This window comes from Cornus florida, unplaced genomic scaffold (assembly GCF_030987335.1).
Source record: "Cornus florida cultivar Cherokee Brave unplaced genomic scaffold, ASM3098733v1 CherokeeBrave_3.0.0_Hap2_Chr04, whole genome shotgun sequence".
Taxonomy (NCBI): Eukaryota; Viridiplantae; Streptophyta; class Magnoliopsida; order Cornales; family Cornaceae; genus Cornus; species Cornus florida.
The window spans coordinates 20,241,439-20,313,527 of record NW_026775574.1 but is presented as its reverse complement, the minus strand read 5'-3'; the positions used below and the strand labels follow the sequence as shown (position 1 = coordinate 20,313,527).

Here is a 72,089-nt window from a genome sequence, read left to right as displayed (position 1 = left end):
ACTGTTTTTATTCTGTATCTATGCATGCTATTTTTGGATGTTAGTTTATGTATTGATATATCTATTGTCATTGACTCCATTATCAAGTACATCCCAGTGACTTCAGTGAGAGAGTGCTGCCCAAATTTTTCAAGACCACCTTTATTTCTCTCTTCTTAGTTCATTTACTATCCCACTTACACTTGCATGTCTACTGTGCGCTATTATTATCCCTTTTGTTATCTGATAAGCTTTTATCCTAGTACCATCTTTTAAGAACCACAGTTAATCCCAAGTTTGGGGGAATTGTACCACCCACTTTGGATACTTGTGTCCCAGACATTCTTTGCCATAACTGCACTAGTATACTCCTTCCTTTTGTTCTCTTTGCACATTGAGGACATTGTACCATTTAAGTTTGGGGGTAATGGGTGTTCTTTGCTTGCATTTCAATTTTAGATTTTGAGCATGACTTGTGTATTTAAGGAATTTTCTATGATTGGTCCATGACTAACTATGATTTTGATTTTTTGAGGATTATATTACTTAATATTTAAAAATTGATTGACTTGAGAGTCCAATACTCCTTGTATGCCTTGTGGAATGCCATTTAGAAGTAAATTTTTTGAAAGATTGATATCATGCTTACACCTGTGGTCCACATCATCCTGATTTTGTAATTATTTTGAGATTCACTCTAGGATTCTACACTAACACAGGCACACACTAGCATTCATTTGTGGGGTACATGCTTTGTTGATTATTGATTTGGTTATATCCCAATCGAGCTAGTAGTGCATTGAAAGCTTTCATTCTTGATAAAGGTGGATAATAACCCCTTTTCACTAAGTAGCCGGGATTATAGCCTCATCGAACATTGAATTTCTCACACTGAAAGGTGGAGGGCCCAAACTCTAGGTTAATAATTGGAAAGAAAAAAAAGTTACAAAAAGAAAATAAAAAAAGTGAGGACTTCTCCCAAAAGGTGAGAAATGGGAAATGATTAGATGGAGGTTGTCTTGATTTGTAGCCTAGTCGATTTGAGTTTGTAAATCCTTAGGGGTGTTTAAACACCTAATGCCCTAAAGCCGTCCAGTTTGGGAGTCATTGACCAAACGCTCGACCTCATAGATTGCTAGAAAGCTTAATAGATCAACACATTGCACTATGCTTCCATCTTTGATCCTTAAGGTAATGCAAAAAAAACAAAAAAAACAAAAAAAAATAAAAATAAAAAATAAGCGCACCTAGATGAATAAAGCTTTAACAAAAGGTCCATTCTTTATCTTGATGATCGGTACTAGATTTGTGTGCTAGTTTGAGGGTAAGGATGTGATCATTTCTTTAGTTGGCTTAGATAGCAACATACTTGATGTCGGTTCACTCAAAAAGGATTCTAGAGTTGTTTTGATTTGCATGATCATTTTCTTTATGTGTGAAAGACCATACTCGCTTACTTAATGTTGAGATTTTGGTAGATTGCTTGGAAATGGTTGAAAAATTGCATACTTGAGGTAGTTTTCTCCCAATGCTTGTTTACAATATTGGTGCCTTTTTTTGTGAGAATGAGCTTAATGTTGGTGGGTATCATTTTTGAAAACCCTCACGAGACTTCACTCATCCACTAGGGGTAACCTAGGGCTTTAAAAGGCTTGTTGCATGTGCTAAATGTAATCGTCTTCCCTACGAAAGTGGCGTTATCCATTTATTGCTTTCCATTTTATAGTTGTTTAGTTGTTTATTTCATTTCTTTACTTCGTAGTTCATTATTAGGGACTAACAATGTTTAAGTTTGGGGGTGTGATGAGCGCTGAAAAGTGAGCATTTAAACCCCTTAAGCTTGAACATTCTAGTACCTTATTCTATCTTATTTTCTCTTTTTAGTCTAATTTCATGTTATTTCCTTTTTCAGGCACTAATCCCCAAAATAAGTTAATTCAGCCAAACTAGAGCATAAAAGAAGCAATCTCAAGCTAAATGGAAGAAATGAGCAAAGTGGAAGCAAAATGGTGGAAAACAGCAATATTCGATCGCTCAAACCAAGCACAGATCGATCTCACAGCAATCGATCCAACCATTCCAAGATGGATCGAGCCTCTTGTCCTTATCCTCAGTAAATTTCCATCTTCGATCGATTTAACATTCTTTCGATCGATCGAACTTCTTTGATCTTATCCCCACCTACCACTTTTGTCCTTTTCCCAAAATATCCCGAAAATATCTCAGATTTGTCTTATTATAAAAAGGCACCGCCAAGGTTCGATCGATTGAACCATCCTTGTGATCGATTGAACCTCCTCAAGTGTGAGAAAAACAAAGTTCCAACCAATTAAAAGGTGTGCTCGTGGTGTAATCATTTGGAGGTCCTAGTGTACGAGGTCTGACCATTGGGTGTGACACTTGAGCTCCTATATAAAGATTTTGGGCCATTTTATATATATACAATCTTAAAGCAAGGAACAATATACTCAAGAGAGGTTGGAGGAGTCTAGAGATTAGAGAGACACACACACTATTTTGGGGGTTCTTCCACTCATTTAGGGTTTCCATCAAGGAGAAGAAAATCATTCCTACCATGGAAATAGCCCTTAAGAGTTTGATGACTACATCAATGAGTGGCTAAACATCTTCTTGGAGCTAGAGTTAGCCCTAAGCATGCCTCCTAGACCTTAATCTTTTGTAATTAATGGGGATAAGTGTTGTAATTATTATCTTGACCTTTGATATATATATATATGAATCTTGTTTCTACCTTGATTTGTGTAGTTTAATACTTCCAATTGATCATTTAATTCTATTCATATATCTATGTATGCTAGAATGGATGTTCATGTGTTTATCTCTAGATTTTGTTACATTGATACATGTCTGTGTGTGTTAATTTCATGAATCTAGTGATGGTCAAGGCATGGTGCTTTAATGGAATACTCTTATGGTTTGTTTGATGGTTCATACTCATTTCTTGATGGATTGTGCCACAACCTTAGTTTAATTAGTTTAATTTTCATGTCACTAGTTTAGTTGTAGTGTAGTTGCTTTACTTTCTTAGATAGGTGGACAATCCATACTTGTTATTTGATGTTCCATGCTTATGAATGCAAGTAGTATATTTCTCTAGTTTAATGATTTGCATTGATTATGGGCTTATAGAAGGATTAATGGCTTAATTTGATATGTTGTGCTATTCACTAGATTGGTTAGACAATGTATACTTACTTGGCCATTCATGCTAATGTTTCAATCAATGGCATACACTCTCACTTACAACATAATTTCCCCCTTAATCTATCAAAAGTTGAATGTCTAGGAAGGTGGTGCTTAGTGGTGAACTCTATTATCCAAGACCTCTCTCTCTTATTCTCTACACTTTACTTACTTTACTTGTTTTATATTGAACTAGTTTAGTTTAATTTATAGTTTAACTCAACCAACAAATCACATTTTGATCACTCGACCTACTAATCCAACGTTGTTTCCATATCAATACTGCTTCATTTCCCTTGAGACGATCCCTACTCACCCTAACTATATTAGTAATTAGAGGTAGTAGTGGCACTTTACAAATTCAAACTTGGCCACACTCATTTAGCTTGTTTTTGCATGCTTCGGTCCCGACACCACCATCTAGCCTTGGTTTGAAAAATTAAGATGCACTAAATGAAAATCTAGCACCATAGTCTTGCTCCCCTTGACCTGATCTACCACTTTCTCAACTAAAGCCCAAGTCGAATCTCAAAGGAGATGCATGATATACAAGCTTCATAACAATGGAGGAAAAGAAAATTGAAGAAGAAAGAGGGAGAGAGGGAAGGTGTCAGTGGAGAGAGAAGAAGGAATGAGGCTAAAATCAATAAGGGCCTCTTATATAGTCACCCAAGATAATGGTGGTGATATGCACACTTATTACCCAAAGTGCCCTCCATGCTACACACATCAACAAAAGTGCCATATTGTACATTTAATCACATAAGCACATAGATACACTCCAAATAATGATAATGAAATGTAGTGAACCCAAGAATTAGCCTCGAGCAAGAGAAACACGGGCGTGGGACCCACACAGGACCTCACGGTCTGAAAATTCAAAAAATGACGAAATGAGGCAAAATGCATTTCTAAAAGTTCTAAACTCAAAGAAATGCTCTAAACCACTCTCAGAACCCTTATGGCACGCTAACCGATGCATAACATGCAAAATAAGGTATGAAAATAATGCCCCTCAATGAAAATGGCAAAACTGGGAGAAATTTTCGAGCCCGAAAATCGTTCCGACTTTCAAAAAATTATAAAATCAATCCCGTCGACTCTAAAACCCTTAACTTAAAAAAATGACCTAAATGGCCCTCGGGACCTGTGTGGCACGCAAAATGAGACACGACAAATAAATAAAATAAAAATTCTAAAAAATTCAAGACATAACAGACTTGGTTTTCATAGGAGTTACTTTTGGGACCGTGTCGTCTCAGGATATAATGTGATGGATGATGATAGAGAGTATTGTCTTGGGTTACATGCATCATTGGAATTGTGTTTGATGTTTGAAATTTGATGTGTCACGTGACCATGTGGTCACCCTTCTTCTAAGAGGGTGCCTTGTCATAAGCACGTGGTTGCTAATGGCATTGGTATGGACCCGTTCTTGCAGTTTTTGGCATGAGCCATTGTGTGTGTTGTTTCATGAGCACTTAGGTGTAAATGACATTATTATATAGGATTTCTTTCAGTTTGGAGATTGGTATATGTATTGTGTTATGTGGGATACTCAAAGATGTACTCCGTTAATATCCTGGGTTGGCCTTCGTTTTTGTTAAGGCCGGATTTCAGGGATGAAATCCCTTGAAGGTGGGAAGGTTGTGTGGACTCGTCCCCTTTTTTCATTTTTCACTATTTTCATTTTTTTTTTTGTTATTTTTGGGTTTGGTCAAATGGGACCGGCCGGGGTCAAGTGTTTGGAAATTTTTTCCAACACTTTGCATTTACTATTTTGGGGATGTGTTGGACCCATATATTTTATTTGGGATGTTTTGGAGATCATATTTTATTTTGGGTTGTTTGCATTATTATTTTTCAGATATTTTCTTATTTTTGGGCCTTTCGCAAATTTGGACTTTGCGGGACCCACAGGAGATATTTTAGGCTTTTGTTACTTTACATATAGGTATATATGTTAGGAGAGAGAGGGCAGCAACAAGGCAGCCGGCTACCCCTTCCCCCTTTTCTTTTCTTGTTTTCTTTTCTTTTCCTTTTTTTTTATTTTTTTTATTTTTTTGTGTTCTTGGCTTTAGGAACCGGTTTCACCTAGCGTTTGTGAGATTTGCGAGTTGTCATAAGAGGGTTTTATGACGGGGACACCAAGGAGAACAAAACCCTTATCTTTATTTTTAATTCGGACATTTCGGGTTTTTGGGGTCAAGTCAGGGTTTAGATTTGGAGACGGCCGTACGAGACCTTGTCATTCCCCTTACCTTTGTCAACCCCATGAAGTTGTAACTCGTTTAAAGTACCTTCACTTTTGGGATTTTCATCTCAAATAAGGTAGGGATGTGTTGCGTATGTAAGGCTGTGATTACTTTGTGTTTTCTCAGTTTAGATTGCGTTATACATGCTTATGTGTGTGTATATACTTAGAATTGCGTTTATTGATTAACAATGCTATTGTATGATGATTTATAAATCTAGTCAGTAAATATTTGTTTTATATTATTATTAGAATTGATATTTTGATTATAAATGATATCTAAGGAGTTTAGTTGCATTCGTAAGCTACAAATGTTAGTATACATGTTATACTTGTTTTGGGACTTTGTGGATGACATGTTATATTTGGGATATTTCAGAATTGTGATATTAGGTTATCTAATGCACTTATTATTGACAAAATGCTAATATGAGGTAATGTGATTCGTTATGATTATATCATGCTTTAATTGTTATCATTGCATTATCAAGCATGCCATGATAGCATTAGACTTTAGGACACATTTCGTATGGAAAGCATGCACTTATATGCACTTGTGAAGTGCAACATGCTTATATGTATACATCTTAGTATATGGTAATTAGTGGAATTGGATAACAATTTTTTGGATATTTTTGGGACCTTCTTCGTTACTTTAAGAATACGAGGGCTTGGCACTCGCGAGTGAGACATGAGTTTCTCCAAATGGATAGTGGCCACTTGGGTAGTTCCCTGTGGGCTAGTAGCCCAAAAATAGCTAATTTTATTGGGTGAACCACCTATGGTTCGATTCCTAAAATAACCAACATTTTTCTAATACATGTAGTATGTATGTTCGGGGGTGAGCTACCTACAGTTCGATTTCGAAATACCAACGTTTTTCTAATGCATGCAGTATATATGTTTGGGGGTCTATTGTCCAAGTTATCCCTATTATGTGATTTTGGATTTACTGTATAAGTTAGCATCTATGTGTAGTTGCAACTTAGTTTATTGTATTTGATTCCAATTCCGATTTTGTTGTAAGTGGCATCCATGTGTAATTGCAACTTGATTACTTGTTTTCTTTCATTTGCTAAGTATATGATTACTAGAAATGGAATGGATAATGCATGTTTACTTGGTGGTTTGTAGTTGAGTTTATCATGCCTGATTGTAAATGGTAGTTTAGGATGATACCTTTAGGAATTTCCTGAAAATTAGATGTTAGAAAGAATGTCCCTTACATTATTGACACAGGCTATACTTGTTAAGCAAATAAATGGAGTACGTGCATGTACCTAGCATTTACCTATAGAGCATTGTAGCTCACCCCCTCATTGATTTCCCTTTTAAGTTGAAACAAGGCTCTTAGGGAGGACACTTCATTTTTATTTGTTTTGGATATTACATTTGATGTATATGTATATTTGTCTCCATTTCATTTTGTGGCTACTTTGGTTTTGTAGCTGGACTTATATGTATATTTGAGAGGACGTAGTTTCATTTATGGCGTATGAATATATTTAGTACTTGGGAGGAATGTATTTGAGGCCTTAAGGCCATTTCATATCTCTTCATTATACACTCTATGTATGTATTTACACACATTTTGGCTCATAGTTGTCCTTGCCATGTTTAGACATGTTAGTTGGACATCTATTTATTCATCTTTGGGTATTGAGCATGTATGGGAGTGACCGGGATTCATTTAACAGATTATAGGACCAAGGTATAGGATTCTGTAAAGTTTCGATCAACATACAGGGACTTTACGTCAACTGATAGAGGCCATTTTATTGTAGCACAAAGGAAATTTTGGCATTTCCAATTTTTGATCGACATAAAGTTACCTTCATGTCGACCGAGTTGGTCATTCCGATTGACGTGTGGACACGTCAACCGATTGCTAGCAGCTCCTATTGATTGTTGGTTCCTTCTTTGTTCACATTTGGGCCATTCTCATTCTATCTAAGGCACTTAGGAATGCATTATATTGATGTATATGTGTTTTGAGACCTCGCATGATGCCTCGTTTGTTGACTTGACCATTTTACCCATTTGTTCCGCATTCATGTCCGTTGTGACTAATTATTCTTTAGCTTCCGTAGTTGCAATTGTGTCTGAGTCTTATTGACTCCGTTTGAGGTTCCTTTATTGTCTTAGAGACAGCCTTCGTCTCTAATGACATCTTCTTTAGTGTTTGCTTCCGCATTTTGGACTCGTTATCGGGTCGGGTATTCGGTTTCATCGTTAATGTACCGAATCATAGGATTTGGAGCATTACACCATGGTTCTGGAATATGACTTGAATTTATTGTTAATGTCCTACTCTATTCATATGGAAACTATTTCTTATCCTGGTCTTAGACTAAGCTCTAAGCTTGTCATATCTAGTACTGCTTGCCTGCCCATCTATGTTATATATGATTTTGTACTTGTGTGAAAGCAATATTAGCTACCAAACATGACTTCATGTACCTATACTAAAATGATTTAAATGATTTGTCTTTTATATTTCTATTTATAAGAGATTTACAATTAAAAAGAGAAAAGTTTGATTAAATTACAGCATCACTATTAACCATGAAGTTGTTTATAATGATTTTTCATATAATCTATGATGTTCTAAAAAAAATTTAAGATAGTATATCATACAAGTTTAATTGTGGTAACTCTTCTATGATTTCTCTTTGGAACATAATTCAAGGCTTACTTAAATTAAAAGGTTAAGAATGTCATCCACCAAAATACTTAAGCAGCTCACTCTGTTTTCATGGGTTTTCTTTCTTTGACATTATTTCTCTTGTGAGCTTTTACTATATCCTTGATTATGTTCTGGTTCATTCTACATAAGCCTAAGCCTCTGAGAGAGCTTCACTTGTTTAGGAACATAGAATTTAATACATTGAAGTTTGTTATATATTGGTCATTTAGTTGGTGTTCCTCTTTTTCTTTCTTTCTCCCTTAAAGTTATTAACATTATTACCAAATTGAAATTCAAACTTGTGTGATGCATGGCAGGCTAACAGACGCGTTTTCTTGTGACACGAATGATTGATCTTGATGAGGTTGTGCATGTTGCATCTCTAGTTTTTCAACCAAATTTAGAACTCACATCAACAATTTTGGTATGTAACGTCTTCTCTAGTTTTTCAACCAATTTTTTTTCTAAGTTTTGTTCAATTAAACTTATAACTCACATCCACAATTTTGGTATGTAACTTCTTCATCGTAATGATCTTATTTTCAACATAGTTTGGAGCATCACATTTTTGTTGATGTTTATTTCGATATTGGTTGAAACGACATAACTAACATGGTTGAAACATTCTTTCAAAAAATTTTAAAAATCAACTACATTAGGAAATATTATATCAATAATATTGCAAAGTTTTTACTGATAACACAATGGTATGAAAGCAACAGGAACTTTATCAAAGAACTCCATGGTTCACTTTTAGAGAATAACTAAATAATAATTGGAAAAAGAAAAAAAAAAGCCGTGCCTCTTTTCATTATTTTGGGAAACATTGAGGTTTTTGTTGTCTAAAGTTAGTCCAAGTAACTTTAACCTTGGGATGGAACTCTTTAAATTAACATGTGACAATGATTTTTTGGATGCTCTATTTTTTTGTGGTAAAATTTAACTTCAAATAGCAACATAAATAATGTGTTGAATTGATTTACATTGATATGTGACATTAATTACACGGCACTATGTGAATACCTTCTTTTGGGGGTGAAGGTAATGAGTGAGCAAATGGCATGCAATTAATACCAATCTTTGCCAGGATTTTTATAACACATTGGTTATTCGACACTATATGAATACCTTCTTTTGAGGGTGAAGGTAGTGGTGAGGGAGTAAGCTACTTGGAAGACTCTTGATATTACTAACAAAGTTTGTTAATATAAGACAACTAAGGAAGACAACAATTTTCTATCAAAAATTCTGATGATACTAAAAAAAAAAAAAAAAAAAAAACTATGGTGAACATAAGGTTGTTGTAACGACCCAAATCCGAGGATTCGGATCACTAACTGGGTCTTTACCCGAACTCGAGGTCACATAAGGGCACTATGGTCATTTCACGTCATTAAAATATTTTAAGGGTTCATAAGGGTATAATGGTCATTTACTTTAGTCAAATAATGATTTAAAGCCCAAAAAGGTTAAAACTGTCATTTTTTAGGGTTATTTAATGCTTCGGATGAAGTTTATGGGTAATCAGGTAGTTATACTGAAGTTTGATCAAAGTGTAAATACTAACTGGTTAGATGGCTTGGTCCAAAAAGCTTTACAGAGGACTTATCTAACCAGTTAGGAAAAATCCATCTAACCCTTCATTGTCCCTCCCAACTAATTGGGTAGATGGGAGCATCTAACTGGTTAGATGGGCTTCCGAATCTGGTTAGATGATGGCCAGAAGTGTCACTTCTCAAACCTGTTCAAATGTAACCTAAAGCAACCAAACATGAAAATGTAGCTCCATGGACATCATCAACCTTAATACATTGCGTTGAATCATCAAAATAATATCATTCATACATCTTTTGAGAATCAAAATCTCCATAAAACATACATACATGTCCAAAAGAATATGATTACAAATCAAGGCCTTCACGGCAATAATACAACGATTTCATATGGAATCGATAAAAGAATAAGATCATTACATGTAGTCAATTGTTGAAAAGAATGCCTTTTCAAAAAGATAACAAAAATAGTCGTCATTCTACTTCTAAGCTTGCGGGGGTGCATCATCTACAATATCCTTGCCATGTCCTAAAATATTAGAATAAGGAGTGAGCACAACGGCTCAATAGATATAGCCTAAAGTGCACCTCTTGTAATCACGTGAATCACATTCAAAGCAAAGGAGAACAAGATGAGGAATCATACAATAGGGAAAGAGGAAATTATACAATATGAGTTTAAACTTCATACTTTGCAAATGATGAAATGAGATGCAATGAAATACACTCTCCCCATTTCCGAACGCCTTTCCATCACAACACAATTCACACTGAAAAATGTTAACACAACCCGACCCTAGGCAACTCATAGGCATCATGAGGGAATTGGTTAGTTATCCCTAACCTAGGGCGTCTCCCTAGCATCATTCGGGGCCTAGGTAGCTCAATTATACGTGTCCAAATTCCGTCTCGTGCCCCCTTCTAGATTGGTTAACCCCTGGACCACATGGCAACTCCAAGGCGCCCGGTTTTCACAAACCTTTTAAAGTTTTCAAATCAAATTTGCAAAACCTTTAAAAAAAAATATTTCATCAACATTTCTAACCCATAAACCCAACCAATGTTCATGATATGCATGTTATATATATATATATCAAATCATTCATCTACAAACCCAAATTTAGCATGTTTTAACTTGAATAAAACAATTCACATATAAATAGCATGATTCATGTAGAGAAATAACCACAAGAAGTTCAAAATGTAGGAAACAACACCAATCATGTAATCATGCTTCTCAAATAAGTAAACATATAAAAACTCACAAAGATCAAAGAATTTGTAAGTTAAGACTTTTCTACCTAAAAACATACAACCAAAACCCAAGATCCAAACTCGAAATCCCACCCATAGTTAGTAAAATATGGTACGAAAAAAAAACGAGTACGAAAATGTATGAGTATAATTTGATATTTTTTTAAAATACGTTTAAAAAATTCGGCAAAAAAAAATGTAAAAATATGAATACGGATACGTACATGTATAATACGTTATATGCACTAAAATTCGGGATAAAAAATTCAGCTATACACATCTTATTATTTTCTTATATATCATATATTATCATATATTTTTAAGGTCTAAGAAATAGACAATAAAGAATTTGTAACAAATAATAAAATAAATATATTACAATTGACATTATCACGCTAATCATAAAAAAAATTAAACTATCTAACTATAATGAATCAATAACCATAGGTCCATAACATGAACAATTTCATCACAAAATTAATGAAAAAATTCTAATTCAAATAATTAACTATGTTGCCTAAAATAAAAATAAAAAATTGTTCTAAATTTATGTAACACCATCTAACCAAGAAAGATCTTCATCATTGGTGACTATATCACTAGAAACGTTATTTGTTGGCACAATAAATAATATTATTTTGATGGCGTAAAAGATATGGCTATACCAAGCAAAAGACGGTAGTTTGTGGTAAGAATGTGTGTTTCAAAAAAATACACTATTAGAAATGCGAAGTTCGTGAACGAAAAGAAAAAAAAATAATTAAGTTACCCTAAAGTATAAACACGAATTAAATGGAGCAACCAAATCGATAAACGAATAAACGCGTTAGATACGGGGTGATGGAAGAAAAAAAAAAACGCGTATTTTATCGTACCTTTCAACTCGATCGGCAAACGGAAGTATTTTTCCAAAATTAGTACGTACGCGTTTAATTCGCATATCATACATGAATTTACTAACTAGGATCCCACCAATGTAAGACCGGTGTCAAAACTTAGCCCTTGCCAAGCTCTACAACTTCTCTAACTATGGCTTGAGTCAAATCCCACCCAAACTTAAGAGATTGTAGAGAGAAGACGAAGTAGAAGAAAAGAAAAAGGAAAATGAAGGAGAGAGAAAGTGGGTGCCGAGAGAGAGAGAGAAGAAGAAGAAGATGATGGTGTGTGGTCCAAAAAAAAAAAACTTTAGGGCCTTCTAATGTCGTTGGTCAAAAGTCAAAGAAGGCTCCATTATTTACACCAAATGTCCAAAATAGCCTCCAACACCACTAAAACCTCATTCATGCCATAAAATATCCTCTTCCACTGACTACCCATATATATATGTATATATGTGTGTGTGCGCGCGCGCGTATGTAACACATCAATGCTCAATAAAATAAATAAATGCAATAAAATCGTCATGGCCCACATGATGAGCAAAACGAGATACAAAAAATAATAAAAATAAATATCAAAAAATCCGAGACATTACAATTGTTAAGAGAGAAAAATTAATTACTATATAAGACTGATTATGTTGTCAATATTTATTGTAATAATATAGAAACACTATTCAAATATTTCTTCAAAAATATTTCACAAGTGATAAACAATTAATTACAATATATCCATCATGCCTTCATTGAGTTTTCCACTTGGAGTAATTTAAATAAAAAGAATCAAACTTCAAATTTACTTAAATTCTATCAATGTATACAATGGTTATAATAATAATAATAATAAATCAAGTTATATAAAAGAAATTTCAAAAAACTCTGTCAATGTATGCAATGGTTTGCATCAATGTGTTTCATCTTCAATATTAATAAAGTGAAAATCCTATAGCATGGTATCTGCATCAATGCCACCAACAAGTCCCTGCATTAAAAAATAATAATTTTGTCAAGAGAAATGATTCAATTAGATTACTAGAAAATGAAGGAAGACTGGCGGTGATCTAGCATAATTATAAAAATTGTGAAGTATCAAACATGTTCTACATCCTCTACATAATCACTCAGATTAAAATTGATGCCTGAGCTCTGATTCCGAAAAATAATTAACAAGTATTAATCAAAACAGTTTATAAATTAAGCTAGACTAACAAGAATTCTCCATAGCTAAATTAATTACTACCTATCCGCAGCATCATGAGTAGTGTCAAATTCACTTAACAACCCGACATCAATAATTACCAAAAATAAAAACATAACAGAATTCAAACCTAAATAATAACTAAGTAATGATAATCAATAGAACAAACGAATCATATAATCATATCCACACCCAAATAAAAACATACAAATATATAAATAGAAGTTCAAATTATGTCCAAGTACAATAAATGAAATAAAAAATGTAACAATACAATCGATTACATATTTTCACCAGAATACTAATCAGATATGCATTTCTTTGGTTGCAAATAATTTCTCAACCATGTTCCATATGTGTATCACACATAAACATATACACAAACATGTATTTGGATACGAAAGACATCACCTAAATAAGGCACCTAACGAGAGATTTTAGATTGTCCACCAACCATGAATCACCTTACATTGTGAAATATATATATTATCATCACTAACATCTTTGCCGTTATCACAATGTGTATCCTATATTAGTAAAACTTTTAGGATATCAAAATTTTGCAAGTACCATAACAGTAATGTCATATTTAAAATATGGTAGAAGTCAAATGCAAAGAAATAGAAAAAATAACATCACCATGCCAATACTTGGAAACTTTTTTGTTTTGTGTTGTTAGGTCAGGTTAAGAGAATGAAAATTGCTAATATAATTCTCGAGGGAGAAAATTGGTTCTAGAGAAGCTTAAGGAGGAAATTATTTTTTGATAATTATTACGAGAATGCATAGTGACAATATATATATATATATATATATGTATGTATGTATGTAAAATGCATTGGACGAATGATAGGGTTTGAGGCTTGTTTGATTATCGTAATTGATTCAGAATTAAGATAAAATTGAGGATAAAATAGAGTATAAATGAGAACCCTAAGGATTTGTTTGGATACATAGGACAGGACAGAAAAGAAAAGAAATAATAGTATTAGTTATGAGAGAAAAAAAAAAAAACATGAAATGAAAGGAAAGATCTCTATTTATGTTTGAATAGATAGAAGAAGAGAACAAAGAAATGATAGTATTCTTGTTTAGATATGATAAATGTGAGAAAAGAGAAATGATAATAACCAAATTATTATCATATTCTTTTAAATAGAAGGGATGTGAGTGAAATAATAATTTTTTTCTTTTTAATTGTTAGGGTAATTTCGAAATTATGAAAATACTACTTAAACACTATCATTTCTCTCTATATCTTCTCATTTTTGGAGATAACCCTATCTCTCCCTATCTTTTCTTTTCTCTTATTTTAAACCACCTAAACACACTTAAGCCCTATCCTTTATTTTATTTTCTTTCCATATCTCTCCAAATCATCCTATCCAAACGCACTCTAACCTTTTGTCTGGAGTTTCATTTGATCCATGAGTCGTCAGACTTGAGCTGAGTATTAGCCATAACTGGTAATTGGGCTTTGGTTGTTGAGTAAGTATGAGACTTAGTAGGTGATTATAGTTGTGTTCCAGACCATGAATTCAGTTGTATGGTGTTGAAGATGAAAATCCTAAATGAAATCTTTGGTTCTCCTATTCTTGTGCTACAAAATCTAAAATCTAAATCACGTCTAAGAGAAAACTAGTGTTGAAGTTGAGAACCCTGTATCAAATTTTTGGATCTGTTATCTCTCACTACTTCTAAAATATAAAATTATTGGTTATATGGCTGGGTGATGAGACGAGAGAAGCTCAGATCTAGTAATTTTGAAATGGAAAATGATTCTTGCACCGAATAATTGCGTGAATTGCTACACCTACTCTTTTAATTGGTCAATTATGCACCATTTAATTATATTTGATATAAATAATCAATTAAAAATTATTCGATTAGACAATTCACTGCAAAATTTCGGTGTGAGTATCGCTACTCTTTTAAAATATAATGAATTTTAGATTAAGGGAATTTTGTTGACACTCTTCTCCACATGGCGTCTCAAAACCCCAAAAAATATATAATATTTGTATATTACTATACATATATATGTTAACTTGGGGTATATGGTATTATACAGCTGGGGAAAAAGTAGCTAAAAGGGCAAGATTTGGACCATTTATTAGTTTCATATCCGAAGAGGACTGCATTTTGACCACACCATATGGGATCACATGAGAAGTTATTTCAGACGATTTATGCCCTAAATGATAAATATGATGTTCTTATAATTATTTTCAGTAACCATGATGTTTTTGTTTTTATTTTTTCCTTTTTCCTCACATGTAGCCGAATGGTGTTAGGATCAAACTGACATTGATTATCGAAATATGAATTAGAAGTTAAAACAAAACAAGATAACAATATATATACTCTATTGTTTTGTCATACGCATGACATTAATGAAGCTAGGAGTACTTGCAACACCTATTATTGGAAATGTTAGGTTACCGAAGAAATTTAACCACAATTTGCTCAAAATAGATGCAGTTAAATATTTAGAACACATTATTGGTTAGCCAAGTCATAATTCAAAATTGAGGAAAAGGGAAAGTGAAAAAACATTTGATAATAACTTGTATAAGAAAAAATTATTAATACAATGAAAGTTTTCAAGAAATGAAGATATAAACACTCATAATGTGTTTTGACTATGCATGTTAGTGTTCTTTATACAAATTTGTTGGGGATAATTAACTTACTCCAATTCACTCAACGGTCGGCTATGGTTGAGAGTTAAATCCCTCCTTCATCACACACAATAGAAGCATCATCACATCACATCACATCAACACAAGTATATATGGAGATAACAATCATATACATCCACACACAATATAATATTTTACATAGTTCACCCAACTCTAGGGTTACGTCCGTTGGAGAGAGAGATTTTACTATTATGAATTAAGGAAGATAATACATAACAATATGTCAAAAACCCTGCTCACTCACTCATCATCTCTTTTGAGGCTATATGAATATACTCGGGAATTAAATATACTCTCTTCTCTCCTCACAACACTCACCCTTAAACCCCTTACATCTTTTCTCTCTTCCATCTCTCAACCTCTTATACCCATCTCTATTTATAGAGTCTTCAAAACCCAATTCCTTGTTGGACAAGTATTCCCCAACTTGCCTACAAGGAGTTAACATATCAATCCCAAACTTTAAAATAGAAAATAGAAACTTAACGAAACACAATTTCCTTCACAAATTTCAGCATTTCAAAAGAAAAAAAAGAAATTAATTTATGCACACAATTTTGAGCCACAAACCCAATTGTTGAAGCATGATTTTGCACGATCCCGAACGACATCGTTTCCTTACAATAAAGAGGTGAACTTAATCGACACTGGTGTGATGCCTGCCAAGATCTGTCCGATGATCAAGTCAGTTACTAAAGCTCTAAAGTTAAAGCAAGAATTTAATGTATTAATTATACCATACCTCTTTGATTGATGAGAGGTCATATTTATAACAATGCTCTGGTACAGCTGTTGCGACTTGTTGGGATTTAAGGAGATATTCGAAGAGGCTTTTCCATTTGAATTTGAACTATTTTGATTTACTTGTTATCAGCTCAACTGCCTCCGTTTAATTTCAAACTAGTCAACTACAGTTGAACTACCTTATCCAATCTGTTTAAACCATCTTATTTAAATTATCCTTATCAGTTGCCCCCTATTCCAGAGCTTGCTCGTCAAGCATCGAGAATGTCAGACACTGTTTTACTTCTTTTTGTCGGGTTGAGCTATTTTCAACCCGAGCTAAGAATGTATTGTTGCTTTCATCTTGGCCTTTTAATAAGGAAGTTGTTATACTTAGCTAATCCTTTAATAAGGAGTAAGTATTCCAAGCTTTACGCAATTCGTCCTTTTAATAAAGGAAGTAGAATTTTCCAAGCTCACTTGGCTTATTCTTTTATAATAAAAGTATTTTTTACGAGCTTCACTCAACTCACCTTTTAATAAGAAAAGTATATTTTACGAGCTTCACTTAGCTTGCCCTTTGATACGAGAAGTATATTTTACGAGCTTCACTCAGCTCGCCCTTTTAAAATGGAGGTGTATTTTACCGAGCTTCATGAGCTCACCTTAATAAAAGAGTAAGCTTTCTCAAGCTTCGTAAGTTCACCCTTTAATTAGAGGGTGAATTTTTCAAGTTTCGTGAACTCGCCCTTTATGCTGACCTTCATGAATTAGTAAGGGATTAGGTTTTCCCAAGCTTCATGAGTTCATCTCTTTAATAATAGAGGGAATCATATGAGTTTAACCCAGCTCTCCCTTTAGAAAGTGAGTAGTCGTGTTTGAGGATGCCTTAATGATGTGACCTGTATATTATTGAATGATAGTCTCTATCATCTTCCTTAGACTAGATGACCAATTATGTTCGTTCTTCAAAAACATCCTTACTGGATGGCCTTGTATGCTAGCGACCTATCTCTGTATGATTTCCAATGATACTTTGGCATATTTCTCTTAAAATATAGTCAAGTCCTTTCTAGTATTGGAAGTTGAGACCTATCCTAAGAAGCACGGACACGGATACGGGACACGGATATGACACGACACGGACACGGCGACACGGCAAATCCAAAAAAATTAGGACACGGACACGGCGAATAGTATATATATATATATATATATATATATATATATCAGCATTAATAATTTAAAAAAAAAAACACTGATCTGTTTAGGTTGGAATATATATATATATCACTGATATGTTAGTATATATATATATCAGCATCGTTAGGACACGGACACGACGAATTGTGGCATCTTTAGGTTAGTATATATATATATCAGCATCTTTAGGGTAGTACAAAACAAAAAATAGAATATATCAGCATTAAAAAATTTAAAAAAAAAAAAAAAAAAAAAAAAAATTAACATATCAGCATTAAAAATTTAAAAAAAAAAAAAAATTCCAGAAAAGTGTGTCCGAGCCGTGTCTGAGCTGTGTCCGAGCCGTGTCCGAGCTGTTTGAGCCATGTCTGAGCCGTGTCCGAGCTGTCGGAGCCGTGTCCGAGCCGTGTCGGAGCCGTGTCCGAAAATTAAAAAAATAAAAAAATTCCAGACACGTTTTTTGGCGTGTTCGACACGTGTCGGGGCATGTCCGACACGTGTCGGACACGGATTCTTCGCCCATTTTGGAGTGTCCATACTTCCTAGGACCTATCTCATCTTGAAAGTCAAGACCTAAATGGTCTTGGTGGTTGAAACCTACGTGATCTTAGTGAGAGACCTACATGGTCGTGGTGGTAGACACATACATAATCTTAGTGAGATACTTACCTTGTCTTGCTGTGAGGCTTACCTGGTATTAGTGGTCAAAACATACTTATTTTTTTGAGAGACCTACCTGGTCTTGGAGGTCGAGACCTACCTGGTCTTGATGGTTAAGGGACCTACCTTGTCCTACTGTGAGGCTTACCTAGTCTTGGTAGTCAATACCTACTTGATCTTTGTGAGAGACCTACCTAGTTTTGGTGGCAGTGGGACCTACCTTGTATTGCTGTGAGGCTTACATGTTTTTAGTGGTCAAGATCTACTTGATTGTAAGAGACCTACCTGGTCTTGGTGGTCGAGACATACCTAGTCTTGGTGGTTGTGGGACCTACCTGGTCTCGCTGTGAGGCTTACTTGTTCTTGGTGCTCAAACCTATTTGATCTTTGTGAGAGACCTACCTAGTCTTGGTGGTTGAGACTTACCTAGTCTTGTTGGCTGATGGACCTACATAGTGTTGGTGAGGGATCTACTTGATTTTGGTGGTCGAGACTTACCCGATCTTTCTGAGACTCTTGGTGGTCGAGACCTATCTTGTCTTTTTGCGAGGCTTGCCTTTTCTTGGTGGTCAAGACAGACTTAATCTTTGTGAGAGACCTACCTGGTTTTGGCAGTCAAGACCTACCTTGTCTCGTTGTGAGGATTATTTATTCTTAGTGGTCAAGACCTACTTGATCTTTGTGAGGGACCTACCTACCTGGCCTTGGTATGAGACTTCCTAGCCTTGGTGGGAGACTTACCTGGCAATGGTGGGAGACCTGCCTGTCTGGCCTTAGTGGGAGACCTATCTGGTCATGCCTTGTTGAGAGACCTGCATGGCATTGGTGCAAGATTTACCTGGCATTGCCTCGGTCGGAGACCTGCCTAACCTGGTCTTGGTAGGAGATGGGAGACTTGGCCTGCCTTGGTGGAAGACCTAGTTGCCCTACCTTAGTGGAAGGCTTGCATGACAAAAGTGCAAGATCTGCCTATCATTCGTATAAGACCTCCTGACCTTGCCCTGGTGGGAGATTTACCTGACCTTGGTGAGAGAATTGTCTGGTCTTACTTTGGTTGGAGACCTGTCTGGCCTACCCTTGGTGGGAAACCTTCCTGGCCCTGCCTTGGTAGGAGATGTAGTTGGCCTGCCTTATTGAGGGACCTGTATAACATTGGTACGAGATCCATCTGGCATTGCCTTGGTTGGAGACCTGCCTAGCCTGGCTTTAGTGGGAGATAGAAAACCTGGCCTGCCTTGGTGAAAGGCTTAGATGGCCTTGCCTTAGTGGAAGACTTGCATGACATAGGTGCAAGATCTATCTATCATTCGTACGAAACCTCCTGGCCTTGCCTTGGTGAGAGATCTACCTGACCTTGGTGAGAGAATTATATGGTTTTATTTTGGTTGAAGACCTGTCTGGCCTAACCTTGGTAGAAGACCTTCTTGGCCCTACCCTGGTGGGAGACCTGGCCCTTGTAAAGCTGTTTAGCCTTGCCTTTGCGAGGTTTGGGTGAGCCTTTCCAATGCGAGGCTTAGGTAAACCCTTGTTGATGCAAGTGAGCTTTACCAGTGCGAAGCTCGATTTGAGTGAGCCCTTATCAAAGGCTTGGTGTGGGTGAGCTTTGTCAAGAATTTGATGTGGGTAAGCCTTATCAGTGCAAGGCTTAGGTAAACCCTTGTTGATGCATATGAGCCTTGCCAGTGCAAGGCTTGATTTGAGTGAGCCCTTATCAGAGGCTTGATATGGGTGAGCTTTGTCAAGAATTTGATGTGGGTAAGCCTTTCTAGTGCGAGGCTTGATATAGTGAGCCATCACCGAAAGCTTAATGTGGATGAGCCTTGCCATTGCGAGGCTTGATATGGATGAGCCCTTACTAAAAGCTTGATGTGGGTGAACCTTGCTAGTGCGAGGCTCAATTTGGGTGAGTCTTACTAGTACGAGGCTCGATACTTAAGATTTTCCTCGACATTCAGATCGGATCATGACAAACTCTAATTTCTTTAGGAAATCACTATACTTTCCCACAGACGGCGCCAACTATTGAAGCATGATTCTGCACGATACCGAACGACATCGTTTCCCTGCAACAAAGAGGTGAACCTTGATCGACACTGGTGTGGTGCCTACCAAGAGCTCTGCGACGATCAAGTTAGTTATTGGAGCTCTGAAGTAAAAACAGGAATTTAATATATTAATTGTCCCATACCTCTTTGGTTGATGAGAGGTCATATTTATAACGATGCTCTAGTACAACTATTGTGACTTGTTGGGATTTGAGGAGATATTCGAGGAGACTTTTTCGGTTGAATTTGAACTGTTTTGATTTACTTGTCATCAGCTCAACTGCCTCCGTTTAATTTCAAATAGTCAATTACAATTGAACTACCATATCCAATCTATTTAAACTATCTTATTTAAATTATCCTTATCACCAACAAAATTAGATTACAAAAAGCACACTATTTGAAATTAAATTTTTCAATAAGCTAAATGAAATTCACAATCATTATCTTCTTTTCTTTAAATCCAGAACTTTATGTTAAAGCTTCTTTTTCAAACTATGACGTGATTTGAGTAATTTCAACTTGAAATCTTTTTCTCTACCGTACAACACAACCAGGGACAGACCTATGATGGGCTTAGTGGCGGCACTTGCCCCCACTGAATTTTTTATTTTTTGTTTTTTTTGCTTTTTTACCCACTAATTTTACTTATTTGAATTATATACTTACAAAATTTTAAATTTGCCCCCACTTAAATTAGATAAAAACTTCATTATTGCCCCCACAATATATATTTTTTTATTAAAGATCGTCCCCTCTCACATATTTTTTTGGTCCGTCCCTAAACACAACACGTGATGTATACTGTTACGAACGACCCTGACCACTTAACAAACGAGAGGGAACATGTTCTATTTTTCCTCATCAAAATAATCAATCCTGGTTCCATGGAATGTATAAGTACTAAAATGTGTCAAGGTGTAATAATTTTTTGAAGTGGTTTGCTTTTGCTTGTGCTGATTCTTTAGGGTCAATTTGGTTGGAGGATGATGGAAGGGAAAAGAAAGGAAAGGTAATAGAAGGAATTGAAATATCATATTTGGCCATGCATCATTAAAGGAAAAGAAAGGAAATGGAGGGATTTGGAAGGATACAATTTAGGCATCTTGAGGTTTTGTTATCCTTCCATAAGTGAGAGGAAATGCAAGGAAAGACAATAATTTTTAATGAAACTTTATTAATATTAATTTTGTCCTTATTTTTATAGAAGACAATCTATAAATACGGGGTATGACAGTAAATTCATTAAAATAGTTTCATTTTCTTTCTTTCCCCGAACATAATTACTATCATTTTTTTTCTTAATCAACCAAACACAACAAGTGATTAACAATATCCTCTTGTTCCCTTTCTTTTCTTTTTTTTTTTTAACTAATATTATCATTTATTTTCTTTTCTGCTATAGGAAACATAGCCTTAGAGTAATAATTTATTCTAGTCACATGACTCACTCCAGTGATATCCAAAAATTAGGTCAGAAGTGTCAAAATTAAGATAAGAGTTGTGGACTTATTGAACCCTCTAAATTCAATTAATTGATCAAATGACATCGACATATATATATATATGTATATATACATGTATAATATATATATATATAATAACAATCTAGAAGAAGTCTTTTAAAATAATCGTTTAATGTATTTGGTCTGATCAGCACTTTATTATGGAGTATTAAATAAGTGGAAGCATTTCATAATATATTCCATTATTGAGAACTTAATAAAGGATGGAATTAATCAGTTGAAAATTCATTGGAAATTGTTGTTTAAATAATGGAAATATATGTACAAGAAACAAAGATACCACACTAGGTTTTTATTTATTTATTTTTATTTTTAAAAGATAAAAAATATTTATAAACATTATCCACAAGTTCACTACATGTCTCTCATAAGATCCGAACTCTCAATGTAGGGATTAAGTGTGGACTTAGTGGAGGCATCCGCCGGTAATGAAATTTTTTGTTATTACATTTTATACTCTTAAATTTATATTTTTTTACATTTATATCCATAAAATTTTAAAATTGCTCCCACTAAAATTATAAAAATAAAGAAAAAAAAAAATCTCTGTATAAATTTTTAGATCCATTGTTGTCTCAATCTCCCTTTTAAAAGAGAAGAAATTATACTAATCTAGCTAGTGGCGTGATGATCACCCAGATTAATAAGTTAGGGTCAACAAACTATAGTTATATTCAATTTTCAAAAGTGACACCCTAAAAAAAAAAAAAAATGTCTTAAGTTCGGCCTTCATCCGCTAATAATATTACACGATAATAAGATTTGGACATGGCACAAAATAAGATTATAAGACTCATTCCACTCAAATTAATTACTCGGTATCATTTGAAATTCATTAAAAGATTATAATAATAAGACTCCTCCCTCATATCGTTTTTTTTTAAAAAAAATGTTCTTTTCACAAAAAATGAGCTTTCCAAAAAATCCAAAATGCAATCTAGAAACAGAAAGACGACAGCTTTGAGTCCCCGAGAAGCTTCGCCACTAATACTTATTATACTCAGTCACCCAAAGACTACCAGCATCTGTTTTTCCATTCCACACATTCAACTTTTGAGAGACAGAGAGAAAGATGGAAGGTGGTGTAGTGAAAATGGACAGATGGGGATACGAGATCAACACTTCTTCTGATGATTGCATCTCTGCTATAAACTCCTATTATCACCAGGTTTTTCTCTCTCTATATATCAATATATATATATATATATATATATATATATATATCGTTATATTAAAAATTGATTATAATTTCAACGTATGGAAGGTACTTAGTTACGGAAGAAAACGGTCTGTGATTCTGGAGGCACTGGCTCACGACCCACACTGCGTTTTGGCCAACACTTTGGCCGCTCACTTCCTCTGCTCCTCCTTCGATCACTCCGGTACTCCTTTCCATCTTCAAGCAGCCAAATCCCGACTTGTACCTCTCTCTCTACCTTTCTCTCTCTACATTTTTCTTGAACTTTCCATGTAAATGTTCAGTTGTACTTGTCAATTACAATAATTTTACTTTATATACTGCCTCTTGCAATGAAATTGTTGTGTTTTCTTTTACTTCAATTCGGCATTTGCACAGGATCAAGCTACTTTGTACGAGAAATCGGTTTTCGAAACCATCAGCTGTTTGATTTCGGGCGACAGTGATGACGATGTCGCTTTCGATTTACACCTCAAGGTAGGCCTTTTAATATTAATGAAGTGCTTTATTGTGATTCTTTTTTTTCATCCAAGAAATGTATCTATTTTGTCACACTGTTAATCATCTTGTGCTGAATTTGGGTGTCATAATTTTGCATAATTAAGCTGAAATTCTATTTGGTAACACTGTTAATTATCTTGTGGTGAATTTGGGTGTCATAAATTTGGATAATTAAACTGAACTTTAAAATTTGTTTCCAATATTGGGTTGTGCCTCTTTATTTAACTGAGCTAGCATATTTACAGATTGTGTTTTTTATTAAATGGAAAAAAAATTAGTGGAACCCTTTAAAATGATGTTGTATCATATTTGAATGAAGTCTTTTCGGTACATAGGTTGGATCACATCTTAGTTAGACTCTAATTCTGGCTTAAAATTACCATCTACTTGGTGACTCTTCATAATGATTCATACACTGATACGCGCTTTGTAGGAATAAATTGACCAAGATCATTCTTAGAATTATTTGCACTTCATGACTTTCCTCTAATGTGATAAGATATGATATGATTGTCAAATTTCGAAAATATAGATTTCACCATATGCTCGAAAAAATTTGAAAACATTGATTAGGTCGTGGTGTACACATTATTTAAAGAGGTTTCCCTGGCAACTGCTTTAAACAGTTTAAATAGCAAGGTATGCATACAAATTATTGGAGTGATGCAGTTTTTGTGTGTGTATGTGTGCCCTTCTCCATTAGTTGCATTGGTTTTTATGTTTAGTGTCTGTATGTAGCTTATTCAATGTGTGTGTATGTCTATATTTTTGCAGCTATTAAAAGAGTTCCCAAAAGATTTGGCATCTCTGAACCGGGCTCAAGTGCTTTCTTTTTACATGGGTCGACCTGATCTATCTTTGCATCTTGTTCAACAGGTTAACTTCTGTAAAATGTAATACATGGTTTTTTTTTTTTTTTTTTTTGGTCAATTGAGTAGAAATTATTAAATTTGTTGATGTCGAACTTGCCATACATACAATCTTTTTCTTCTACCAATAATTCAACATGTTCTGTTGAAGCAGTACATGTTGTCTACATTTAGTACATATTTCAGTTCCACTGAGAATGTTAAGTTCTCTTATTTTTGTTAGATACTGTTTTGATTTATTGATATTCATCAGGTTCTACCACAAAATCAGGAAGAAAATTATGTATATGGCATGCTTGCCTTTCCTTTATTAGAGCTTGGTCGAATGGCAGATGCAGAGAAAGCTGCGAAAAAGGGATTCGAGATTAACAAAGAAGATTGCTGGGCACAACATGCTGTAAGTCTAGCTTACTATAATCTGCTTTTTATGTAAGCCTTAGTTGAATATCATATGCACCAATCTATCAGCATATTTAGTAAAGCATAAATCCTTTTGGTTTCTAATGTTGGGTGCTTTGAATTGCGCCCCATCAAAGTTTGTCCTAATAAATTCTAATCATCGTCATAAAAAATAATAAAAAAATTAAAAATTCTGGAAAAATGGGATCACAAATATGAACTTGGTTCAATGCTTTAAGTATGGAAAAAAGTGTAAAATAATAATAATATATGTTGTCTCATTTTTGGTAAATGCCCATGACATGAAACTTTTTTGTTTATCAGTTGCTTGCTTCACTGAATTTCTCTCATCAATTGGTTCTCATAGCATTCTTATTCTTGTGCAGTTATGTCATGTGCTTCAGGCTGAGTGTTGTTTTAAGGAAGCAGTTGGGTTCATGGAAGAATGCTCACAATCATGGAGCTCTTTGTGCGCTTTTATGTATGTTTGAAGTCATTTGAGAGAAGTTATCCTTGGATGGTTTAGATAGCTAAACAAATTTAACCTTCAGGTACACACACAATTGGTGGCATGTAGCCCTTTGTTATTTGGAGGGCCATTCTCCCATGAGAAAAGTCCTTGAAGTTTATGATCATTGTATCTGGAAGGAATTAGAAAAAAGTGATACAATGCCTCCTGAGGTATACATTTAATTTATTTATTATTTCTCTTAACTATGATTCATTTTAATGTAATGACAAGTTCTAGCTTTTCAAGCATTCAGGTGTACTTAAATGCTCTTGGTTTGTTATTGCGGGTGTATGTACGGGGTGAAATTGATTTCTTTGGGGACCGTCTGCAGATTTTAGCAGGTTGTGTGAAAGATCAAGTAAGTTGGATTAAATTTTTTCTTTTCTTTTCTTTTCTGGTTATTGGATAAGAAAGTTGAAACATCATTTTTGCATAACATTTTACTTAGATCTGTTATACAACTTATGAGGGGCTAATTTCTATTACTCTATTAAAAATTGAGGTAATTGAAGTTCTAATTTTGTGGGGATGTTCTTTTTAGGCAAAAAAATATCCATTAATATTTTTGGATAGTATGTCTTATGGAAACCAACTTAGGTCAATTAAAAGCACCAAAAACTGCATTTTGAGAATTATTGTTTTGTTTTCGATCATGGTGTAGTCAGTTGGAACAAGGTTGTTGCAGGCTAGAACCATGATTCTCTTCCGTGCATGAAGGCATTTCTAGAACAACAATATTTAACATTCAAAGGCTTGCAGCTCTGCACCTCTACCATATCAATTGAAATCATAAATCTTGTAGTAGAGCTTTCAACTTCCTTTCTTTCCTTTGACGATGACTGTAAAGCTGTAAAAGACATGTAATGGGAAAGAATATCAAAGGCACGTTAATAATGTGTGATATGGCCATAACCAGATAACATGCCATATAGTTGGATTTTTATAGCTGAGATGACTGCTTCCGTTGATGATGATGTTTATCTCTTCAATGTTATATGGTTTATAAATTGTATTTAACTGCCCAGGAAAAAAATAAAAATAAAATTTGTATTTAACTTGGAAACTTTACCTTAAGCACTTCCATTCAGTACTCAGAATGCTGAAATGTTGTGTCCTGCTGCTCCTGCATTGTTTCAGGCACCTACACTAGTGTCACAAATTTTTTCTTTGCTTTTATGCTAATGTCAACGTGAAGTAGCATATGCGCACAATGGCAATGAAGCCGATTTTACAGCATTATGAAGGAGAAATTTAGCTCTTGAAATATTTTAAAGATTTTTACAAATTTGTTGCGCTGATGAATGCAAGGTCTGCATTAACTTTCACAACACAAAAGAAAAGAAGTAGAACATAGTTAAAGGTGCTTGAGTTTTTTTCTCATTTCATGCCATACACCTTAATATATGTGTATGTATCAGTTTGTAGAATTTTTTGTGAATTTCTTTTTTCCTGTGTAATAAATTTTCTCATAATGCGATTTACCTTCTTTTTTTTTTCTTTTTTCTTTTTTTTCTTTTTCCCATGTGTCATTGTCAAAATAGGATTTATATGCATTCACCCTGTGTAGTTTGAATTTATGATTCAGCTCAACAATAATTTGTTTTTCCATTTCATTGATGCACACAATTTTCAGGCCTTTTGGTATTTGGTGTGGCACATGGATTCGTTGATATTATGGGCGTTAGCTTGTACAGGAGAACTTGCTAAAGCTGAAGATTTACTCAAGGGCTTGAAATCCAGGTTAGGGGGATCTTGCACCGTACCGCTGCAGCATCTTTGTCAGTCTGGCATTTAATTCACTATAAGTGTGTTGTCCATGTAGATTTTCTTTGATGAGGAAGAAGAAGCAACAACTGATGGAGAAAGGAATGCGGGTTTGTTCCAGTTGCTTTGTCTCACTTGTTATAGTCATCATGTTTGTTTGGTTGTTTTGTACTTGCTATGTTTGTGATTTGGTATTTGCTGCATATGAGACCATTCCAGTCAAAATCACAACTCTACCGAACTCTTTAGCTCAAGGGACAGAAGTGTTGGTTCTTTCTGAAATATGAAGATAGTATAACTTATGTCAGAGATCCTCAAAGAGGAACTCCTCCTCTAACCAATATATTTTACTCACAAGTTTGCATAGAGAACCATGATTGTTTTGGGCTAGGGTTGGCATCGCTATTGTTTTAAGGTGAATGGAACTTTCATGAAAAGTGGAGCACATAGTTGTGCTATAAAGCTTGCACATCTGAAACCTACATGGGTGGCCAAGTTGGCCAAGGTGATAGGCTCGTAAACCAGCCAGTTGCCGGAGGTTTGAATCTCCATGCTTCACCTGATGAACGCGATTTCCTGGTGATCACGCACATCCGTAAGGATTAGTTGACTCATAAAGGATCATGATACCTGGTGTGAGAAAAATTTGCTTTACTAGTGTGAACATTTTTCAAAGCTGTAGTTTATTTATTTTTAAGTTTATTCAAGTTTGATTTCTTATATACATAATATATTTGTTAGAATTATACATATATATGCCAAACCAAAAAGAGTGCTAGCTGTGCTATATATGCAATTATACATGCATATATACTCTACATTTTTCTATTTGTTCTTAGCTTGCAGAAGCCTTATACGAGTACGGCAAAGGTGACTACAAACAGGCATTGGAATTGCTTGGTCCAGATTTTGATGCTTACCACTGTAAGGTACTATTATCAAGTACCAATTAGCTAGTCTATCTGTCTATGTTGAAGCTACATTTCCTTGTATTTTGGAGAAAATATGTGAATTTTGTTTCTCTATGGTAGATGATCGGCGCTTCTGATGAACAACTCGATGTCTTTAACGAAGTTTGGTACAGTATGCTTCTGAATACCGGACAAGCTGGGAAGTGTACGATATGATCACCATTTTTTCTCTCATTCGACCTTCATGGTAGTTCATTTAATAATTTCTAAACATAATATTTGCATATTTATAGCAATCGAAGTCCTTGAGAAGCAGGTGAAGAAGAGGGAAGGAGTTCCATTCTTGTGGCGCCTGCTGGTATTTTTCTTCCTTTGATATGGTTGGTCTTTTTGCTTAGACCGTTGGTCGATCTAAATTTAAGTATGAGGTTTACAAGATTAGTCTGCAGGGAGACCGTTAACGAATGAGTTTATATAATTTCAGGAGAGAGGTTATTCCATGTTAGGGAAGCAAGAAGCTGAAGTTGCAGGTGAGAAAGCCAAGGCTTTAGAGACTGCATACTTCAAATAGTTCCCAGCTTCAGTGCTTGTAACTTGTGAGAGGACAGAAAACTACTGACCATGTAATATCTTATGTTACCACTGTTGAAAATAATAGCAGGTTGTGATGGCTAGAAAGTGTATTTTCTTGTACAAATTCTCATGGATAATTTGAACTTTGTTTCTGAAGGTGACCTCACTAGCAAATTTCTACACTAGTATATAAACTTTTAATCTTTTTTCTTTTTCTTTTTTTCTTTCCTGAATGGTTTGTATTTTATTTCCACAAAATAAAAACAATACTGTACAAAATTGATGGGCTAAAATTTTCAGCTCTGCATTTCAATTTTCAGGACTAAACAAACAGTATTTAGAAGTGCAAATATTTTTATTATGGTTTGATTGAGCATGCAGGGCTAATACATAAGTCAATGTTTTAAGTTCGATTCTCACAAAAGCATAAAATATTGAGATTAAATGATATATGCGTTCAAAATTTATAAATTATTCGATTCAAACAAAAGTATAAAAATACTCGGAGTTGTTTGAATGATATGTGTGATTTGCGACTGAGTGCACGAATTTAAAATCTATAAATCGTTCAAAATTTATAAATTATTTTATTCAAACAAAAAAATAAAAAAAATTTGGAGTTGTTCGAATGATTTGTGTGATTTGCGAATAATCTATAAATCGTTCAAATTTTATAAATTATTTTATTCAAATAAAAATATTAAAAAATTTGGGTTATTTGAATGATAAGTGTGATTTGCGAATAATTACACGAATTTAAAATTTATAAATCATTTCAAAATTTAAAGTAACTGAACTGAATTAAACATAATTTGCTAAAGAATAATTGTACGAGTAATTGAATTTTTCTCACCTTACAAATTTAATCAGAAAAGAAATAAATAAATAAATAAAAATCTGGCCATAAGGGTAGTGGCTTTTTCAGTTTAATTAACCATAAAATAAAATAAAACAAAAACAAAAACTATCACTAAAGTCCTTCTTTTCATTTTAAAAAAAAAAAAAAAAAAACATAAAATCAATAAATTGTACTTTTGAAATTCTTGTTTATTTAATCGATTTATACTCTTACGAAATAAAAGTACACCCATTATAGTTTCTTTCAAAAAATGAGATGGAATCCAATTTTTTTCACTTTATATTCCTCTAAATTTTAGTAAATTAACGAACTGCATCATATAATTTAAATTCAATTTTTTTTTTTTAACCAATTTAAATTCAATTAAAAAACAACTCATGTATAGAATTCACAAAATAAATAAATAAATAAATAAATAAATTTCAAAAACACCCTTTAAAGACTCTAGAATCAACTGGACTCCCGTAAGAGCCGCCTTCTTCCACCTCAGTGTGGCTCGCACTTTCCGGTGCTTTCCTGTAAAATTAACGCAAATTGGGATTTTTCTGTTCAGTGTGTTTCAGAGTTTCAATTGCTATCTTCAATCCCTAATACAAACCCTAGCATTAGCAACCGCTTGATTGGCTTATACATTTCTTCATCTCTTCCAGAGTCTTCACCAGTCGTGGTTATGGCGGACTCAATCATCACTTCTGATACACCATCCTCTTCGTCCCATCTGAATCCGTCGTCGTCGCGCATAATCTGCCACGTGTATCTCCTTCAACTTCCCACTAATTTCTTTCTTCTATTTTTCTCCTCAATTATATATATATATATATATATATATATATATATATGTTAACATTTCATGGTGAATTCTATGTATTATTCAATGTTTTAAGGTTTTACTGTTTCATTTCTTTGCTGATTGATTTTGTTTTGGATTTTGATATTTCGGTTTCAGTTTCATGTATCTTTGTTGATGTTCTGTGGAAAATATAAGTTTTGCTTATATAGCTCTTGTGTCGTTGAATATGATGAACTTGGAGGCGTGTTTGTGTGAGTATCAACTATGAAAAAAAAAAAAAAAAATTGAAGAGCTAAGTAGTAATATGGGCTCCATTTCATTGATTACAGTCCATTCTGGGCATTACTTCTCATTGTCACTCACACACACACACATATGTGTGTATATGTTCTTCTAATTAGGTAATTCTGATTGGTGTATACTCTCTGTAACCCTTTTGTGTTTTCTTCTTTTCAGCCACAATTTGATGCGTCTTTTTCAGCAGCAACTGTGGTTTCTTGTTTTAGATGTTTGAATCCAACTTAGGTTGCTTCAAACAATGGTTTCTATTTTATGGGCTTGTTTTACTTCGTTTTTTTTTTTTTTTTCCTTTCTAAATTGATGATAAGACAATTTGGAATCACAGTCTTTGTGATATTTTTTGTTCAAAAACTTACTAGCTGATTGTCTGTTCACAGGCAACATTATTTATGTCCACATAAATTAGGGTTTAAATGTTAATTCTTAACAGTGACTTCTAAGATATTCAAAAATTCTAAATATTACCACACAGAAGAACAAGAGTATCCTTACAGTGTGGAATTTTTTATATTTTCCTGGAGATAGGCCAAAGTGAAAATAATTTACCTTTCCTCAGGTAAAAACTATGAATGTACCCTGAAATGTAGGTAGAAGAGCTTTCAAATGAAAATGATTTACCTTTCCTCACATAAAAACTATCGCCTCTCATATCCTACACTGAATGTACCCTGAAATAGATTTCTTTCTCCAAATGCTTCATGATTCAATTCACCATAGTGTGGTACTCTTGCAGGAGAAAATATACTTTCCTTAGGTAACAATGCTAGAACTGGTTCTACCATGAATTTATATTATTGGTATTTTTAGAACTCATTTTATCATGTATCTTAGCATGCTCTCACTATATTAATGAAGTTCAGGGTTTTGATTTCTTTACAGTATTTCTATGGGATTGTTTCATTAACATTCTCAATCTACAAAATGGACCTTCTGTTTCTTAAATTTATTTGATTTTAATCCAGATGTCAAAAGCAGTTTTCACAATATACTTGCCCTCGATGTAACAGCCGGTATTGCTCCCTTCAGTGTTACAAGGTAATCACCAATTCGTGCAAAATTCAGTCTACAAGGGTTCTAAATGAATTTCTTAAGGATCTTATGCTGCTGACAAGGCATATAAGCTTCTTACCTTTTTTCTTTATCAATCATGAATGAAGCTTTAACTTTTGTCACAGTGTATTCGACTCCAGTGGATATTGTTATCATTGATACAGTCTGTTCTGCTTTCTGAGGACTTTTGGTTGGTATTTTGTTGCAGTCTCATAGCCTTCGGTGCACTGAATCTTTCATGAGAGAGAATGTAGTGGAGGAGCTGCAGCATTTGCAACCTGATGATGAATCTAAACAGAAAATGCTGGACATACTAAAAAGATTTCACTCAGAGGAAGATATGGATAGCATGGATGAGGATGGTATTTGATTCTTAGAATAAGAATTTTACTTCTCTGAAATATATGTTTTTTTTTATTGTCTTTTCTTTAAGGTTCTCTGAAATATATGTTGGTGAAACTGGTCAAGTTTTATTTTAGGCATCATAGTTGTAATCTGAAAATATTTTTGCGATATTCTGATAATGTCACAGACTTGCATGGAAATTATACTTCTCTTTGAATGGTTCCTGAAAATTAATTGAAAATTCTGGCAATCAAGAAAGTTATCTGCTCGTAGATTATTGACACTAATAATTTATCTTTGTTGAGGGGGAAATGACTAGTAATTCATCTAATACATTGTCATTGCTTGTGAACTTTGCGGTAACATAAAGGAGAAAATTTATAGTAAGCATTTGATTGTTATCATTGGTTTAGTTATCAATCTATTCCTTGTTCTATTTGCTCCAGTATTTGTTTTGGTCAATTTGTTTTTGGATAATCATGTTATGGGATTCTACTAGCTAAAGCATTCCATTTACTGCTAATAATGCCATTTTTTTCATCAGAAATAGTCCTTGGCTGTATCCTTAAATTTTTATTTTTATTTTTTATTTTTTTGCCAGATTCAACTTTGTCAGAGGAGACTGTCCAAAAGTTTTTGTCTGGTATATTCTGTGTTCCTTTCTTTTGTTTAGAGGTACTAGCACTGAGTTGATGTGCTCATTCAAGTGTTCTCTGGTCTACATTTTATTGCTCTGGCTGATCTGAGTTGATTCGCTCGTCCCTTTCTTCAGGAGGTCAACTCAGTTATGATGATTTATCTGCTGAAGAAAAGAAACGTCTCCAAAGAGCTATGGCTTCTGGAGAGCTGAGTAAGTTTATAGAGCCGTGGGATCCATGGTGGTTGAAACCCTCTGCTAGGACAATCTCTCTCAGCCAGGATGGAACCCAGCTTGTCCAACCACTTATCAATCAAGAAACAGTGATATCAAAGCAAGAGTATAAGGAAAGTGATCAATCCCATGACATTCCACCTGGCCCTGAAACACCACTCCCCCCAGTCAGCAAGCTCAGCTCAACTGAGCCATCCCCACTATTAGCTGTTCACCTAGTTGACATCATATATAGCTACTGTTTCACCCTTCGCCTCTACAATGGGGATTGGCAGTCAGATGCCATAGGCTCAGCCATGGACATTTTGAGTATATCTTCTGTTTTGGGTCAAGGTGGGCAGCCAGAAACTGTTTCGGAAGCTCTGTCTTGTTGCTTGGAGAAAACTTGCTCCCCTGATTTCAAACACATGGGTGGCTTGCAGTTTGGTCTTGCTCTTCTGGATGATGTCATAAGCCTACTCTACCTTGGGGGCTCTGCTTTAGTATGCTTGCTCTGTGATTTGCAGAGGCTGATTCAGGCTGCAGAGAGGGAATTGAAGTTGGAGAAACCAAGAAAGTCGAGAAGAGCGGAAATCAGGAGTAAGCTCAAGCTTGCTGAGAGGAAGACCTTTTTTATGATGTGTTGGGTCCACGAGCAGCCAGGGGAAGCTTGGGCTTCCTTGGCAGCTATTGTTAAGGCAGAGAAGGGTTCAGCTATGGATTATGGAGGCAAGAGTAGTGGTGCTCTGAAAATGGAGGACAAAGCAACCACGGGCAAGGTTGTGATTGAGGAGATTGAGTGAGCTGCCATGTCTAATGATTTTCCATTTCCCACTTTCCTGTTTTGAGTGAGAGGTGGGATTTTTTGTGGATTCATTGGCGGGATGTGTATATCTGTTGTAGCATTTGTTTGCTTACCACATTGAGGAAGGAACAACTTTCTTAATGGCCTCGTTTGTTGCTGAAAGGACAACACGTAAGATGCCGAAAGTTGAATTTTGAGTGTAATGTTGTAGACATTTGATTAGGACTGACCTCTGCAAGTGTCTATTTTTGGTAGTAGATTGTTCAGAATACCCTATGGATCTAGTTGAATGTAATTCAGTATCCCATTTCACAACTCACAAGGTACCAATTTTTGGAAAATAGTTCAGCAAGATGGAGGCGTGTAAACTCTGGACCTATGAACAAGTGATAGACTTACGTTTATGGTTCACTGCAGTGATATTGTAGATAGGTTACACATGCAGTAGGTTAATTTCTGCCCAACTGTATGCAATGGATCTGACTTGAAAAAATGTCATGCTTCTATTGTTTGCTATCAAGTAATCATGCTTCTATAGTTTTGCTATGATGTGTGTGTGTGTGTGTGTGAATTACATTCCTATGGATCTAGTTGAATGTAATTCAGTATCCCATTTCACAACTCACAAGGTACCAATTTTTGGAAAATAGTTCTGCGAGATGGAGGCGTGTAAACTCTGGACCTATGAACAAGTGATAGACTTGCGTTTATGGTTCACTGTAGTGATATTATAGATAGGTTACACAAGCAGTAGGTTAATTTCTGCCCAACTGTATGCAATGGATCTGACTTGAAAAAATGTCATGCTTCTATTGTTTGCTATCAAGTAATCATGCTTCTATAGTTTTGCTATGATGTGTGTGTGGGTGTTTTATGTACTAACTAGACCATCTGTACCAGATACTTTAATGTTTATTCAGTTTGAGAATTCTGTGATTAATCCGATCTTTTTAACCATCTTCATTTGTTCTGCTCTGCAGTTTTGATAAAATGTGGTGTTTGAGACTATAATTTTTGCCCCTAATGCATGACTTAATAAGTAAGCCATTGATTTCTGATAGGACCACTGGGGTCAAAAACTTTTAAACACCAACCCTACTTGATTTAGTCAACAGCCATCGTCGAATCATACCATGTTTTTAATGAGCAAGCTGGTTGTCTCCAATTACAAAGGTGTCCAACCAAGTTTATAGGTTTGATCCAGGTTCAGACAGTTCTGGGTAGGTGCTGATCATTGATAAATTGTTGGAATAGAGGAGAGAAACGAGGTATATGAAGGAGTGTGCTTTAGAGCACTTGGGCACCTGAAACAGTTTCAACATGACAGTCTGCCTAGCAGGGACTGGAGCAAGGACCTACAACAGTTTCTCCCACCACACCACCAGCCATATGAGCCAGAGCCTTGGTCAGAGCATCTTAACGTGCTGTCACAGGTAATGCTAACTCAGTACATCTCTATTTTCTTCTAATTCCTGAGCCACAACCTGTTTTCAGCTATTCATTCAATGTTTATTAGCATCTTTCAGTTTGTTTGCTAAGAAAGAAAATAGGAGAAAGAAACCGTCAAGACGGGGCAATGGGTACGTGTTTATGAAGATGGGGCTTGGCAGTAGTGTGTAGAAAGACGACACTGTTGTTACCTCCTAACTAGATTAGTTTTCTAAACTTACTTTTCTTTTCAATATTCAGTCCTTTTATGTAGGAAGAGATTAAGACTACCACATCCATAGTGTCGATTAAAAACTTGGCTGCAGAGTAACAGGAATTCAAATTACACGTGGCTTTTCCGTCAATATTGCATGCAATGTTTACAAGGTAATTAAATTGCTGATGTGAGAATCTGCTTTGAGATGGTCCCAATTTATTAACGGTGTGTGTCTATCAACATCCTTTTAGAGCATCACTTGGTAGGTTACATTTTTTTTCTTTTTTATCACATGAAAAATGTGAAAATCTTTGTGAAAAGGCACATCAAATTACAGCTGTGCCTAATTTTGCGGACCGTCATAGTATTCCTTCTTTTATGCTAAGCATGGATAGGGACTCTGACACAATATGAACACGGCGATCAACAAATTTAAAAGAAAAAGAAAAAAAATACGGACACATCCTTTAAAAAAATAATTACATATAAACAAAAAAATATTGTTTTTGTTGATTTTATCTATATTATCATGAATATAATTACTAACATCTTGGGGCTAGATGGATTTTTTTTATTTTTCTAATTTAATATATTTTAAAACTATATCGAAACATTTTTTAAAAAATAAAGTTGCAAAGCTACCCCGTCCGTGTCTCAGACATGAACCTGTCGTGTTCATGATGTGTCCTAAAAACTATTCGAATTTCAGAACACTTCTAAATGTGTCTTGTATTATGTTAATTTCATGTTAGTACCCTGTATGTCTTGTATTATGTTTTTTATTCATGCCAATTCTGACTAGCTAAAGGGGATGAGAATCATACAGAAGTGAACAGAAAGTACAAGTGGAGAATCAGTGAGGTAAGAAGCCACAAGTCAATTCAATTACTATCAGTTTACTTATCAGAAAAAAAAAAAAAAAAAAAAAAAAAAAAAAAAAAAAAATTTACGATCAGTTTAGATTCCTGCTGTTTTATAAACTTAGGCCTACACCCAGAGGCCAGTTGAGGCAATCACTAATATTCTGGTTATCAGAATATTATTAAAAAGCTTGAATTTACCAGTAGATTAAACAAACCATTTTCTTGATAAGACCTACGTAGAATTATGCCACTGACGTGAGTAATGCTAATGTAACAGTAGTTTTTTAAATATTTTCCGTGGGTGCACCTTGAAAGAAAGACCCTATGAAGCTTTACTGTTTCTTGGAAATGGCTTTGGGCTAAAGTATCTAATAATTTAAAAGCAAGGGAGAAAGAAAGATATTAGCTAATGGGTATTTATGAATTGTGAATTTTAATCAAAAATTCATTTTATTAATTGTAACTGTTTATAGATTTTTTATTACATTGAGATTGGTATCACCACCAATTCTTTCTACTTGTTTCCTCTGCCTCTGTCATCACAACTTTGTTAAACCAAACTCACCAAACCCAACAGAGTTCAACTCAAATAGCATTAAACCATGTGTTTCTCAATTTTGTTCTGGAGTTCTTCCTTCTTCACACCCACAATCTTATCAACTGCTACCCCTTCCTTTATCAGAACAAAAGTTGGCAATGTTTGCACCTCAAATTCCTGAGCCACATCCTGTTTTCGGTCATTCATTCAACATATATTAGTATCATTCTGTTTGTCTGCTAAGAAAAAAACATAGAAAAAATTTCCCCGAAAGTGAAAGGGAAAAGAGCAATATATACCATCAATTCATCCACATCTATCTTGATGAACTTGACATCAGTATATTTAGCAGCAAACTCATTGATAGCTGGTTCTATGAATCCACAAGGTCGGCACCATGAAGCCGTGAAGTCAATCACAATCTTCATGAAAAAATAAAGAAAAAAAGGAAAATCAATCAATAGATGTAAATATAAGATAAAAATTTGAAAACTAAGCATTAGTCAAGTTTAGGAGGGTTGATGATGGTCATATTGTTACCAGTTTGGTACTTTCTTTGGAGGCTTGTAAATGGGCTCTCCATTTGGCAGAGGAATGTAGCTCAAGAACCAGGGAAGGACTTGTCGATGACAATCCGTTTGATTGGTTCATGGGAAAAAATTCATACCCCATTTTTCTTCTTTTTCTTCTTCTTCTTCTTCCCCTTAGAAGCTCTCTCTTCTCACTGACTTTGAGCTTAGGAAGATGTATAACCTATAACTTGAACATTTGGAGTTGTCAAGGAGGCCTATTTATACAGGTTGATGGTGGTAGCGGACAATTTTAAAACCATAACTTAATATAGCATTTGATGCCCTTCATGGGACCCTTTATAATTTGGACCGTTGGAGACAAAGTTGGAAAGATTTGGAGCATAAGTACCCTCTAAAACTAAAGTTAGTCTGGTTTAAATAAGGGGTTTAATCAATTACTGCCACTCATTCATATTAAATCATTTCCTGCCCATTACAAATTGACTTTTGCATTTGATACATAACTCCCAGGTTGGAATGGAAACATATGGGGCAACTAATGAATGTTTTTAACAGAATAAGTAAATTTATTTCCAAATCTGCTGGTATATATTGTGGTATTACATAATTTCTGCTATTAGTCACAGCTAAATGAAGGAACAAGAACTACCAATTCAGCACTGGTGGTACTTGTTTGAAGACACAGCTTGGCATTCTGAGTGCTGAACAGAGTGCTCTTGCCTCCTAACCTATGTTAGATGAACTCTCCAAAAGTAGGTGAAGCATCCACACAAAATACTTGAACGTGGGTATGGGATATGTGTTCGACACATTTGGTTGGACATGCGCCTAAAATATGCATTGAATAATTTAATTTTATTATATGATTTGCTTCAAAATCAGGGAGATACTTATATTAGACACTACCTTACATAAAGACATTATTTCACTCTAAACACTATGTTCAGTGTGTTCTATTTGGAGATTTGACACATATGTTGCATAAATACATACCAGTACCCCACACATGTACCCGAGTTCAGGTAATATAACCAGACAATGTTGTTTGTGTTGTGTCAACGAATATTTACTTTCCTTCCCAATATGTTTAAGCAAGAATAAATCAAGTCCACTACATTCATATATGGCATAGATTGTTAGATACTGACCTGTGTCCTGAGTGTACCATGAGGAGTTCAGACAACCACACACGATTCTACAACAGTTCGCCACACCACTAGACATATGAGCCAGAGCCTTGCTCGAAGCATCATAAAGTGCCAGCACAAGTAATGTTAACTCAGTGCTTCTCTATTTTCTTCTAGTTCCTGAGTCAAATCCTGCTTTCAGTTATTCATTTAGTATCTTTCAGTTTGTTTGGTAAGAAAGAAAATAGGAGAAAGAAACTGTCAAGATGGGGCAATGGGTATGTGTTTATGAAGATGGGGCTTGGCATTAAGAGTTTAGGAAGATGACACTGTTATTACCTCCTAACTAGAGTTTAGACAATGCAGCTTGTGATGTGCTGATTAGTCTTTAAAACTTACTTTTCTTCTCAATATTTAGTCCTTCTATGTAGGAAAAAGTTAAGTCCACCACATCATGGTGTTGAGTACAAACTTGTCCTGGAGTTCAAATTGCGTGCATTTTATACAAAGAGTGATTGAATTGCTGATATGAGAATCTGCTTCGTGAGGGTCCCAATTTATCAACTTTGGGTGTCCATCAACATCATCTTAGAGCATCAATTGGTAGGCAAAGTACATTATTTTTTATCGCATGAAAAATGTGAAACATGGGCTTCCAAGCTAACATGCTAATTGCAGGTATGAAAATCTATGTGAAAGGCACATCACATTGGGGCTGTGCCTAATTAGCGCACCATCTTGGTATTCCTTCTTTCATGCTAAGCATGGATACCAAAACTACATGAACACAGCAATGGATGTTATTGTTTACTAAAACCTTATATTATTTTTCTGATTATCTCATAATATATTTTAAAATTACATTGAGACCCTTTTCTTAAAAATTAATTGCAAAATTACCTCATCGTGTCTTAAAAGTGTTCAGAACACGTTCTTTTCGTGCTCACTTTTAGCTGTATCGGACTCATGCATATCTGGCATGCTGCCACAGCACCCCTAGAAGATTGTCTGTGCTGCTTTACTTTTATGCTTCTTAACTTTTTTGTTAGATTTAGTGGACGTAAAAGTGTAAATAGAAAGCAGAAATTCCTTTCTGGAACAATTCATTTCTCTATTTTAAATAGATGGAATCTCCCATAGAACAATTAAGCAAAAGGTACTTTGCAGTTGAAACTGGTGGTTTGCAATGGCATTCCACTCACAAAAGCAGTGCCACTGAGATCAGCAGTGGAATTTTTTTTTTTGACATTCTATCCTGTAAAAAGTATTCTGTTTCGAGAATGTTCCATTTATGTATTGAGCTAAATTGTCCTTGGTGATTCCACAGGTTTCCCATTCGTCAAATAGTTACTAATAACGATCACACAGGGTGTCGAGAATTGGGAAAAATTCTAGAATATTATGGGGTACCGTACCTCCGGGTCTTCCAGCTGTTAGATGTGGTGGTGGGGCCCACTTGATGGATGATCCAACAGCTGCAAGACCCCGGGTGTTGTAGAACTTCTCACAAAGAACTACTTAAATAGAAGATGTTCTTTTCTAAAGGGTACAGACTTGTGGAGTAAGACCGTAAACTTATGGAGGAACTTTCATTAGGTCTATTAGAGTTGTGATTGATTTGGTAACTTCTTGTTAGAAAAGGTATGAGAATCCTTATTCAAGAATAAATATATTGAAGATACTATTTATAGGATTAGGTGAAGAAGGTAGAGAAGCAGCATCAAGATGACGAGTGAGTGAATGACGTTAGGCATCATTCAAATTAAGAGCGGAAGCTCAATACGCATCAAGATGACGAGTGAATGAGTGACGTTAGGCATCTGGTTGTATATTCTCTTCTTCATTCATAATAGTGTCACATAGCCCTTGATTAGTGTATGATTGTATCTCCATATATGCATGTTTGATGAGTTGAGTGATGATATGCTTCCTTTGTTTTTAAATGGAGGAGTTAATTCTCAACAACTGGTATGAAAGTTAGTCTGAAGGAGTTAATATTCCCAACATTCAGTTGAATTAGAACCACACTACCCACTTCTTGATCAACATTCCAGTGGATTATGATCATTTCATGTTCATACCTTGTATATCTTGTATAATGTTCTTTATTCATGCTCATTTCTGACTAGCTAGCTAAAGAGGATGAGAAGAATCATGCAGATGTAAGCGGAAAGTAGAAGTGGAGAATCAGTGAGGTAAGAAGCCACAAGTCAGTTCAATATTTAGATATATTCCTATTGTTTTATAAACTTTGGCTTCCACCCAGAGGCCAGTTTAGGCAATCAAAAATCAGAATATACCTAATCTGTTCAAAGGGTTGAAGTACAAAAATTCTCCAAATAATAATTATTATTATTTGTGAAAAGTAACCCACAAGTGTTTTGGTTCACTTAAAACTTCCTCTAAATGAATTTTCCATTTATATTGTTCAATCAAATCCCTAATCCCTGTTTTTTCTTGGTAAGATTTACATAGAAATATGTCACTGAAGGACCTTGAAAGAAAGACCCTTCGAAGCTTTACTGTTCTCTGGAATTTGATTTAGGATAAATTATCTAATAATTTAAAACACAAGGGAGAAAGAAAGAACTTGGCAAATGGGTATTTAATGAATTGTTAATTTGCATCAAAAATTCATTTTATTGAATATAAATGTATATAGATTCGTTTTTTATTACATCGAGATTCCTATCATCTCCATGTTCTTTGTACTTTCTTCTGCTGATTCTGTCAAACCAAATCCAACAAAATTCAAGTGCTCAAGCCCTTCATCAACATTAAACCATGTGTCTCTCAATTTTGTTCTGGAGCTCTTCCTTCTTCACACCCACAATCTTATCAACTGCTATCCCTCCCTTTATCAGAACAAAAGATGGCAATGTTTGCACCTCAAATTCCTGAGCCACATTCTGTTTTCATTCATTCATTCAATATATATATATATATATATATATATATCTTAGTATCATTCTGTTTGTCATCGAAGAAAATGCATAGAAAAAATTTGTAGAAAAAGAAAAGAGCAATATGTACCATCAATTCATCCACATCTATCTTGAAGAACTTGACATCAGTGTATTTAGCAGCAAACTCATTGATGGTTGGTTCTATGAATCTACAAGGTCGGCACCATGAAGCCGTGAAGTCGATCACAATCTTCATTCCAAAATAAAGAAGACAATGAAAATGAAAATGAATCAGTAGATGCAAATATAAGATAAAAGTTTTTGAAAACTAAGCATTAGTCAAGTTTAGGAGGGTTGATAATGATCATATTTTTACCAGTTTGGTACTTTCTTTGGAGGCTTGTAAATGAGCTCTCCATTTTGCAGAGGAATGTAACTCGAGAACCAGGGAAGGACTCGTCGACGACGATCCATTTGATTGGTTCATGGGAAAAAATTCATACCCCATTTTTCTTCTTCCTCCTCCTCTTGGAAGCTCTCTCTCTTCTCACTGGGTTTGAGCCGAGGAAGATTATGACCTATGACTTGAACATTTGGAGTTGTCGAGGAGGTCTATTTATACAGGTTGATGGTGGTAGTGGACAATTTTAAAACCATAATATACAACAACATTTGATGCCCTTTTATGGGACCCTTAATAATTTGGACCGTTGTTGTTACATTTGACAATATTTGAAGAATAAATACTTTCTTTAGTCTGAATTTAAAATGGGATGTATCAATTACTTCCGTTCATTCGTATTAAAGCATTTTACTGCTTATTTTTATTGTTATTTTTATTTACAAAGAAAGAATCTCCATATTTTACGGGAGAGACTAATCCACCTCAGGACACACGTAACAGCCCACAAGCCACATAAATCTCAAACAAGAATCGACTCAAAAGACGAGAGTTACGTCTGAGTTAAACTTGGAAATGAAAGTCTTCTTTTGTTTCTCGACGGTTAAGTAAAACTAAGCTCATAAGCTTGTTATCTTAGGTCACAACAAGTTGATAGGATTCCCTTTTTACGTCCCCGTGACAATGACACGAGGGCGAAAAAAGTAAAGAGAGGGATAGGGTTTCTTTCGCTTTTGGCATAGCGAGCCCAGCAATTCATACCCCATTTTTCTTCTTCCTCCTCTTGGAAGCTCTCTCTCTTCTCACTGAGTTTGAGCCGAGGAAGATTATGACCTATGACTTGAACATTTCGAGTTGTCAAGGAGGTCTATTTATAGAGGTTGATGGTGGCAGTGGACAATTTTAAAACCATAATATACTACAACATTTGATGCCCTTTTATGGGACCCTTAATAATTTGGACCGTTGTTACATTTGACAATATTTGGAGAATAAATATTCTCTCTAGTCTGAATTTAAAATGGGGTGTATCAATTACTTCCGCCCATTCGTATTAAAGCATTTTTCTGCTTATTTCTATTTTATTTTCATTTACAAAGAAAGTACCTCCATATTTTACGGAAAAGACTAATGCACTTCAAGACACACGTAACAGCCCACAAGCCACATAAATCCCAAACAAGAATCGACTCAAAAGACGGGAGCTACATCTGAGTTAAACTTGGAGATGAAAGTCTGTTTTTTGTTTCTCGATGGTTAAATAAGACTAAGCTCATAAGCTTGTTGTCTTAGGTCCAACAAGTTGATAGGATCCCCTTTTTACGTCCCCGTGACGACATGGGGGAGAAAAAAGTAAAGAGAGGGATGGGGTTTCTTTCGCTTTTGGCATAGCGAGCCTAATGGGAGGCTCGCATGACGGGCTATTAGTTCAGTGGTAGAGCGCGCCTTAATAATTGCATTGTTTGATTTTCAGTCGGAGGGAGAGTGTGCACAAGCCCATTTGAATCAAGCCAGAAAGGACGCTGGGTTTCAAGGAGTGATTGTGACATCCCACGTAGCCCGGAAAAAGAAGTGTGCACTTAAAATAAAAAAATAAAAAATAAAAAAATTGTCTCTTACTTGTATCGACGTATTTTGAAAATCGTGAATGATTATGTAGCGCAAAGCGAACAACATCTTCACAACTAAATGAAGGAACACGAGCCACCAATTCTGGCACTTGTTTGAAGACACAAATTACCATTTGAGTGTTGAAAAGAATGGCTCTTGCCTCCCAACTATGTTTTAGACAACGTTGTTTGTGACGTGTGAACAATATTTACTTTCCTTCTCAATATGTTCTAAGCAAGAATAAATCAAGTCCCCTACGTTCAAATATGGCTTGTGTCCTGCAGTGTACCATGAGGCGGAGTTCAGGCAAATTTACACACGATTCTTCAACCAATATTCTGTACCCAGTGTGTGTGTTTGTGTGTGTGTGAAAAGTAGTAGTTTAATGATGGCCACCTTTTGTAATGGTCCCAATTGTGGGTGGCCATCACTAACATTTAATTACATCAATCACTTGATGGGGGGTGATGTTAGATTCGCTTGGCTGGCGGGCAGCACACAAAAGATGAAGGCATGGAACTACAAAAGTTTAATATTCCTGGACCAGTTTTAATTTTTTTTTTAATTATTATTATTTATTTTTTTTGGGCAAATAGAGTCAATTCTGTGATATGATATGGCCATCGATAGATACAGAGTTCCACTGAAGTAGAAAGACTGAGACTTGAATTCAATTACATTGATGTAGCTTCAGCCTTCACATCAACCACCACTATATTGATTGAAAACACAAAATGGAATACAGTTGTTTTGGTAAAAACACGGCACATAAAAGCTAAAAGGAATTGTTAGGGGTGCAAAGTTGAACACCACCCGCCTAACTGAACACGACACGAAATTAACGAATTTATAATTAACCTTAAACGAGTTCGAATCGTAAATGGATTGACATGATTAATTCGTTTATTTAGTCGTATCGTGTTAAAATTGAAAAGTTTAACCCGTTTAACTCAACGTGTTAATAATCGTGAATATGACATGTGTAATTTTGTTTAGATCCAATTATTATGGATAGTTTAATCATTTCAACATAAACCTTGACTTGTGCCGTGTTAAATTCTATCTATTTAACGTGTTTGATGTTTTTTTTTTCCTTACTTTAAATATTTTGGTTAATTGAGACTTATATATTTTTTTGTATTTATTGTTTAATTGAAAATAAAAAATGATTCTTGTAGCAAATAGTTACAATCAATTGCTAGACCTAATTATGCAATAAATAAGGAAGTCAAGCCCTCCACTTAATTATATTTGATATAAATAACCAATTAAAAATTATTCGATTAGACAATTCAGTACAAGTGTTCAATGTAAATATCACAACTCATTGAGAATTAAATGTCTCGTTTTGATAAATAATTTATTAAAGAAGTTAAAACGATAATTAAATGGTCGTGTTTGAATTAGCACAATTATTAAATGAATCATGTTTAGGTTAACACAATTATCAAATGGATGGGCCATGTTTAGGTTTTTCTTTCTAGTAAAATGCCATGTTTAGGTTTTGTGTCATGTTTAGGTTTATCTTTTTAGTAAAATTCACGTTTAGGTTTATCTTTTCAGTAGAATGCCCTCATGTCAACACGATTATGACCCGCAAATACGAATTATCACCACCAAAGCATTTACCTACATGAACCTATTTTTCAAGTCAATACGTACCCTGTGGATGTAGTGGATAAACTCAAACATCTTCAACTATTCAAAAATCGGTTTTAAAATCATTTTCCAAGAAAATATATCTAAGGTTAAGTCACTTCCTAGTAAGAAGATAGTCAAGTATAGATTTAACCAGCACTCTAAACATCCTTCATTCACAAGAATTACAATATGTACTTGTTGTTAACAGGATCAGCCAACACGATGATTTTTTTTTTTTTTTTGAAGGAATGTGCTGCCAAATTGCAATGCAGAATGAACTTGCAATTGAAGTGGATGTTAGCTCTGGCATTTTGGTCACCGTATCAGTGTCATTTATATCAGCAATAGAATTATTGTTTCGACATTCTATCCTCTCAGAACTATTCTTATTCGAGTTTGCGACCAAGTCTTGTACAATATGGATGTTTGATCTAACACCTTAAACTGGGAGGTAGGAATATTTACCAGGCGTTCTTGGTATTGTGGATTCCTCCGGCTCTTGGAATCCAAGCTCTCAACACCTTAATGAAATACTAAGTCGGTCAATGGGTAACCCAGGTTGTAAATTCAAAGCATCCTGGGCTACCCAGGTGTTAAAATTCGGTCCGTCTCATTAACGTGTTGAAAACTTGGATTCCAAGAGCTGAAAGAGGGAAAAAGTACAAGAACCCGGGTCCTCTCCAGTGCCATTTTCATCGTGTATGTACTGTGCCAACGCAACAACTTTACCATCGCTCATGCAACAACTATTCATAAGCTATGTATTGTGTTGCGTAAAACAGTATAGGATACAAACACAGAATCCCAACACATGAAGGGATCCTGATTCTAAGTACAAATCTTACACCTGGGCTACCTACCTATGGTAAATCTAAATGTACATATTGATGTTGTCTAAAAGACATAATTACTTCACATAATATTTAAGAAAGGGAATGTAAAACTTCTTTCCCGCTGCATGGAATTTTGATCATTTTACTACCATGGTTCAGCGAGAGAAGCTTTACTAAACCTTCTTTTTCGAATTTTTTTTTCCAAATAAATAAATGTCCATTCACTGAACTACAAAAAGGAGGTGCACTCATCAACATCCATCCTTAAACGTTTCATGTAAGGAAAAACATTTTCACCACCCACTGGAAAAGTCACGTTTCATGTAAGCAAAAACATTTTCACCACCCACCACAGATATAAGCAACTAAATGAGTTATGAATCTGCTGGGTCATTACCTGCTTGACCTCCAGAACCATGGTTGTAGTTAGAGTTCCCACCACCACCGCCTCTGCCGCCCCTTCCCCTATTGTAAGCATAGTTCCTCGGGTAATAATTTCCAGGCTGGTCATAGTATTGGCTGCGGCCATTTTGGTAAGGCCCACCTCCCCTGCTGCTGTATCGACCTCCACGGCCATTGGAATAACCTCTACGTCCACCACCACCCCCACCACGACCACCTCTTTGATTCTGATAGACCCTCCGAGGAACATGGTTTTGTTCCTTTGTCTCCACCTCTCTCTGATTCTGCCCCATTTCTTCCTGCGATTTGACTGGTTCTGTCTGAGCAGAGACTTCTGCATGATTTTCCACCTCTGATTCACTCTGCAAAGTTTTAAAGTTTTTGTATCACATCAAATATAATAAAGAAATACTAGCACGCAAGTTTGTGTTAAAAGAGTTAAACTATAAACAGCACCTTGTGAAATTCTTCAACAGGACTGGACTGATCATCGTAGCTTTCATTTTCTTGAAAATTTGCCGTGTCTTCATCCTAAATAAGACATACAAATTAGGGAATCAGTATGACACCAAATAAATTTATCAGGATGACAGTAGGACAAACAAAATAAAATTCCATATTTAGAAAGAGAAAATAATAAATAATATAACAAGAATAATCCTGTTGGAATTGAAGAAAAAAAAATGTGGGGTGAAACTCAAAAAACTAAAGCTTTTAGTCTTTGCTACTCCATTGCCATGTAATTAAAAATAAAAAGGGAATATTTAACAGATGACCAAGCACACAAATCCAAACCAGAACAATGGGAATAATTTTAAAATGGGATTTATTATATATGCACGTCTTAAAAATTTTATACAAGGATACAAATTTATTGAAGAATGATGATAAATTGGAAATAATGGCTAGAGAAGCAAAAGCTATAGGATCTATTTCTATCTAAATCCCTTCTGGAAATCAAGTTGCCTTGAGTGGCTGCTTGGATCTTTTCATAATCCTAAAGTTTACCTTCCTTAATCTACTACCCTCCTGGAAACCACATGTCAGAGAAAATCAAACTAGGAAAAAAAAAAAAAAAAAAAAAAAACTCATCCTTAACAGAAGATTGAAGGTGGTATTTTTCATATAATTTGAACAATGATGATTTCTTAGTATTATGTGAATATTAGATACATATAAAGTTAAGAATGCAATTTAACATGAATCTACTACCATACCAGCTATAATGCTTTTATGGTACAAGATGCTATATAGACCAAATAATCCAAATAACGTTTGAGATTAATACATATGAAAATGAAACGATAATTGATAAATAAATGCCTTGTGAGAAGCTGGGTCCAAAACAAATTGAGGAGAGATGAGGAAGTCATTTTAAGAAGGATTTGCACGTAAAACAAAAAGACCAAATGGAAGTGGAACAGAAAAGCAACAGACATGCCAGTATTTGTACTGTAGATATATCATCAAAGGTGGTTTGCAATTGACATTTCAATCATCAATTGAACACTAATACTTCAGATGTTGAATATATGGATTAATACATTCATCTGTCAAACGCATCCATAGAATTGATTGCAAGGAACTGGTCATGTATAGGGCCCTTCAATACAAATGTGCCTATATTAGATAATACTTCCACACCAAATAATTATGTTTATGCATGATTATTAACAATGAAAACACTCAAATTTGATTGGAAGAATAAAATATAAAGATCCTATATTACTCACATCCCTCACAGAACTATTGACTGATACTAATTGGTAGACCACTTGCAAAAAAGATATTAATTGCACTTCAAACAAAAGCATATCCTACTAAAATAGAAGTCTTAAAATTTTCACATCTTTTTCCATGATACCGATGTCATTAACTCAGCCTTAGCAAGAAAAACTTGCAAAAATTCGACCATAATCCTTTCAGTTTATTGAAACACCTCACTTACCAGTTCAAGTTTCACTCCCTCAGAGAAATTAATTGTGCAGTGAAGTTATCAAATCAAGCAACAATCTTGAAGCAAAAATTTGTTATCCAGTATTTGCTTGAAAAGATGTAATGCAACAACATCAAGTTCAATTAAACATATTAAGAGTATGACAGTGATTCATCAACCAGTAAAATTCAGTAAAAGGTCTGTCAAATACATGACTCAAGAGATGCAATAAAACCCTTGAAAATATAACAAAGGAATCATGAAGGACTACATATCTGAACCCAACACTAAAAAAATCTTATAATCACTATACATATCCTTTCAAAATTCTACCATGATGACATGGTTTTTGTGCATAAATTGGTTGGCATGAAGTATCGTGTTTTCCCTATAAACGAATTATTTCTTAAGAACTAAAATGCCAAAAAATGGACTAGTGTAACGGGTCGGATGCTTCGCAATCCAACCAAAAAGCTTAAGCTATTAGGTGGGCTAACACCCTACTCATATATACCCATTCACTTGCCCATCCAGATCCGATGAGGGACAAGACTCCCTTTGTAGCATTCTCCCCCACCAGAACTCACAACGCCCTCCTTGTTGTCGGGCCACCCTGCCTAACCGAGGGTGCTTACCCAGGTGTGGCTTTGATACCAACTGTAACGGGTCAGGTCCTTCACGATCCGACCAAAAACATTAAGCTAATAGGTGGGGCTAACACCCCAATTCAAATATACCTTTCACTTTCCCATCCGAATCCGATGTGGGACAAGACTCCCTTGTAACAACTAGTTACATTATCAATCAAGGTTAATTTCATGTTACTCTCTCCTTCTAGATCAATGAAAAAAAAAAAGAGAGAGAGAACATCAAAAATCGGAGAACAAATAGATCTCTTAATCTAACAAGGCAAAACCCATGTACATAATCAGAAATGATGGGGGGTGCAAGTATATGTGCACCGGTAAGGAAGAACGATTCAATTTAAGTTAAAGGCACAAGAATAACCACAAGCACAATAAGGACGAATGGGAGTGGGTCAAGGTGACCCAAAAAAAAATTTTGATGGCCAATTTTTTTAAATAGAAAAATATGTCCTTGATAAACCCAGATAACATAAATGGATTGTAGTGAATGCCAAAGAAGTAAATAACAAGGCACTAGTGACCTAGTATATGGTTAAATTGCTATTATTATTATTATTATTATTCTACTTTGAATAATAAGTAGTGACAAGTACAAAGACTCAATTTCACAACGGCTGTGATGAGTTCCCTTAACCAAGCCACTCTTATGATTACAGGATCATTCGTAAACAGGTACACTGTTAAAGCCCTGGATTCCCCATACTAGTAGGGAGCTTAGAGTTTTTATGTTCTATTTAACTTTCTCGTGGGAGTCTTGTCACCCTTCCCTCACGGTACTATTAGTCACTGAGGAATACTTAGCCTGACACATGATCACTTGCAATTTACTAAGGCCTAGTTTGGTACGGAATGGAATCCCTATTCCAACCATTCCTTTGTTTGGTATGAAATTTAAAGTGGGAATCACCAGTCCTTGGAATAAAAATTCATTCCAAGGAATGAAAATCCATTCCACATTTAAACCTATGGAATGGTCATTCCATTCCCGCCGCCACCTTCTTCCACCAACTTCCACCGCTGTCGCTTCCCATCACCACCATTTAGAATGGTGATTATCATTTCATATTTGCAACCAAACAATAGAATGAGAATGACCATTCCATTCTCATTCTCATTCCATTCCCAACTTCATTCCATTACCATTCCATTTCATTCATGCGTACCAAACTAAGCCTAAATGTATCAGTCATACATTTGCCTTTATTGTGGAGGCTCATCTCTTCACAAAAGATTTCTAAATGTCTTGATTCATTCTATATGTGATATAGTTGCCCTCTCTCTCTACAATATATTACCTCACTAATAAATTTCTCACGCTACCTAATACATCAACATGTTCACTAGAGTTCCATTTGCACATGGATCGATAAGACTTGCAATTAACTTTAAAAGCATTAGCCTGTTCCATTCCTCTAAATGAAATGAGCCACCATATATAAAAGAAAATGTCATCAGCTTGAATTTGATTCAAGCTACAACATTAAAAGCACAACCATCTCAAAAAACAAACAATGTTTAACAAAAGCCTCCAAAAAAGCTACAAATTTGTCATTCTGCATTAGAAACTAACTGTTACAGGAGATTTATGCGAAACTGTAATTTGCTTCAAGCTATCTCTTTAGAGCCAACATTTCACAAAAGCTTCCCAATAAAGGCAACAAGATTGTTGTTCTGCATCAGATTCATAACCCATTATAAGAAATTCTTGAAAGTAACAGACCGCATAATCCCTTGCACAACTTCAGACAAGGTGATGTTGATACATTTATTGATACAAGCCCAATACTGAATAATGTTACAAAGAATAGGCTTTTTAATAAATCCTTAAATGGACATGTCACTTCTCTTGAAAGACAACTCGTGCCAACAACCAAAGAGGTGCATATATGCATGAAAAAAGGTTATCCAAGGGTAATTGCAGATGAGGATACGATTCTAGCCTTAATAGTTACAACACAAACTGCCAATAAAGCAACGGAAAAGTAGGTACATAAAAGCGTAGATACAAGCTAAGCCAAGAAAATGGGGGTATCCAATTCAGGTTTGGTTGACAAACCAACAAGTCCAAAATGAATACTGAGCATGGTCTAAGAAGCGAATTCCAAAATTTTGAGCAGATACCAGTTTAAGAACAACTAGCTGTCTCTTATAAAATCTTCACATGACAATGAGCTTATAGTTCCAGGAAGCTCAGAAAACAAGAAACTTTAAAATATGATTGAGCCTAGATTATTTATCTCAAACACGGTTTTAAGCGAGCTCTTTAGAGCTAAAAGAAGCCCCTCGGGCCAAGCAGATCATTGAAGTTAAGGAGTTCTCTCCAAAACTTCTAATATAGAAAAGAAAGACAAAACTTTAGCCATGCCCTAGTCTCCAAAATTTGGGGATTAAATCAATTCCATAACAACAAACCTGTTCCCATTACTAACAATCTAGTTTATTTTCATGAAAGAGAAGTAATACTACCCTATTCTGCTCTTTCATGAACGATGATTTAAAACTTTGATCACTACATTCAGAATATCACACATCATATTATGTGCACCCCAATAGTACCTACCACTCATGCTAGTGTTATGAACACAATACAAAGGCTTCCCAACAATTACATAGATAGAAAATGTCCCCTATTTTTATTTTTATGTGAAAATACATTAAAGAGAATTATAAAATAAGGAATCAACACATGCACAAATGGGAATCAAAAGAAAAAAATAAATAAAGGTATGCCTACGTGATGAGGTGGAGGGATGAACTCGACACAAACATAACCTTTGAATTATTCTAAAGAAAATGCTTCTCTAAATTTCAAACATGATTCTCAAGTTTGGCACCCAAGATTATTCTAAAGAAAATGCTACTCTAAAATTCAAACATGATTCTCAAGCTTGGCACCCAAGACTTTTACCATTTTACTAATTAATGAATAAGCTCCGTAAAAACCGTGTGGACAAAGACAGATTAGTCGCCTGATTAAGCCAAAGAAATAAGCTAAGAAGCACAACACTTGCGAAAACAAGATGTTTCCATGGAGGAAACATGCTCGACAGATTTTGAATGTGTCTAAAAAACAAAGTTTAATCATTTAATACACATGGAAGATACATTTTTTACATTAACCAACACGTGAACAGTGAACCCTGCACATTAGATAAGACTTTCTTTTGGTGTGGAAAAAACGTCCAACTACAAAGAAAAATCAGATTAAAGGTTTATACAATATTCATAAAAAGTTTGACCATACCAGAAAGCAAAAGTTAGAAAAGTCTTACTTAAGGAACGGACATGGGAATGAGGATGAGTCATTTCATTGGGGGTTCAAATACAAATATATATCTACATACATACACGAAAACAAAACAATACATAAACAAATAGTATTGTGTTTTTTGTTTTGACTTTCTCAATATGTCAGAAAGCAAAAGTTGGAAGAGTCTTAATTAAGGAACAGACATGGAATAAGGATGAGCCATTTCATTGGTGGGACATATACAAACACAAAAACAAAACAATACATGAACAAATAACATTGTGCTTTTTGTTTTGACTCTCACGATAGGTCGAGGGTGACTATGACTATAAAATTAATGAATAATTTCTTTTTTTTATAAGTATTTTTTTTATAAGTAAAATTGTATAAAAGAAGCGTTCAAAAGGGGAACGAATCCCTCAGAAGAAACACAAGGCCTAATAGGGCCTCTAATCTCTCAGAGTCTCCAAAAAATAACAATTTCCTCCTTGGAATTACAATTTATCCCTAGAACCCAACAAAAAAGAGTGCTATTCATGAATAATAATTTTCAGATAGTCTATTGGATTCGATTTTTATGAAACTACATTGCTATATAAAATCTAATTTTTGTATATAAAATATGTATTTTAAGTTCATGCATATGCATTACTTTCTAAGATTTATCATGTCAACGTTTCGTCCATGCCCATGCTTCTTATAAATAAGGAACATGAACCTAAAAGCCTTCAGACAAATGAAACAAAAATAATCTATCTCTTGACACAAAACAATGAATGACAAGGTCATTTGTTTATTAGTCCTTATATATTACATGTGAAACACCTATTAGGTTTAGGATCCTCCGCTACCTCCTAATGAATCAAATTAGCAAGAAATAATTGTCTTCAGAAAAGACTGGGCACTTCAAGAGGAGCAAATGTACCGTAAATACTACTACAAGAGAAACCACCTTCTCTCCTATAAGCGTGTGATAAGAATATTCGTCTTTCAAAGAACTCAGTTACTGCCTCAACATATTAAGATAATTCCATCCCCATTCTGACCTGCATTTTTTTTCTTTTTCTTTTTTGAAAAGGAAAGATATATTAGAAAGCGTTCAAAAGGGGAATGCATCCCGAAGATTACAAAAAAGCGGAAGCCAAAGAAAGAGGTCCTGTGGATCCAATGAACCCAAAAAATCAACAAACTCTTATATAGATTTACAATTTCTCTCCATCACCCAACAAAAAAAGAGAGCTAATAATAAGAAATTTCAAAGCCCCAATGGAAGATTCCTCCCCATCAAAAGATCTTCTATTCCGCTCCTTCCAAACGCACCACCAAACGCAAAAGGGTACCACCCTCCAAATATCACTTTATGTGGATGAGGGCTTCCCCGTCAAATTCATTCCACTACTTCATAGCGCTCAGGTTTGCATCCAGATTATCCTACCACGATAAAAGAAGCATTATCTAAAACCTTTATTGCGTTGAATGTAATATAACTTCCACGATTACTCTTAATTCCTTATAATAGAATCTGTTATGGCAAATAAAACACAATAGCAAGAACAAAACACCATGTAATGCAATACAATCGAATTTGAGTTTCAACTCCAGGGATGAATCAAAAAAGAAATCTTTATTGGTTCTACGTCCTATTTTTTATGAAGAGAATGAATCTTTTTAGCTATACAACCTGCACCATTTATGTTAGCTGAAATCTTCAAGAAACAAGAGAACATAATATCTTCAACAAAATGTGTTTATGGTGAAATCCAACATTGATAACATAACATAGAGTGATATTAGGATTCTTCCAAGTTCTAAAAGCTCCCAAAAATATCAATGTAGCATGTTTTCAGATAAGACCTCCACAAAGCAAACGCAGATAACACTATAATGGAAAATTTTTCTTACCATTCAGATAAAAGAACGAAAAAGAGAAATAACAATAATAAAATATCTTAATCCCACTAGTCTAGGAGTACATCAACTATTTACCTTCTGCTGATATTCCACATCAGAACCTTCCACTTGGACGGGCACATTCACTGGCACCATAGACCCATGCAAGGCATAATTTCCAGCTGCAGCAGCCACCTCTACAGCTGCTTTCATCTCCGGTGTCGTCGTGAAGTAGTCTGATGCCATAATCTTGTTGAGCCTTGCTCTCAATGCCGCATCTACAAAATCATCAATTACCATCACCAAAACAAACATACAAATCCATAAATTTCATAAAAATGCAAAATTTTTAACACAATAACCATACAGGTAATGTTCGAATCTGGATCAATCGGCTGATCGGAGTTGGCAAGCCATAGCTTCGCGTGCTCCATGCACCTCCTCAAAGCATTCTTGTGCGACAGACTCGAATCGACTGGCCTCGAAACCAATAGTCCGCCCAACGTCGAAATCAAATCCAAGTCCCTCTCACCGAGCATATCGGTGGACTCGTCGTCGGTCACGTAATCGTAGGTCAAGCAACACCCTCGCTCGTGCGTCCGAGTCAAAATCGTCGAAGTGAAATCACTCGCAGTCTTCACATCGAACATAGTCCCAAAGTAGAGGAGGTTCAGGAGATCCTCCACGACAGTGTTTCCATGGTCCGATTGATGTTCAACGTCGGTGATTTTCTGCTCAACTTCTGTCTCTTTATCGTCTTCGGTGACAGTGGATTCGACGGGAGGGGAAGCGGAGACTTGGTGGCGTTGCAGGGCGAGGCTGATCTCGTCTGCGACGGCAACGGAGAGGGGTTGGCGGAGCTTCTCGAGCTCATCGATGGAGGCGGTGACGGAGGGTTTGGAGCGGAGGACGTCTTCTTGTTCCTTGTTGAGGATTTTGCCTTGGGCGATGGCCTCTTCCATTTGGAGGATTCGGTTCTGTTTCTTTTTGAGGGCACGGAGGCGCTTGTTGATGAAGTTGAGAACTGGTCCGTCGGTGACGTCCGAGGCCGCTGTCGCCGCCATTGTGAGATTTGATCGGTGGGGAAAAGGTGGGGAATTTCGCCGCCGTCAACGGCGGTGGTGGTGGGGAAAGAGAGGGTTTTTAGAGGTTTTGCGGAGCTGTAGAGAGAGAGAGTGGGGAGATAAGCGGCCAATGGATTTTTAAGAGATAGAGAGAGAAAGAGATGATTGGTTTCAGTCATAGTGGGCTAAAAAGCCAAGCCCGAATAAATCTTCAGTGGACTTTTTGAGTTGGATCGGTGGATACTGGATTGACCCGTTTGAGAAAGGTTTCATTTTTTTTTTTTTTTTTTTTTTTTCCTTATATAGAGTAAAAATTATTTTTATCAACCTGTTACTCAAAGAAACAGACACTCGTTGAGGATCGGTTTATTTTGACGTAAAACAATTTTTTTAGAAATATTTTTTCTTTTTAGGTAAGATATATATATATTTTTTTTTTTTCAGTATTTGATAAAGGGTTAAGTCGAGATTGAAGTCGATAGTTTACGACTTGTAAATTAATTTATCAAAAATTAATAAGTAAGTAATTTTTGTTAAGTTTTAATTTTTTTTATTTATAAATATTTTACAATAACCAAACACCAAAAAATAAAATAAACAAAATGAAAAAGTAAAAATTAATTAATCTTGTAATCAAAACAAACACACAGCATGAGGTGTCTCACCAAATCATTTCTTTTCTTTACCTCTTATTTCAATCACAATAAAATCCTCAATTCAAATAGACCCTAACTTGAAAATGTTCAAATTAAACTCGAGATAGAGATAGGAATGTGTTGGGTGTAATATATTCGAGTTAGGATTGGATTAATATTATAATAAGCTCAAGTTGATATTGCTATATTTTAATTACTAATATTTAAAAAACAATAATATTACTAACAAAGATTGGACTTTATATTGAGCTTAATTCCCTCATTGAGATCCTATTGAAATTTTTCATTTTCAAACCCAAACTAATTTTTCCCTTACATCAAGATTTTTCTATTGCTTTTTTCCTTAGGTTTATATAGTACTAATATAAAATGTATTGCAATTCGGAAGTTCTTGAATTTTTTTCAAGTAAAATTTTACGGGCAAAATCAAGATTTGTCTTTCACCGTACCGTAAAAGAGAATTTATGTGTCCAACTTTATTTACACAGAATAATAAAAATAATAATGATAATTTGTCTTTCGCCATTATAATTCACGAGTATCTGCTTTTTTGTTTTCTTTTTCTTTTTCTTTTTAATTAAGAATCCACATTATTAACACAAAAAAATAAATAAATAAAATAAAATAAAAAATAGGAAAGTAAGCATCCGCGTCATATCACACGTTATTTTGCTCCAAAATGTGTTGGATTGGTTTGTTGATTGTTGCAAAGTCTACGCAAAAGTCCGTCTAAAATATAATAAAGTGAAAAAGAAATTAAGATGACTTTTTGCTTTTTTTATAAACATAATATCATATAAAACCTATAAATATGACCACTGTGAGTGCATCATGAACATTACAGAATTGGCCTCACAAATTTTCATATTCCCAATTATATCTTGTATAAATTATTTCATTTGTAATTGCATTTACATAAAGACATACTTGCATTAGTGATAGTATATCGTCTTTGCCATCAACCAATTATACGTTGTCTTTTCAATTGAGAGTTACTAGAAAAACATACTTGCATCGGTAATATTCTCGATGCCATCAACCAATCATATCTTGTCACATAAATAAAAATAATTTATTTTAATGAATCGTATCACTATGTATTAGTATTTAATAGATTGGTGATACCATATCATTAATACAACAAAAGTAATAAAGTATTATTCAAGAATTACGGTTATCAGCTATTTAAAAGCCTTTGGGCCATGCTAATTATTGGGCTTTTGTCTTAGTTGGGGCGTGCCCTTCCCCACTTCCAATTTAGATATATTGGGTCATTGGTAACTTTTTTGAGTCTGGTCTTCAGGCCCATAAATTACCTCATAAACTATGCATGTATATGAAAATGTACAAGAGGACTTGTTTTTGGGCTTTTCCTTTGGGCCTCCGGTTTGAACACCACTATGCATGAACATGACAGTTTTTTTATTAAAAAAAAAAAATTGTTTTTGGTATTCAGGCTCCAAAAAATATTTATTTTGAAAAGATTGTTTTTTTTTTTAGGTAAAATATTTTTTTTATTTTTACTTTTTCGATATTTGGCGAATGTCTAGGTTGAGATTGAGGTCCAATCCATGGTGCGACGCTTGTAAAATAACTTGCTAGAAAATTAATGAGTAAGTCATTTTTGCTAAGTTTTAATATCTTTTTCTTCGTAAATATTTTACGACAATCAAAAATTATAAAATAAAAAAATATTTTACTTTTAAACAAACAGAGCCACAAAATTAAACTTTTTAATATATATATAACTAAACCTCGAATGATATATAAATTATACCTTTTCCCATATAGAGAAAGAGAAGAATCAAAACTCGACGGAGAATAATTTATTTAAATCATGACAAGAAGGAGAAGGAACACTTTATGACGCTAGGCTAAGGGAAGTTTTGAGTTATTATTATTGTTTATTTAGTTCTATAGGTCATTGGATTTAATTTTTATTTTTTTAATTTTTTTCTTGAAATCTGAAAAGAAATGATGAAAGCAAAAGTGCCAAACTAGCATGTGAATATTTCTGTGTTCAAGGCAATATTTGATGGGCCTTATTATCCACATGAGTCCATGACAACTCTAAACTTCAAAACCAACCTGCATTTATTAGTTGACCAGTGTGTGTTTGCCCTCTCTTCATACCTTACATTTTGTTTGGTTTCTTTCAGGGCGGCTAAATATAATTAGAGGGTTAGAGGTGGTCGTTAGTTATTTCGTAATTTTAAATTTATCACTAAAAAAATTTTTAATTTCTAATTTCATCCTTAGCTCATTTGCTTGTGTTATACTTTGAATTAAATAATTTGCAATGAAAACAAAATACTCTATTTAAATGTTTTGAATAGACGAATCAATTAAATAATTTGTAACAAAAACAAAATACTGTGTCTAAATATTTTGAATAGACAACTCATTTTTTTGAGCAGCAACAAGGGATCTCTTGTAGACAAAACGACTCTCCAGAATTTTATTGTTGGGTGCACATGGCATTGTATGGCTGTTTGAGGTTTGTCCCATACGAGTGATTGGGTATATATGGGTTGAGTGTGACCCCATTAAATAGTTTAAACTTTTAAATCAGATCGTGAAATATTCATCCGTTACAGTTGGTATTTGGGGGATACTCATTTCTTGTCGGAATCCACCACTCGGATAGATAAGGTGGCCCGAGCAGCAACAAGGGCGTTGCAAGTTTGAGTTAGGTAAAATATTAGAAGTTTGTCTTACATCGGATCTGGATGGGAGACTGATGGGATATATATAAGTTGGGTGTTAGCCTTACATGTGTTATGATATTGTTTTTTTAATATTGGTCTTCAAATTTGGGCACATTTCATGTTTAGGATGAATATATTGGTTTGCAATAATTTATAACATATCATAATTTTTTTTCCAAACTCATATCACCAAATTGGTGATATTGTGCGTTTTGATATTCTAATGGAGGAATAAAAACAAATTTTTTAATTTCCCAAAATAAATTTTAGTTACCAAATATGATTTCGATTTCTACCCAAAACACTCGTACAACAAAATGGTCGATTATTTTGGTATTAACAAAAATATAACGCCTAAAAATATCGCATGCGCGAAACGAGCCCTTACCTTTTTGGGTGGGATTGCAAATCATAAGAATATTTATATATTTTTAGAGTATTTCATAAGAATAAAATGAAAAAATAATAGAGATAGGAATTATTTCATAAGCATAATTAAATAAGACAAATTGAATTTTAAATTTTTTTATATAAATTTTATGGGGTCATATGCTTCAATCTTGTTTTTAATTTGAAATTAACTATATATGGGAACTTACGTTTTAAGAATTTTACAAAAATTTTGGAGGACCATGGCCCCTCTTGGTCACATAGTTCCGCCTCTCTGGACAAGTCACAAGTAACAACATCAGACATGGATGGTGTGAGTTTTTATTTTATTTTATATTATTTTTTTTGGTGTATAGGTTATTTTATGCATTTTAACTTGTGAACCCAATACATCGTATCAAGTATTTAAAATAGGGGCGTACTCATTGCTTCAATGGTAGGTGTGTTATGAGGTTAATATATGTGCTCTAAAAATAAATAAATAAAATTTAAAGTAAAATCTTTTTATAAGTGAATTTTTAAAAACAGAACCAAGTAAAATTTGTGTATAATTTTTCTATTTTCAGTTCTTTGGAAATAAAAAATAAAGTATAAATAACAAATCATGCAAATCCAAACGCTTTTATATAGATGTTCAATAATATTGTATTCTTGATTTAATATTATTGCATGATTTTGGAAAATGTATGATGCCTTTGTTTCAACATAAAATATCTTTTTTGATTATTTTTTTTTTTATAAAATATTTTACCTAAATTTTTTACAACCCAATATCAAAAAATTAAAAAATATATATATTAATAAAAATATTTTATGTTCAAACAAGAAACCGCAATGCCGTAGATTCATAGTTCGTCGGTCACGGTCGCCATATTGATTTCGATTACAATATAACATATTCGGACAAAATTAATATAAATCGTGTATCAAATTAAAAAAAAAAAAAAAAAAAAATCAAATATCCACCGACAAATTACGTGAACCATATCACAAATCTTTGTTTTTTTTTTGGGATCTGAAGCAGATATTCGGTATGTTTGTGCGCATTAACATTGTGCCCATACACCAGACACGTTGCAGGATCCGAGGAGAACCATACATGACCGATACACAGTTGAAACAGAGCCACCTCGTCAAGAGATTGCATTTCCCGATAAACCCATTCCGACATTTGATTGCGACACCTTGTGCAATGATAACCAAGACCTGTAAGAGGGACATCTTCTTCACTGTCTCAGAACTTCCACTATTTGACAAATTTATGCTACGACCATGACACTATTGTGTGGTTACGACAAAACAGTGACTGTCTTCATGAAACATAAAAACGAGTCCTGAATTTTTCTGCTTCACTCCTGCACGCGTTTTGAAAGTTAATTGAGAAATTATTACATTATGTGAAAAATTACACGTCTCAGTTAATCACATTTTGTTACGTAAATAAAAAAAATTAAATAAAACTAATACATTTATTTATATGTTAAGTTGTAAATTATAATTGACCAGATTCATGTGATCATTCAGGCTATGAAAATTTTTCTCTAAATTAATTACATGAACTGAGTGTTGGGATTTCTATGCCCTGGCATAGCAAATTCCTGTTTGGATTAATTGACATATGTTCCTGACGTTTCTGAAATATTTATGTTTTATACAATTGGTGAATTCAATGTATTATATTTCGATTCACTATGAAATTGATAGTGTCCATGTAATTACAAGAAATATTTATGTATATGTATGTGATGGCAATCAATGCATGATATATAAATAGTAATTATAAATTGTTCATAGTCGGTAATTATGGATGGACTCATAATTAATTAAAACTTGAACTGGATCCGCGTTAGGTTGAGATATATTGCGAGAGCCGTCGTATGCAATTACTCCCTATCACCGTCATGGCATTTGACTCTTAAGCATGAGAAAAGTATAGACTCTTTTATTAATTAATAATTACTTTGATTTGTTCGGCGGATTCTTCGGGATCCTTAGACCGACACTTCGGGTAGTTATGTAAGTAATAGTTAGAGGGTTATATTTTCAATATTTGCATCATTGCTACTTGTATTTATTTTGTATTGATTATGGTTGATCACAAAGTAAATTCGAAGGCCTTCGTATGATTTTAGACAAAATGATTTATTATATATTTATTTATTAAATTATTATTTTTGTCGAACAAATGTTTTATTGTGATCGAGCCAGAAATAATCAAAGGTACCAAAATAAATATATTAATTAGGTAGTCGGATTGATGGCATTATTTATCCGATAACTAATTATGCATAGAGGGGTCAAAGTGCAATATTGACTTAGAGGTTATTTATTATTTAATTGGAGTTCAATTAATTTCTTTCAGTGGAGTAGAAATTAATTTATGAATTAATTGAATTGGGTCCATGTACCGGGCCAATTATTAATTCATTGTAGCCAATAAAATAATAGGCCCAATGGATTCTCACTCATAGCCCAACTTGATATTGGAATCATATTAGATTTGAGACATGTGAATTAGAGATTGAGAAGGATTAGCTGTTTCCCTAATATACATGGTCTATGTATATTGTAGGGGTGATTTTGATGAGAGGAAAAAAGGAATAACTTTTCTCTCTCTAGAAAATTAGGGTTTATGTTCTCATCTAATGGAGGCTCCCACAAGCCTAGTTTTCCAAGGTCATTCATGGAGGCTTATGATTGATTCCTAAAGGTAAAACAATTACCAAGAAGATGGAGATCCAAGAAGAAGGCATCTTGCTAAGGGATTTACAATAAGTGGAACATTCACTTTAGAGGAGAGATTTAAGGTTTACTCAAACCTTGATGTAAGTATTCAATCTTTTAATTGAATAATACATCATGTTTTATTTTTCCATAAAACTTGTCTCTATGTAATGAATCAAGATCTATGAATTTAATTCCCTCAAAAAGTTTTTAAAACTAACACGTTTCCCAACACTAAGAGCTTGGATTCTCTATAATAATGAGAACTTAGCTTGCATCTTTTATTACTAGTTAATGATGCCTTAAGGTAATAAATGCATGATGAAAAATATTGTAACGTAATTATTGAATAAGTGGTGTGAAATTGTTATACTTTTTGTTTTTTGATAATTGGAGTGTTCGGAACTTTTTTCTGACTAATTTATGAAATCCGTGCAAAATCGTCCTTCTATACAAATCAGGTAAGGCTCGGACTATATTAGTAATTGTTACTCTAAAAAAATTAATCACACTCGAGTGAATTCAATTGTTATACTTAAACTATTACAAAACTAAAGACACAAGACAGACACGAAATGAAATTAGCACACGAGGATGTCGATTTTTGACCTAAATATAGAATAAAAAAAAGGCAAAAACAAGAAGTAAAGAAATTGATAAAAAGGACTTTTTCTTCTAGTGATTCCCACAATAGCAACCTCAACGAAAACGTCTAGAGCAATAGAATAAACTAATAATATTCTCAATTATACTAACATTTGAAAACTAATTATTAATCACATGTGTCTACTATTGTAAATGATATTTTATATTAGGTGTTGTAACTTGAACACACAAAAGTTGAAACTACAACTGGACTTGATTCCAATAATTATAAATTGTGCGTTTGAAAATAATTAATATGATTTTTTTAACACAACTTGATCTTAACAGCTCAAACTCAATCTCAATTTGAGTTCTAACTCAACTTTAACTCTTCACTATTTACATGCCTATGTTAAATTGTGTTGTTTGATAAAATTGAAAAATAAACATTGAAAATTTTAATTATTAAATTTTAAGTACTGAAATTTTAACTCAAGGATACGAGTATCCTCAAGTGCATTGCAGAAGTTAATTGCCGTGATCAAAAAAACAATTATTAAAATTGTTTGTTAAATACATATGTTGAGATTTGAAAATTTTATGTCGAAAGTAACCATATAAAATATTTGTTCATAGATAAATAATGAACATAATTGAACCGTTAGTTATTAACACAATTTTAAAAGCGAATATTTCACTTGAAAATTATGTGTACAAATATCATCAAAGGACTACTAAAACATGGATAGAATTTTTTTTTTTTTTTTTTTTGATGTGTAAAAATATTTTTAAAATGAGAAAAATACTAAAATTGTAACTGTCCATACTGATAACTAGCTAAGCCCTATAACATTCGAACACTACTGAATGGGATGTGCATGTATATGTCGACCATATGTTATCCACTCGACATCACAAAGACTTTAACATATACAAAAAGTCAAGGAATTTAAAGAAGTACCTTTCAACATTCAAATACTTGTGAATGGAGATGTGCAAATCGAGCCAATAGTCAAGTTAATTGTTAACCACACGATTCTAAAAACACTTAACATGTAGCAAAATTTATGTTAACCCTATACAACAAAAAAATGAACTTAATCTATTGTTGGACAACAATTAGAGGAGGGTAAATTAGTAATTAGAAGAAAAAAAAAATCAAGTTCTAAAGATCGGAGAAAATATTGAATACACATGGAGTTTGATATCCCGGGATTATCCTAGTCCTTGAACGTGGTGAAGTCGATCACCACATGCATATATCAATCCCTAAGACATTCAAATACTTGTGAATAGAGATGTGCAAGTCGAGCCAATGGTCAAGTTAATTGTTAATCACATGATTCTAAAAACACTTAACATGTAGCAAACTTTATGTTAACCCTATACGACATAAAATGCACTTAATCAACTGTTGGACAACAATTAGAGGAGGGTAAATTAGTTATTAAAAAAAAATCAAGTTCTAAAGATCGGAAAAAATATTAAATACACATGAAGTTTGATATTCCAGAATTATCTTAATCCTTGAATGCAATAAGATCGATCGCCACATTCATATATCAATCCCTAAGATATTCAATACTTTCTCAATGAATTAATTAAAGTACAAGTGGGACAACTCATATTGTCCATTTGGTCACACTTGCACCACTAGGGAGCAATGATTCTAGTCTTTGAAACTTCTAACAAAAATAATTGTGGTGGGTCCAAATTAAGTTAGACCCATGAATTTTTAGCCTATGGTTTTGTTTACCGAGCATATGGGATGGAATAATTCCAAAGTTTTTTGGAAATTAATTTTTAGCCTATTAGTGCGACTTATCATTTACTCAGTTATGTGATACAATTCTAAAAAAATAGACACATGCAAGGACTGGGCACTCAATCAAAGTTCTCGAAAGAACTAGGACCATAAAGAGGGCATCTTCACTGGCCTATCACTTCCAAATATTTGGAATTTTCTATAGAGAATTTGTGTACCTTTTCTTGGAATTCAGTGAGGAGCACTAGTTAAGAAGGAGCAATGACGCGTTATCTTGGATTTAGATATTTCTTAATAGCCTAGTTGATAATGCGTCAAGTTTTCTGAATGGGTCGCGTTCAAAAAAAAAAATTGATTATATTGAATTTGGTTTAAATTTATGGTTTAGAATAAAACCTACTACAAAATCATAATTTTAGGTACGTCTTGACATAAATCTTGCTAATCACCAAGACCGACAATTTTTTTTAAAAAAATAAAAATAACTTCACAATACCTTTTGAGCTATTCTATCTTTCATTCAAGAAGAAGAGAGAATATCATTAGATCACATGCCTTAGTGGCAGGAATATTATTACATCAAATGAATTTTTTTAATAATTTCAGGAGAAGCAACAGTAATTTTTTAAAGGTAAATAAATGAAGAAAATAAATTACTAAGGGTATGTTATTGGAAAAAAAAATTCCAGCCCCTAATTAAATCTTATAATTATTTTTTATTTTTTTTACTTTTTAACTAATATTGCAATAAGACAAAATTGAAGGAAAAAAAATTAGGATTTGATTGAATAAAAGGAATATAAATTTATTTGAAGAGACTTCAAAAGAAAATTGAAGAAGAAGAAGAGGAGTAAGAAGGAAATAATTTAAAAATAATTTTAGAGGTGGCATTGTGTATATTTTTTGAGGAATGCGACTCCATTTGTTGAAAAACTAATCATAAAATATCATTAATCATATTTTTTATTAATTTATTTGGACATTAAAAATGATAATTTTTAAGGACAAAATGGCCCTTTCAATATTTTAAATCTTTCATGGGCCTTTTCATAGTGCCACACCAATTTTTTTTTTTTGTTCAATTGTCTTTGTTATCACGTGCATCTTCACAAGTGGATGGATTATATATGATGAGAATAAAATAATTTGAAGTTAACCAATCAAGATAACCGCAGAGTTTGTTTTTCAAATCCTAAAATGCAGGAGGTAAATATGACAACGACTTTGTCATTCAGTTGGTGAGTTGGTGAATGAAGATCACGATCCATCTCGTTCAAATATTCTTGATCGACATTTGTGTAACCAACCTGATCCTGAGGACAACAATAAATATATCGTGTGACAATTAATGAGGTATGAGAAAAAACTCATGAACATTTAATAGAGAATGACTTTCCTGTTATACGATTCCAAGCACTAACTTGATCGTCGGAGGGCCCTCGGCCGGAACCCTACCGGTGCCATCTGATATGACAAAATCTCCATTGTTTTGCATGTAAACGCTGTCGTTACGGGTCGAGAGGATTTTTACATCAACAGCTAGTGCCGTCTGTAGGAAACGATTAGTTCCTTGAAGAAATAATAATTATGATGCGATTAGGCTCGAACGTCAAGACGAAGGTTTCCGATTATGGAAACCGTCCTGAAAGCATCTGTTGCGTAGTGTTGCGACAATGGGTTCCCGCTCTTATAAAAGGACGGGTTTCTATATCAAAATTCCCCCATCAATTCATACTGAGGGCAAAACTGTGAGTCGCATGATGCCACCTTGTGTATGATGGTAGTACTTAAAAGTCTAGCACATTGATCCGGGCACCAAGCTAATATATCTGGTGTCTCCCACCTGGTAGTGCTTGGTACACTCACTACTAAGGTCTGGTCATTTATACTGAGCCCTACAAAGCCAAAATGAATCACCCAAGGCCATGTCAAGCAGGAGGTCTTGTACCGACATCTCCCACTAAGGTAGAGCCAAGTAGGTCTCCCACAAAGGCCAGGCAATGTCTCTCACCAAAGCTGGCAAGATTCAACAAAGATAAGAAGATCTCTATCCACCAATGAGGCCTCTACCAAAAACAAGGTCTCTATCCACTAAGGAGATTGTTACCAACCAATGAAGCCTCTACCACCAAAAAAGTTTCTACCAACAGTGAAGTCCCACTACTCCATTCATCTGTGCCATCAAAGTGGTCTGTACACCCAAGAATGTTTCTCAAGATCCCCATGTCCAATGAGGTCTTTATGCCCAAGGAGTTCTCTAAGTCCAGGGTGATTCCCATATCTAACGAGGCACTCCTCTAGAGGTCACCAGGCCATCATCTGTCTAGGATGCCGAGTTATGTACTTATAGAATGGCCCCTATTCAAGATCCCCCAATTTTATCACACTGGGGGCAGAGCAATAAATCACGTGATAACAATCAATTACGATAACAATTTACATATGATGGTAAGATTCAAAAGCCTGGCGCATTAACCTCAGCACACAAAGCCAGTCAAAGTCTAGTCTTTTTCACCAATTCTTCACGTAACGGAGGCTTTGTCGAATAATATGACTAACATCTTAGAGATAGTTGTAGATAAGATATTGCCTATGTCTAACACATGCTATTGGTATCAGACATGATTACTACTTTACTCTAGGGAAACGGGACAGAGGAATTAAATTACGACCTCACAAAGGCAACCTCAAACACAAACAATACCTTTATTAAAGGGTGAGCTCATGAAGCTAAAAAAAAAATAATAATAAAAAAGAAAAAAAAAAAAAAAAAAAAAGAGAAAAAAAAGGGGAAAAAAAAAAGAAAAAATAAGCCTATTCTCTTATTAAAGGGCAAGGGTAAAATATTTTTTTATTAAAAGGGCAAACTGTGTGAAGCTCGTAAAAATTAAATCCTTTATTAAAAGAGCGAGTTGGGTGAAGCTCGAAATTATTACTCCCCTTATCAAAAGGGCGAGCTGAGTGAAACTTGTAAAACTTATTCCTTATTAAAGGAACATGTTGAGTAAAGGTTGTGAAACGCACACACATATATATATGTGTGTATATATATATATATTGTGTGTGTGTGTGTGTTGATTCCCAAATGGAATCCAACCATTGGTGTTGTTGAGTGTGCGATTTACATACACTCCCTTTAACATGAATTTTTTTGGATAACTTGGGAATAATAACCCGAGGTAAAAAAAAAAAAATCGACTTAATATTCAACTCGGGAAATATAACCGAGGTGAAACTGTTCATTTTGGCCAAAGAAAATTGTGTACAAATTGTGGAATTTGCACTCACGTGAAATTGTTTCTATACCTCGCGAATAGTAACTTGTGGTAAAAAAAATAAAAAATAAAAAAAAATTAGGAAATGTAACCGAGGTGAAACTATTCACTTCGGGAAACGTACCAAGGTGAAAAAATATTGGATTCCAAAGATAATCAAGCGATCACGTTAAGGCACAAAGGAATAGTAACCGGAGATTAAAATATATATATATATACCTCGGGAACCGTACCTGAGGTACTGTTGACCTCGGAATAGTATCCCGGGGCAAAAAAAAAAAAAAAAAATGATATTTCCTAGTCCGTTCGGAACAAGGAAATATGAGGCATCTGATGAGGATAAAATAATCTGAAGTTGAGCAATCAAGATAACCGCGGAGTCTATTTTTCAAATCTTAAAATGTAGGAGGTAAGTACGACAATGACTATGTCATTTAGTTGGTGAATGAAAATCATGATCCATCTCATTGAAATATTCTTAATTGACATTTGTGTAACCAACTTGATCCGAGGACGACAATAAATACATCGTGTGACAATTAATGAGGTATGAGAAAAAATTCATGAACATTTAATAGAGAATGACTTTTCTGTTATACGATTCCAAGCACTGATTTGATTGTCGGAAGGTACTTGGTCGGAACCCCATTGGTACTATATGATGTGACATAATCTCTATTGTTTTGCAGATAAATACCGTCATTGCGGTTCGCGAAGATTTTTGAATTAAAATTATGAATTGAGTTTTAGTTGTAATAAAATTGTGTAATTGAGTTATCATTATTTTGTGTGAGAGAGATGGGGTGGCTTTGTATTGAAAAATGGAGAAGTATGGTGATGAGCTAATCGTAGCAAAGAATAGATTATATAGATAAACCATTAAAGACAATTGAAAAAAAAAAAGAAAAAAAAAAAAGGAGGCAATCCACGTTTGAAATTTAGTTATATATATATATATATATATATATGCGCGCGCGCATTGAATTTATTAAAAAAGTTAGCTTTCATATCATATGGAAGAAAGACCCATATCATTTTTAATGTTCAAATAATTAAAAAATATACAGTTAACGAACTTTTGTGATTATTTTTTGCAACTAATGTGAAAAGAGTGATTGCATATGGCCGCTTACTCTTCATATTTTCATACATGTAGTGAAAATATACAATCTAATAGGCCGCCAGTGACCCCTGGGTCCCATGCTGGCTGCTTGGGAAAGGCATATTTGCTCGCTTTTTGAATTATATTAATTTTATTGGTTAGGTTCTGGAAAATTAGGGTTTTTAATACAATAAAATGAAGAAAAGAATCAAACTTACCTTGGGTATTGGAAACCACACACTCCTTTCCTTTTCCCAAATCTGACTCTCTCTCTCCTTCCTCACGTGTAGGCCTTTCTAGATATTTTTTGTTTTTTTCTTCTCCTTGTAAATGTTTTGGGAAGTAAAGAAATAGCATTAATAATATTATTTATCTTTATTTGTAAAAAGTTGCCTATTTGTTCATTTTAGTCTTCATGTATGAGTTTGAAAAAAAATCACCATTGAAAATGCGCATTCTAACATTTTTTTTACGGTGTATTTCAACATTTTTTTATGATAAATTTCAAATATGATTGACGAGATTATTTCTGAGTCACTTATTTTAAAATGGAACAAATGAAATACTATTTCATTAGAGAGTGATTTTTCACCAACTTATATCATTACGTAATATTGATAATTGTCCAAATTCGTTACTTTGTGATTGCGAACCTCCAAACATCCTTTTTCACTTTTCGTCCTTTTTTACTTTACTTTAATTCATTTATAATTCAACAAATACGTATTATTTTATGTTCAGGTCATCATTCCTCCTTACTATAATTGAAAGATTGAGTATTATTATTCTATTTATTCTTAATGATAAGAGTTTCATAATATTTGTGTTTTTTCCTTTTTTATTTAAAAAAAGTAAAGCAAATTTATTAAAAAGTGAAGAATGTAAAGCAAATATCAGACATGTGGGTCTGATATTTCCTTATTTTGAAAAGAAATTGTCCTTTTTTTTTTCCGAAAAGAGCCCTGATAAAAATAGATATGGAAAGTCTTTCCAAGTCTTTTTTTGTCCTTTACTTAATTCGGGTCAAAAGTCAAAACACGTTGGCCTTCAAAATACGGTAATTTATTTTCTATAGTGACTATGATACGACGCCAATAAATAAAAGTAAAATGAATCAAGTAAATATTTGAGACAAATGCATTGAAAATTGCGTAAATTTGATATGGTGACTTTATTCTACGAGATTGGAGTCGTTGGACAAGCACAAAAAAACAAAATAGTCGCTGCTCGTGTTTTGAAACTCTTAACTAAAGTATACGTGTGCTGGGTCAAAGAAGATATGCCCATAGAATTGGAGGGTCCGTTCTAAGATTTTCAGACACGCAACTTGCCTGTTGATCACGTCATCACATGGCCCAAAATTTGCGTGTCTGAAAATCTCAGAACATGTTTGGTATAGGTATATATATTTGACCATAGCTTTAATATTTTATAACAAGAATGAATGTACGACATGTTTGGTACTCCTTTTGTTCTTCTTTTTTTTTTTTTTTTTTTTTTTTTTTGTTTAATTCAAAACAAAACAGTTGTTTTGGTGTCTGCTATTTTGAAAAGTAATCAAAAATTTGTTTAGTAAAGTCTATTTGTTGTTCAAAAAAAAAAAATTAAACGAAAATATTAAAATATATTTGATAAAAAAATATTACTGTTATATTATCCAATGTTATCATGCAAAAATTAACATGTAACAATATTAAATTGGTGCTTGGACTTTTTACTACTATTCACAAAACGTTTCAGCACTATAATACAAAACATTTTTTTTATCAAATGTGTATTTTTTACTATTCATTACTATATTACCCGAAAAAATAAAAAAAAATCAAAAATAAAACACATACCAAATTGGCCTTAGTAATGGACTTATAGATTACTTTTTCTTTTTACTAAATTTTCAATTTTAAAGAAAAATAATAATAATAATAATGAATTTTGGAGGATCGCATCACATGTATTTTATATATATATATATATATATATATATATATATATATACATTAAAAACCTCCTCTTTAGTAATTAGTTTTACAGTTTTTTGTTCCGAAAACATTAGATCCAAAGAAGAAGTCTAAAAATTTTTCTTGCACTTTTAATATTGTATTATTTGTGCCATCAATCATATACATAAAAATATTTTATTTTAATAAATCATATCACTACATATTAATATTTAATAAATTATTGATATTATGTCATCACTATAATCACTTTACTTAAAATTTTCTACTGTAGTAGAGTAACGTTTTGTGGCGCCTCTATTATTATTATTATTATTATTGTTATTATTATTAGTAGGGACCCATAAAAACATTTTTGGAAAAAGGTTGAGAAAGTTATGGCCCTCTAGTCTCGTCATGTGACATGAAATCCAAAAACTAAAATAGGCACATATATATATGTGTGTGTGTGTGGTGTCAGTGCTAATAATTAATTATATTTTTGGTGGTGAGTTGATGATATGAGCCCAACGGTGGTGAAAGCATGGAAGACAATCAATCGTACGAGTGGGGAACAGAGACGGCGAAATACTTGTAGCACGAAATAATGGAGGAGGTTGAGCAATGCCATGTGCTGTATTACCACTCTCGTCTCTTTGTGTGTGGGGTGGATATCTGTAAAACGTAACACTGTTACGTACAAACACATACACATGAAATGCATGCATGCATGCATTATTATGCGTGGTACAAAGGTCTTAGCCATCCCTTGATGCAGCTGGAATGCTATGTATAATATAATAAAATAGATTGGCGGTGATAAATGTTGGGAAACGTATTAGTTTTAAAAAAATTTTGAGAGATTTTTATTCACAGATTTTAATTCATCACATAAAAATAAGTTTTATGCAAAAATAAAATATAATGTACCATTCAATTAAGAGATTGAATACTTACATCAAAGGTCTGAGTAAACCTTTAAATCTTTCCTCTAAAGTGAATGTTCTCACTTATTGTAGATCCCTCAGTAAGATGCCTTCTTCTTGGATCTCCATCTTCTTGGTATTTGTTTTGCCTTTAGGAATCACTCATAAGCCTCCATAAAATGATCTTGGAAAATTAAGCTTGTGGGAACCTCCATTAAATGAGAACAGTAACCCTAACTTTCTAGAGAGAGAAAATATATTCATTTTTCCTTCTTCCAAAAATCACCCCTAAAATATACATAGACCATGTATATATATAGGCAACATAAAGATAAAGAAAAGGAAATAATAAATCCTTCTCAATCTCTAATTCATATGTCTCAAATCTAATAGGATTCCAATATCAAGTTGGGTTATGAGTGAGAATCCTTTGGACTTATTATTTTATTTTCTACAATGAATTAATAATTGGCCCGGTCCATGGACCCAATTCAATTAATTCATAAATTAAGTTCTACTCCACTAAAAGAAATTAATTGAACTCCAATTAAATAATAAATAACCTCTTAAGTCAATGTTGCACTTTGACCCCTCTAAGCAAAATTAGTTATCGGATAAATAAAGCTATCAATCCAACTACTTAATTAATATATTTATTTTGGTACCATTGATTATATCTGCCTCAATCACAATAAAATATTTGTTTGACAAAAATAATAATTTAAATAAATAAATATATAATAAATCATTTTGTCTAAAAACACACGAAGACCTTCGAATTTACTTTGTAATCAACCATAATCAATACAAAATAAATACAAGTAGTAATGATGCAAATATTGAAAAAATATAACCCTCTAACTATTAATTACATAATTACTTAAAGTGCCGGTCTAAGGATTACGAAGATTCCGCCGAACAAATTAAAGTAATTACTAATTAATAAAAGAGTTTATACTTCTCTCATGCTTAATAGTCAAATGTCATGACAGTGATAGGGAGCAATTGCATACGACGGCTCTCGCAATATATCTCAACCTAATGCGGATCCAGTTCAAATCTTAATTAATTATGAGTCCATCCATAATTACCGACTATGAACAATTTATGATTACTATTTATATTCATGTATTGATCACCATCAC

At 34.1% G+C, this 72,089-nt stretch overlaps 5 protein-coding genes across 7 annotated transcripts; 2 read left to right on the top strand and 3 right to left on the bottom strand.

Annotated features, from left to right (window-relative positions):
* Window positions 1-22,810: 22,810 nt before the first annotated feature.
* Window positions 22,811-28,771, top strand: LOC132302938 (uncharacterized). 2 transcript variants are annotated; one of them, XM_059799948.1, is made up of 14 exons: window positions 22,811-23,033; window positions 23,130-23,285; window positions 23,442-23,540; window positions 24,339-24,440; window positions 24,687-24,830; window positions 25,219-25,313; window positions 25,384-25,513; window positions 25,597-25,701; window positions 26,977-27,083; window positions 27,166-27,217; window positions 27,947-28,036; window positions 28,139-28,223; window positions 28,312-28,398; window positions 28,503-28,771. In XM_059799948.1, the coding sequence occupies exons 1-13, from the start codon at window positions 22,938-22,940 to the stop codon at window positions 28,392-28,394; spliced, it is 1,344 nt and encodes a 447-aa protein (XP_059655931.1). In that variant the 5' UTR covers window positions 22,811-22,937; the 3' UTR covers window positions 28,395-28,398; window positions 28,503-28,771. The 2 variants fall into 2 exon arrangements, with proteins under 2 accessions (XP_059655931.1, XP_059655930.1); XM_059799947.1 differs by having other exon boundaries at window positions 22,813-23,033; window positions 28,312-28,376.
* A 1,118-nt stretch (window positions 28,772-29,889) lies between these two features.
* LOC132302935 (uncharacterized) lies at window positions 29,890-34,114 on the top strand. The gene is made up of 5 exons (XM_059799943.1): window positions 29,890-30,203; window positions 31,503-31,575; window positions 31,799-31,952; window positions 32,537-32,578; window positions 32,708-34,114. The coding sequence occupies exons 1-5, from the start codon at window positions 30,121-30,123 to the stop codon at window positions 33,586-33,588; spliced, it is 1,233 nt and encodes a 410-aa protein (XP_059655926.1). The 5' UTR covers window positions 29,890-30,120; the 3' UTR covers window positions 33,589-34,114.
* A 2,400-nt stretch (window positions 34,115-36,514) lies between these two features.
* Window positions 36,515-37,416, bottom strand: LOC132302937 (thioredoxin H2-like). Its single transcript, XM_059799946.1, has 3 exons — window positions 37,177-37,416; window positions 36,936-37,058; window positions 36,515-36,825 (listed from the first exon to the last, which is right to left on the bottom strand). The coding sequence occupies exons 1-3, from the start codon at window positions 37,306-37,308 to the stop codon at window positions 36,694-36,696; spliced, it is 387 nt and encodes a 128-aa protein (XP_059655929.1). The 5' UTR covers window positions 37,309-37,416; the 3' UTR covers window positions 36,515-36,693.
* A 3,458-nt stretch (window positions 37,417-40,874) lies between these two features.
* LOC132302936 (thioredoxin H-type-like) lies at window positions 40,875-41,798 on the bottom strand. Of its 2 annotated transcripts, none has more exons than XM_059799945.1 (3): window positions 41,579-41,798; window positions 41,330-41,452; window positions 40,875-41,193 (listed from the first exon to the last, which is right to left on the bottom strand). In XM_059799945.1, exons 1-3 carry the CDS (start codon window positions 41,708-41,710, stop codon window positions 41,074-41,076), a joined length of 375 nt encoding a protein of 124 aa, XP_059655928.1. In that variant the 5' UTR covers window positions 41,711-41,798; the 3' UTR covers window positions 40,875-41,073. The 2 variants fall into 2 exon arrangements, with proteins under 2 accessions (XP_059655928.1, XP_059655927.1); XM_059799944.1 differs by having other exon boundaries at window positions 40,875-41,205; window positions 41,579-41,797.
* Window positions 41,799-45,765: 3,967 nt separating this feature from the next.
* Window positions 45,766-55,046, bottom strand: LOC132302934 (uncharacterized). The gene is made up of 4 exons (XM_059799942.1): window positions 54,180-55,046; window positions 53,909-54,090; window positions 46,546-46,620; window positions 45,766-46,451 (listed from the first exon to the last, which is right to left on the bottom strand). Exons 1-4 carry the CDS (start codon window positions 54,874-54,876, stop codon window positions 46,062-46,064), a joined length of 1,344 nt encoding a protein of 447 aa, XP_059655925.1. The 5' UTR covers window positions 54,877-55,046; the 3' UTR covers window positions 45,766-46,061.
* Between the last annotated feature and the right edge of the window lie 17,043 nt (window positions 55,047-72,089).

Excerpts from the sequence above, each read along its gene's own strand:
- LOC132302938 (XM_059799947.1), top strand. The coding sequence starts at position 22,938 with ATGGAAGGTGGTGTAGTGAAAATGGACAGATGGGGATACGAGATCAAC. Across the intron at positions 27,084-27,165 it reads CTCAAGGGCTTGAAATCCAG|ATTTTCTTTGATGAGGAAGA; the intron begins GTTAGGGGGATC and ends TTGTCCATGTAG. Across the intron at positions 28,037-28,138 it reads TTGATGCTTACCACTGTAAG|ATGATCGGCGCTTCTGATGA; the intron begins GTACTATTATCA and ends TCTCTATGGTAG.
- LOC132302934 (XM_059799942.1), bottom strand. The coding sequence starts at position 54,876 with ATGGCGGCGACAGCGGCCTCGGACGTCACCGACGGACCAGTTCTCAAC. Across the intron at positions 46,621-53,908 it reads ATGTGGAATATCAGCAGAAG|GATGAAGACACGGCAAATTT; the intron begins GTAAATAGTTGA and ends TGTCTTATTTAG. Across the intron at positions 46,452-46,545 it reads CTGTTGAAGAATTTCACAAG|AGTGAATCAGAGGTGGAAAA; the intron begins GTGCTGTTTATA and ends AAAACTTTGCAG.
- LOC132302935 (XM_059799943.1), top strand. The coding sequence starts at position 30,121 with ATGGCGGACTCAATCATCACTTCTGATACACCATCCTCTTCGTCCCAT. Across the intron at positions 30,204-31,502 it reads TCGCGCATAATCTGCCACGT|ATGTCAAAAGCAGTTTTCAC; the intron begins GTATCTCCTTCA and ends ATTTTAATCCAG. Across the intron at positions 31,576-31,798 it reads GCTCCCTTCAGTGTTACAAG|TCTCATAGCCTTCGGTGCAC; the intron begins GTAATCACCAAT and ends ATTTTGTTGCAG.
- LOC132302936 (XM_059799944.1), bottom strand. The coding sequence starts at position 41,710 with ATGGGGTATGAATTTTTTCCCATGAACCAATCAAATGGATCGTCGTCG. Across the intron at positions 41,453-41,578 it reads CCAAAGAAAGTACCAAACTG|ATTGTGATCGACTTCACGGC; the intron begins GTAAAAATATGA and ends TTTGGAATGAAG. Across the intron at positions 41,206-41,329 it reads TAGATGTGGATGAATTGATG|AATGTGGCTCAGGAATTTGA; the intron begins GTACATATTGCT and ends GAATGAAAACAG.
- LOC132302937 (XM_059799946.1), bottom strand. The coding sequence starts at position 37,308 with ATGGGGTATGAATTTTTTCCCATGAACCAATCAAACGGATTGTCATCG. Across the intron at positions 37,059-37,176 it reads CCAAAGAAAGTACCAAACTG|ATTGTGATTGACTTCACGGC; the intron begins GTAACAATATGA and ends TTTTTCATGAAG. Across the intron at positions 36,826-36,935 it reads TAGATGTGGATGAATTGATG|GATGTGGCTCAGGAATTTGA; the intron begins GTATATATTGCT and ends GACCGAAAACAG.